Genomic DNA, 70,308 nt, shown 5'->3' with positions numbered 1-70,308 from the left:
ATAGACTAAAGATTAAATCATGGTTATAGATTAAAGATGAAATCACGGTTATAGATTAAAATAAAGGCCACGAGATTTATTTATTTTTTGCAAAAGTTTATTTTACTTTGTTTTAATTTATTGGACCTTTCAGTCCCAGCACCCATGCTTCCCAGCCGCTTCCCATCCTCCACTTCCCAATCGCACAGGGCACTTTGGACATGCTCAGGAACACACCAGCTCAGCCTGGACAGGGGCACAATGCCAGCCTAGCTGGTGGGGTGGGCTGGGGCTCAGTCCCCCACAAAGCCGCATCCCTTTGAGGCTAGGCCCGGCTCTGATCCACCATTTTGAAGAGCCGGTCCCCATAAAACCGAAACAGCCTCCAGCCATCTTGGAGCGTGAGGTTCTCGCCGCCGCGCCTCACCAGGTAAGACATATTTTCGGGCTTCAGGTAAGAAACATGCATGTGAAGCTCCGAACAGCCTTGTTGCCAGGCAGCCTGGAATATGGGGAGGGGGACGAAAAAGCAATTTGCAAAGGGTCAGCGCTGCACCCCCTGCCCCACCCCCCCCCCACTTGGTTTGTCCCATCTTGGACATCGGGGTAGAACCAGGAGACTGGGAGTTCTAGTCCCGCCTTAGGCACGAAAGCCAGCTGGGTGACTTTGGGCCAATCACCAGGAGAATGGGAGTTCTAGTCCCGCCTTAGGCACGAAAGCCAGCTGGGTGACTTTGGGCCAATCACCAGGAGAATGGGAGTTCTAGTCCCGCCTTAGGCACGAAAGCCAGCTGGGTGACTTTGGGCCAATCACCAGGAGAATGGGAGTTCTAGTCCCGCCTTAGGCACGAAAGCCTGCTGGGTGACTTTGGTCCAATCACCAGGAGAATGGGAGTTCTAGTCCCGCCTTAGGCACGAAAGCCAGCTGGGTGACTTTGGGCCAATCACCAGGAGAATGGGAGTTCTAGTCCCGCCTTAGGCACGAAAGCCAGCTGGGTGACTTTGGGCCAATCACCAGGAGAATGGGAGTTCTAGTCCCGCCTTAGGCACGAAAGCCAGCTGGGTGACTTTGGGCCAATCACCAGGAGAATGGGAGTTCTAGTCCCGCCTTAGGCACGAAAGCCAGCTGGGTGACTTTGGGCCAATCACCAGGAGACGGGGAGTTCTAGTCCCGCCTTAGGCACAAAGCCAGCTGGGTGACTTTGGGCCAATCACCAGGAGACGGGAGTTCTAGTCCCGCCTTAGGCACGAAAGCCAGCTGGGTGACTTTGGGCCAATCACCAGGAGACGGGAGTTCTAGTCCCGCCTTAGGCACGAGCCAGCTGGGTGACTTTGGGCCAATCACCAGGAGACGGGGAGTTCTAGTCCCGCCTTAGGCACAAAAGCCGGCTGGGTGACTTTGGGCCAATCACCAGGAGACGGGGAGTTCTAGTCCCGCCTTAGGCAGGAAAGCCAGCTGGGTGACTTTGGGCCAATCACCAGGAGACGGGGAGTTCTAGTCCCGCCTTAGGCACGAAAGCCAGCTGGGTGATTTTGGGCCAATCACCAGGAGACGGGGAGTTCTAGTCCCGCCTTAGGCACGAAAGCCAGGTGGGTGACTTTGGGCCAATCACCAGGAGAATGGGAGTTCTAGTCCCGCCTTAGGCACGAAAGCCAGGTGGGTGACTTTGGGCCAATCACCAGGAGACGGGGAGTTCTAGTCCCGCCTTAGGCACGAAAGCCAGGTGGGTGACTTTGGGCCAATCACCAGGAGAATGGGAGTTCTAGTCCCGCCTTAGGCACGAAAAGCCAGCTGGGTGACTTTGGGCCAATCACCAGGAGAATGGGAGTTCTAGTCCCGCCTTAGGCACGAAAGCCAGGTGGGTGACTTTGGGCCAATCACCAGGAGACGGGAGTTCTAGTCCCGCCTTAGGCACGAAAGCCAGGTGGGTGACTTTGGGCCAATCACCAGGAGAATGGGAGTTCTAGTCCCGCCTTAGGCATGAAAGCCAGCTGGGTGACTTTGGGCCAATCACCAGGAGAATGGGAGTTCTAGTCCCGCCTTAGGCATGAAAGCCAGCTGGGTGACTTTGGGCCAATCACCAGGAGAATGGGAGTTCTAGTCCCGCCTTAGGCACGAAAGCCAGGTTGGTGACTTTGGGCCAATCACCAGGAGACGGGAGTTCTAGTCCCGCCTTAGGCACGAAAGCCAGCTGGGTGACTTTGGGCCAATCACCAGGAGAATGGGAGTTCTAGTCCCGCCTTAGGCACGAAAGCCAGCTGGGTGATTTTGGGCCAATCACCAGGAGACGGGGAGTTCTAGTCCCGCCTTAGGCACGAAAGCCAGGTGGGTGACTTTGGGCCAATCACCAGGAGAATGGGAGTTCTAGTCCCGCCTTAGGCATGAAAGCCAGCTGGGTGACTTTGGGCCAATCACCAGAGAATGGGAGTTCTAGTCCCGCCTTAGGCACGAAAGCCAGGTGGGTGACTTTGGGCCAATCACCAGGAGACGGGGAGTTCTAGTCCCGCCTTAGGCACGAAAGCCAGGTGGGTGACTTTGGGCCAATCACCAGGAGAATGGGAGTTCTAGTCCCGCCTTAGGCATGAAAGCCAGCTGGGTGACTTTGGGCCAATCACCAGGAGAATGGGAGTTCTAGTCCCGCCTTAGGCATGAAAGCCAGCTGGGTGACTTTGGGCCAATCACCAGGAGAGTGGGAGTTCTAGTCCCGCCTTAGGCACGAAAGCCAGCTGGGTGACTTTGGGCCAATCACCAGGAGAATGGGAGTTCTAGTCCCGCCTTAGGCACGAAAGCCACCTGGGTGACTTTGGGCCAATCACCAGGAGAATGGGAGTTCTAGTCCCGCCTTAGGCATGAAAGCCAGCTGGGTGACTTTGGGCCAATCACCAGGAGAGTGGGAGTTCTAGTCCCGCCTTAGGCACGCAAAGCCAGCTGGGTGACTTTGGGCCAATCACCAGGAGAATGGGAGTTCTAGTCCCGCCTTAGGCACGAAAGCCACCTGGGTGATTTTGGGCCAATCACCAGGAGACAGGGAGTTCTAGCCCCGCCTTCGGGGCCTCACCTTGGCCGCCTCCTTCAGCAGGGAGTTCCCAATCCGCATTCCTGGAAGGGAGAGAGTGGTGTGTGAACTCAGGCGCTGGGAGTTATTCAGCCCGGTTTCCAGATGAGGAGGTTGTGTGAATGCAGCCCAGTGTGGCTCCCTTGGCGAACCAGGGTCACGCCTGCTGCTGCGGCTGGGCAGGGAAGGGGAGCCCAGTCGGCCGGGGCGGTTTTGCAACCTCACCTCTGAATTCCGGCATGACGTAAAAATTGTCTATGTAGAGATTCCTTCCTTTCCAGCTGCTGTAGGTGTAGGAGGACAGGACATACCCAGCCAGGCTGCGACCTGTAGGGAGAGAAAAGAAGGAAGGAAGGAAGGAAGGAAGGAAGGAAGGAAGGAAGGAAGGAAGGAAGGAAGGAAGGAAGGAAGGAAGGAAGGAAGGAAGGAAGGAAGGAAGGAAGGAGAGAAAGGGAAGGGATGGAGGGAGGGAGGGAGGGAGGAGGAGGAGAGAAAGGCAAGGGATGCAGGAAGGAAGGAAGGAAGGAAGGAAGGAAGGAAGGAAGGAAGGAAGGAAGGAAGGAAGGAAGGAAGGAAGGAAGGAGGGAAAGGGAAAGGATGGAGGAAGGAAGGAGAGAAAGAAAGGAGAGAAAGGGAAGGGAAGGGAGGGAGGAAGGAAGGAAGGAAGGAAAGAAAGGGAAGGGAGGGAGGGAGGGAGGAAAGAAAGGGAAGGGATGGAGGAAGGAAGGAAGGAAGGAAAGAAAGATGGAAAGAAAGAAAGGAGGAAAGAAGGAGAAAGAAAGAAAGAAAGAAAGAAAGAAAGAAAGAAAGAAAGAAAGAAAGAAAGAAAGAAAGAAAGAAAGAAAGAAAGAAAGAAAGGGAAGGGAAAAAGGAAAGATGGAAAGAAGGGGAAAGAAAGAGAACGAAAGAAAAGGAAAGAAAGAGAAAGAAGAAAGAAAGAAAGAAAGAAAGAAAGAAAGAAAGAAAGAAAGAAAGAAAGAAAGAGGAAGAAAGAAAAGAAGGATTTAAGAAAAGAAAGGAAGAAGAAAGGATGGGAGGAAGAAAAGGACGGAAGGAAAGAATGAAAGATGGAAAGAAGGGGAAAGTGAGAAAGAAAGAATGAAAGAAAGAAATGAAAGAAAGAAAGAAAAGGAAGGAAGGGAAAAAAGAAAGATGGAAAGAAGGAGAAGGAAAGAGAAAGAAAGTAAGAAAAAGACAGCAAGAAAGAAAGAAAGAGAAAGAAGAAAGAAAGAAAAAGAAAGAAAGAAAGAAAGAAGAAAGGGAGGGAGGAAGAAAAGAAGGAAGGAAGGAAAGAACGAAAGATGGAAAGAAGGGGAAAGTGAGAAAGAAAGAAAGAAAGAAAGAAAGAAAGAAAGAAAAGAAAGAAAGAAAGAAAGAAGGGGAAAGATGATAAAGGAAGGAAGGACAGGAAGGAAGGAGAAAGGAAGAAAAAGAAAAAAAGAAAGAAAGGGAAGGAGGGAAGGAGAGGAAAGATCAAAAAGGAAGGAAAGAAACAAAGGGAAAAGGAGAAAGAGAGGAAGGGAGGAGAAAGAGAGAGAGAAAAAAGAAAGAAAAAGAAAAAAGACAGAAAGAAAAGAGGGAGAGAGGGAAGGAGGGGAGGAGAAAGATGAAAAAGAAAGGAAGGAAGGAAAGGAAGGAAGAGAAGGAAGGAGAGAAAAGGAAGGAGAAAGAGGGAGAACAAATAAAAAGGAAGGAAGAAAAAGGAAGGAAGGAAGGAAAGAATGAAGGAAGGAGAGAACAAATAAAAGGAAGGAAGAAAAAGGAAGGAAGGAAGGAAGGAAGGAAGAGGGGGAGGGAGGGATTCAGTTGAGGGCCCCTTTCCATCCTCTGCCCCTCCCTGCTCCTCTGCCCAAGAGAGCCAGGGGTGGAAATCCCCCGGCATCAGAGCCCCCAAGAGGGCCAAGGGGCAGCTGAGTCGGACAGCCATGGCCCCTGACTTTTCCCCCTTTTCCCCAGCCCCCTCCAGTCCTCCCCTCTCCCCTGGCCCTGTCAGGCCCCCTCCCCAACGAGAGAGGAGGCTCCATCGGGTTCACTTCACAGACCTTCGGGGTTCTTCCGGCGCTCCGGAGGGATCTCAGCCACGAAACACTCAAATTTTGGGCGGGCCCGAATCCGGCTTTTTCCAGCTCTGGAGAAAAGACGGGGAGGAAAAGGGTCTTTTTTGGGGAGGGGGGAAAGGCCGACTTTGTCAGCTGGAAAAGGCAGAGCTATGGGGGGGGCAGAGATTTGGGGGACCGTTTGCCCCCTTCCTCTCCTCCGGCCTTTTGACCTCACCTGAGTTGTGTTTGCAATGAAATTTGTCATTTTTTGGGTGGTTTAATTCACATTTTTAAAATGTCCTTTTCATTCACATTTTTAAAATGTTCTTTTAAATTCACTTTTAAATGTTCTTTTAATCCACTTTTTTAATGTTCTTTTAATCCACTTTTTAATATTCTTTTAATTCACATTTTTAAAATGTTCTTTTAATCCACATTTTTAATGTTCTTTTAATCCACTTTTTAATGTTCTTTTAATTCACATTTTAAAATGTTCTTTTAATTCACATTTTTAATGTTCTTTTAATTCATGTTTTAAAATGTTCTTTTAATTCACTTTTTAATGTTCTTTTAATTCACTTTTTAATGTTCTTTTAATCCACATTTTTAATGTTGTTTTAATCCATATTTTTAAAATGTTCTTTTAATCCACGTTTTTTAAAATGTTCTTTTAATTCACTTTTTAATGTTCTTTTCATTCACATTTTTTAAATGTTCTTTTCATTCACATTTTTAAAATGTTCTTTTCATTCACATTTTTAATGTTCTTTTAATTCACATTTTAAAATGTTCTTTTAATTCACATTTTTAATGTTCTTTTAATTCATGTTTTAAAATGTTCTTTTAATCCACATTTTTAATGTTCTTTTAATCCACATTAATGTTCTTTTCATTCACATTTTTAAAATGTTTTTTTCATTCACATTTTTAATGTTCTTTTAATTCACATTTTAAAATGTTCTTTTAATTTACATTTTTAATGTTCTTTTAATTCATGTTTTAAAATGTTTTTTAATTCACTTTTTAATGTTCTTTTAATCCACATTTTTAATGTTCTTTTAATCCACATTTTAAAAATGTTCTTTTAAACCACATTTTAAAAATGTTCTTTTAATCCATATTTTGTTCTTTTAATCCACATTTTTAATGTTCTTTTAATCCACATTTTTAATTTTCTTTTAATCCACATTTTTAATGTTCTTTTAATCCACATTTTTAATGTTCTTTTAATCCACATTTTTAATGTTCTTTTCGTTCACATTTCTCTCTGCCTGCTTACTCTCTTGTAATCCCTTCCTTTGCAATCTCTCCGTTCTAGGGCATGGTTGAACGGGGAATTCTGGGAAAGAATTAACAGAGTTGGAAGAGACCTCGTAGGTCATCTAGTCCAACCCCCAACCCCACCCAAGCAGGAGATCCTACACCATTTCTAACAAATTGGGAGTCGAAGTCGACGAGTAAAGATGAATTTTGCACCTGTGCGGAAACCCTTTGTCCTCCTTATCTCATACCTTGGACGTTGGTCGAAAGGCTTTCCAGAGGGACGTTGTAAATGATGGCGATGTCCTGTGGAGAGACGAGAAAAAAGAAAAAAGAAAGAAACGTCCCGGATTTATGACGGGCTGTCAGATCTCGGGGAGGGGGGGTTTGTTGAGTCGCTACGAGGAAAAATCACGGCTCTTAAGAGATCCAAGTTTCCTCTCCTTTTGCCATAAACAAAGGGTGTTCAAGAATACAGGGAGTCCTCGCCTTACGACTGTTTGTTTAGTGACCGTTGTTGAAAGGACACTGGGGGGGGACCCAGACTTACGACCTGTCTTCAAACTAGGGAACCACTGCAAAATTCGGACGCCGACTCGACTCGTAGCGTCCCGGGACCGACAACCTCCCCAGCTGAGCAGCAAAGTCAAGGGAGGAGGCCCCGGGGCCCCGCGTTGGGCGCAAGACGAGGACTGGGAGAGAAGCAATGGAGAACTCCGAAGCCGTTTCCCTGACACACACACCCCCCCGAGGGGAACAATAAAGCCTGTGGAACTGCTTGCCACTGGACGTGGGGGAAGCTCCAAGGCTGGAAGGTGTGTTTTTTTTTCTTTGTTCTTTTTAAAGTAAAATAAATGTTTATTAAGTTTTACACAGTTAAAAACAACACAAATACAATATTTCCAGGGTTGTGGCATCAACTTTCCCAGTTTCCACTAACAATATACATACATACACACCTCTCTCTTTCCCTCTCTCCCTCCCTCTCTCCCCCTCACTCTCACTCTCCCTCCCTCTCTCCCTCTCCCTCTCACTCTCCCTCTCTCTCCCTCTCTCCCCGCTCCATCTCTCTCTCCTCTCTCTCTCCTCTCTCCCACTTCCTCTCCCCTCTCCCTTCCCCCTCTCTCTCCCTCTTCCTGTCTTCCCTCTCTTTCCCATCTCTCTCCCTCCCTCTCTCCCCTCACTCTCACTCTCCCTCCCCCTCCCCTTCTCCCTCTCTCCCTCCCTCTCTCTCCCTCTCTCCGCTCCATCTCTCTCCTCTCTCTCCTCTCTCCCACTTCCTCTCCCCCTCTCCCTTCCCCCTCTCTCTCCCTCTTCCTGTCTTCCCTCTCTTTCCCATCTCTCCCCCTCCCACCTCTCCCTCTCTCCTGCTCCCTCTCCCCTTCTCCCTTTCTCTCTACTCTCCCCCTCCCTCTCCCCTCTCTCTCCTGCTCCCTCTCCCCTTCTCTCTCTCTCTCTCTCTCTCTCTCTCTCTCTCTCTCTCTCTGTACCATTTCATTCCAGACCGTATCGTATTCCTTCTCTTCCCCCTCTTGCAATTCTAACGGGAGTTTCCCCAGCCCTGGACGTTTTGAAGAAGAGATTGGATCCCCCTTAGTTCTGTCGGGTTTCCTGCCTGAGTGGGAGTTGGGGGAGGGGGGCTGGACTAGAGGACCTCAGAGGTCCCTTCCAACCCTGTTTTTTTTCCCTACCCACTTATCGATCTACTAGCCTTACTTCTTCCCCCCTCACGGGCAAGCGGCTGGCTCAGCCCCCATCCAGCCTCACCTTGACCAGGCGCATAATGTCCTTCAGGTCCCTGGGGGCGCATGGGCGGACCACAAAGCTCATGGTTCCCGGTCCTGCTCGGTTCCTCCTCCTTCTTCTCTGCCTGCCTCTGGGCTCGGCTCAGCCGCTTTAAGGGCGGGAGGGGGCCTCCTCCCACCCCCTTGGCTTGACCCAGTTGGCGAGATCTCACCCTTGGCCCCTCCTGGGGGGAGAAGGAGGGGAGGAGGGAGGCAGGAGGGGGAAGGGCAGCAAGTGGGGAGGGGGGAAATAGAAAAATGGAAAATTAGATTTTTTTTAAAAAAAAAATTTAGATTAAAAGCATTAAAACCACAATCTGAAAAGATTTTTTTTTTAAAAAAAGGAATTCAGAAGGAAATTTAAGTTATAGAATGTGTTAGTTGGAAAGGAGCAAGCAGGTTTTTTTTCTCTTTCTTTTTTTCCCTCTTCCTTCCTTTTCCTTGGTTCCTTTCTCCATTCCTGTGTTCCTTTCTTTTTACCTTTTTCTTTCTCTTCTTTCCTTCCTTCCTGTCCCTCTTTTCTTCTTTCTTTCCTTTCTCTTCCTCCCTCCCTCCCTCCTGTCTTTCTTTCTTTCCTTTCTCTTCCTCTTTCCTCCCTTCCTCTGTCCCTTTTTCTTCTTTCTTTCCTTTCTTTCCTTTCTCTTCCCTTCTCTTTCCCCCTTTCATCTGTCCCTTCCTTCCTTTTTTTTCTTTCTCTTCTCTTTCCTCCTTTTCTCTCCCTCCCTCTGTCCCTTTCTTTTTCTTTCCTTTTTTTCTTTCTCTTCTTTCTCTTTCCTCCCTTCCTGTCCCTTTTTCTTTCTTTCCTTTCTCTTCCTTCTTGTCCCTTTCTTTCTTTCCTTTTTTTCTTTCTCTTCCTTCTTTTTCCTTCCTTCCCCTGTCCCTTTTTTCTTTCTTTTTCTTCTTTCCTTTCTCTTCCTTCCTTCCTCCCTGTCCCTTCCTTTCTTTTTTTCTTTCTCTTCCTTCTTTCCTTCCTTCCCCTGTCCCTTTTTTCTTTTCTTTCTCTTCCTCCCTCCTTCCCTCTATCCCTTTCTTTCCTTCCTTTTTCTTTCTTTCCTTCCTTCCTCTGTCCCTTTTTCTTTCTTCTCTCTCTCTTTCTTATTTCCTACCTCCGTCCCTTCCTTTCTTCCCTTTTTTATATTCCTTCTCTTTTCTTCCTTCCTCTGTCCTTTTCCTTTCTTTCTCTTCTTTCTTCCCTTCCTGTCCCTTTCTTTCCCTTTTTTCCTTTCTCTTCCTTCCTTTTTTCCTTTTCCCCTCCCTTTCTCTTCTTTCCTTCCTTCCCCCTCCCTCCTTTTTCTTTCCTTTCCCTTTCTTTCTCCCTCCCTCCCTCCTTTCCTTCCTCCCTTCTTTCTTTTCCATTTTTATAGCTGCCCCCACCCCAATCTCAGCAGAGGACTGGCCTTCTCAAAATTCAATTTATTTATAAAAGATATAAACACCCTGGGCAGCTTTTAAGAGTTTTGGAAGAAGCCAGAAACATCTGGAGACAGAAGAACCCACCAGATGAGACACACCAGTGAGAAAAGGGGGGAAAAACCCCACCCCCTCCCCAACAGCTGACATAAGAGGTAGACTGCTCCTGAAAGTGGAGGCTCTACAAAAGTCAAGCTGACCAACAACAGCCCTCGCTTGACTCATCCGATGCTCCCTTGTTTGAAGGTCGCCCAACAAAAGGGGCTCACCCCCTAAAAGAGGTGATGGGGGGGGGGTTTAATTTATTGGGATCTTGAACTCGTGACCAAGTGACAGGATCTCGAACTCGTGACCAAGCCGCACATATTTTTTTTCAACTGGGGGCTGAGCCGGATGAGCACACAGTGTCCTTCTCGGTTGGCCGCCTCACTAATGTTTAAGCTTCTTTGCAACACTCTTGCATCACTCGTTCTCATTCTCACTCCCGTTGGCACGGACACACGCATGACACACAATCCCCACACAACCACACCAGGGCCTACGACACACACACACGTCCCAAGGTCACAACCGCCTTCTTTGCCGACCTGCTACACAGCAGGGGTATTCGAGGCCAGGCCCGGGAACAATGGGAGTTGGAGTCCCACACACACACACACACACACACACACACACACACACACACACTTTGAAGCAGGCTCACAAAAGTTGTGGTTTCATCAGATGTGGCAGCGCCCGGAGGGGCCTTGTGGAGATGATGAGGCCGCTGGCAGTGTCGCCTCCAGCCATACACAGCCCGGTGCGCAACCCTCACACACCTACACAACCATACACACACACACACAAAAAAAAAAAACCACAACCTGCCACGACAACTCTATTTCATTCTCTGAAATCAAAGCACTGAGAAGCCAAAGTGGAAGGAAAAAAATGGCTGCGATTCCAGAAGGAAGAAGAGACAATTAAAAAAAAAAAATAGATGTGTTTCACATATTGGTTGTTTTCCGTGTGTGTGTGTGTGTGTGTGTGTGTGTGCGCATGTGTCTGTATTTGCCGTACATAGATCGGAGTCGCTCCGAATTAGAATGAGAAAATGCTAAAAAAAAACTTAACCAGTTAATAAATGGAAAAACCATACAGAACATAAGGCAACACCATTGAGAGAAAAGCGTTTAATGTGATAAGAAACAACAAATATCACAAACTTAAGATAAATTGATCCGTAAGATAAATTTATTTATTTTTATTTTTTATTTATTTGTTTAATTTGTCAATTGCTTACAAGATAACAGGTATAAGTATATACATAGTTATGAATACATGAAATGGGTACGTATAAGAAAAATAAAAGAAACAATAGGACAGGGACGGTAGGCACATTGGTGCGCTTATGCACGCCCCCTACAGACCTCTTAGGAAAGGGTTGAAGCTGAAGTATTCATTGACAGGAAGGACATTGCAATGTATGATTTTATATACTATACTTAGATCGGACCGAAGGCGGCATAGTTCTAGATTTTCTAGGTCTAGAATTTCAAGTCTGGTGGCATAAGGTCTTCTGCAACGAGTAGAGGAGTGGAGAACTCTTCTTGTGAAATATTTCTGGACTTTCTCAATTGTGCTAATATCAGATACGTAATGTGGGTTCCAGACTGATGAGCTGTATTCGAGTATTGGTCTATGCAAATGTTTTGTATGCTCTAGTTAGTAGTGTGATATTACCGGAGAAAAAGCTACTTAGGATTAGGTTAACAACTCTTAACGCCTTTTTGGCTCTGTAGTTACAGTGGGCTCTAGCCCTTAGATCATTAGAGATGAGTTACTCCAAGGTCCTTGACGGAGCTTGGATCATCAACAAGGTCTTGACTATTCATCCTGTATTTTATTTTCTGATTTTTTTTGTCAATATGTAAGACAGAGCATTTATTTGTTGAGATTTGAAGTTGCCATTTGTTTGACCATTCTGATATATAGTCGAGGTCTTTTTGAAGGGTAGCAGTATTGTCGGTGGTGTTGAACAGCTTTACATCATCAGCGAAGAGAACGCAGTTGCTCTTAATATGATCACAGAGGCCATTTATGTAGAGTATGAAGAGAATTGGTCCTAGAACGCTGCCTTGGGGGACACCACTGTTGACAGGTACAGAATTTGATAGGATGGTCCCAATTTTGACCATTTGTTGTCTGTTTGACAGGAATGCTTCTTTCCAGTTATTCAGTTGTCCAGAGATACCATAAGATTTTAGTTTTAGGAGTAGTTTGTCGTGTACCGCTGAATCAAAGGCTTTACAGAAGTCTATGTAGATTGTGTCTATTGCTTTGCCCTGATCGAGTTGTGTAGTCCATATGTTTTTGCAGTGTAAGAGTTGCAGATTACAGGATAGTTTTTTCCTGAAACCAAATTGTTTATTGGAGAGTAGGTTGTTTGTCTCTAAGTGGAGGATGATGGATTGGTTAATAATTGATTCCACGACTTTACAGGTGACGCAGCATAAGGAGATTGGTCTGTAATTTTCAACTAGGCTGGGGTCTCCCTTTTTTGAAGATGGGGATGACTGTGGCTTGTGACCATAGGTTAGGCAAGGAGCTGGTCCTGAAAGATTTTTCAAAGATTATGCTTAGAGGTTTGGCTATGGCAGTGGATAGCTTTTTAAGACGTAGGCACGTATTCCGTCCGGTCCAATAGATAGAGATGGTTTTAGATTGCGTGGTGCTTTCTCAACATCGTCTTCTGTAAAATCGATATGTATTAGATCATTGTTGTTATCTGTGGTACGGCTAGGAAATACTGGGCATGATCCATTGCTGTTTACAAATACTGAGCCGAAGAATGTGTTAAAGATGTTGGCTTTAATGGTGTCGTCGTTGCAGTCTTTACCATCAGGTCCTATCAAGGGTGGGATAGACCTTGAGTCTTTTAGTTTGTTGTTTACAAAATTGTAGAAAGCACGGGTGGAATTGGTGGGAAGAAGGTTTTCCTCTTGTTTAATGTGATAATTGGTGCATTCAGTCTTTATCTGGTGGCATAAATTTTTGTATCAACTTTTGAAATTGGCAACGTGACCAGATTTGTTTTTCCGCCAGAGTGATCTCTTTTTGGATTGAAGTTTCCTTATTGTTATGGGTAATCTGGTTTTTTTTTTTGGGGAGTTGTTGTTGTTACATATAGTTTGATGACTCTTTTGACTTCAAGTAAAAATATGTTGTAATGGTCTTCAACAGTATTGCATCCAGTGAATAGAGATTGCCAACCAAGGGATGAGAGATAGTTGTCTGTAAGATCATAGTTGCCTTTTTGAAGTTATAATTGGGGATTACGTCATTGTGATGATTTTTGTGTGGGCGTATGTTGAGACAAAAGTCAATCATATTGTGGTCACTGCTGGAAAAGGTTTCTTTAGTTTGTATTCCGTAAATTAAATTCAAACTATTGCAGAAGATGAGATCGAGGCAGTTGTTTAGTCTAGTGTTGTTGTTTACTAGTTGTTCCAGTCCCAGATTTGTAACAGCGTTGTAGAAGGTTGCGTGTATGGGTTCAGTTGTACATTCATTTAGGGTCCAGTCAATATGAGGTAGATTGAAGTCACCAAGAAAGATAAAAGCGCGTGGGCAGGATGCTGCTCATGTTAGTAGTGTATTTAGTAGTGTATTTATAAATATGAGAAAGTCACTGAATGAATAAAAGGCGGGAGAAATAAAGAAATAAAAAAACAGCAACAAGAAAGCTTTAAATATAATAGCAATAAATAATAAATATCACAAAATAATAAATTAATCCATAAGATAAATAGAATAAAGTCATTAACTAAATAAAAGATATAAAGCAAAACAATAACAGACAAAACAAGACTCAGAATCCTCCAGCTGGATGCAGTTGGGACTCCGACTCCCAGAATCCCCCAGCCAGCCACATGTGGGACTCCAACTCCCAGAATTCCCCAGCTGGCTGGGGCCTTCTGGGAGTTGAAGTCTTCCCGGCTGCTGGGCTCCAAACCCCATGCAAGAATTGCAACTCTTGACCCGACCCGCCCACCAGCCTCCGTCTGGGCGCCTATTAAACCGAAGCCAACCCGCATTAGGACCGCTCTTCCTCCTCCTCTCTCTCTCTCTCTCTCTCTCTCTCTCTCCCCCCACATCCCCGCCCAGGGCTTGCTGGGAGATGTAGTCCTCGGGGGTGGGGGTGGAGGGGTTGGGAAGTGGCCGCTGCAGCCATGGACTTCGCCGCCGCCACCACCACCGTCCGGCCGGCCAGAGCCGAGGATTGCGCGGAAGTGGGGCGCATGATCCGGGTGGGCGTGGGGGGAAGCTCCAAGGGGGAGGGGGCGAGCCATTGCAAGCGGGCGGGGGGCTTTTAAAGGGAGGGGAGTTTTGCAAGAGGGGAGGGGCTTTTAAAGGTGGAGTTTTGCAAGAGGGGGCTTTTAAAGGGGAGCTTTGCAAGAGGGAGGGGCTTTTAAAGGAGGGGAGCTTTGCAAGAGGGAGGGGCTCTTAAAGGAGGGGAGTTTTGCAAGAGGGGGCTCTTAAAGGGAGGGGAGTTTTGCAAGAGGGAGGGGCTTTTAAAGGGGAGTTTTGCAAGAGGGAGGGGGCTTTTAAAGGGGGAGTTTTGCAAGACATTGCCCCCTCCCACACCCTAATGGGTCAGCCCAGTCTGCAGAGCCCCTGATGGGGGTCTTTTCTCTCTCTCTTTTTTGTTGCCCCCTCCCAGGAATTGGCAGCATTTGAAAAGCTCTCCCTGCAAGTGGCCATCACGGATGAAGGTGAGGCCACGACGGTGGTGGGCTTGGTCTTTTATTAGGGGAGGGGTCCTCGCCCCCCCCAGGTGCAAATGACAGGTGGTCCTTGACTTACGACGACTCATTTAGTGACCGGGGGTCCACCAAACCCCTCGGCAAGTTTGCAACCGGTTCTCCCACACCGCTGCGAACCGGCTGAAACAAAGGAGACCATTTCCCCACACCCTTAACGCACCGTCGGATCGAGATTCGCACCGTTGGCGACCGACTCGTATTTATGACGTGTCATTCCCCCCCCCCGCCCGCCCCAGGGGTGGGTGGGGGTGGATCCCACGTGACCAACCTTTTTGGCAACTTTCCAACGAGCGAATCCCGCTTCGCTGAACCGCTGGGATAATTCGCTCTGACCGTTCGCTTAACAACAGCGGCCAAGAAGGTCGTACGGGGGAGTCAAATCTCACCGCACCTGTGTCCCACTGAGTCAGCATAAATTTGGGGCTGTAAGTCAAGGACTGCTGTCCCAAGGAGATGATTTTCTGCTTGAACGGGCGGGTTGGGCTAGAAGACCTCTAGGGCCCCTTCTACCACTCTTGTTATACTGAAAGGGTCAATAAATAGAGCCTGGTTTTATTTTATTTTTTTATTTTTTTTTCTTCGGAAGATTTGCATCCCTGGAGGGGCCGGGGGCAGTTGTCCTTATGGGGGTTTCCCCTTCCCCTTTTAAATTTAATTTTTCTCCCACTTGGCCTGCGCAGGGCTGCGGGAAGATGGCTTTGGTCAGGACCCCTTCTACAAGTGTGTGGTGGCTGAGCTGCCCCCTGAATGCCGGAGCAAAGAGGGTGAGGAGGGGTCCCGTTAATATCTGGGGGAGGTGAACCGGTGTTCATTAACCTCAGTAACCTTAAGATGAGTGGACTTCAACTCCCAGAAGTCCATGCTTCTTAAAGTGCTGGTTGGGGAATTCTGTGAGTTCCATCCGCCTTAAATTGGGGGATTCTGGGAGTTGAAGTTCCATCCGCCTTAAATTGGGGGATTCTGGGAGTTGAAGTTCCATCCGCCTTAAATTGCGGGATTCTGGGAGTTGAAGTTCTATCCGCCTTAAATTGGGGGATTCTGGGAGATGAAGTTCCATCCGCCTTAAATTGGGGGATTCTGGGAGTTGAAGTCCATCCGCCTTAAATTGGGGGATTCTGGGAGTTGAAGTTCCATCCGCCTTAAATTGGGGATTCTGGGAGTTGAAGTTCCATCCGCCTTAAATTGGGGGATTCTGGGAGTTGAAGTCCATCCGCCTTAAATTGGGGGATTCTGGGAGTTGAAGTTCCATCCACCTTAAATTGGGGGATTCTGGGAGTTGAAGTTCCATCCGCCTTAAATTGCGGGATTCTGGGAGTTGAAGTTCTATCCGCCTTAAATTGGGGGATTCTGGGAGTTGAAGTTCCATCCGCCTTAAATTGGGGATTCTGGGAGTTGAAGTCCATCCGCCTTAAATTGGGGGATTCTGGGAGTTGAAGTTCCATCCGCCTTAAATTGGGGGATTCTGGGAGTTGAAGTTCCATCCGCCTTAAATTGGGGGATTCTGGGAGTTGAAGTTCCATCCGCCTTAAATTGGGGGAATCTGGGAGTTGAAGTTCTATCCGCCTTAAATTGGGGGATTCTGGGAGTTGAAGTTCTATCCGCCTTAAATTGGGGAATTCTGGGAATTGAAGTCCATCCACCTTAAATTGGGGGTTCTGGGAGTTGAAGTCCATCCAGCTTAAATTGGGGGATTCTGGGAGTTGAAGTCCATCCAGCTTAAATTGGGGGATTCTGGGAGTTGAAGTTCCATCCGCCTTAAATTGGGGGATTCTGGGAGTTGAAGTCCTCCACCTTAAATTGGGGGATTCTGGGAGTTGAAGTCTGTCCACCTTAAATTGGGGATTCTGGGAGTTGAAGTTCCATCCGCCTTAAATTGGGGGATTCTGGGAGTTGAAGTTCCATCCGCCTTGAATTGGGGGATTCTGGGAGTTGAAGTTCATATATCTTAAAGTGCTCCATACACAAACAGAACCAGATGACCCAGTAAGGCACAGGTATGTCTTTTAAGAAGGAATCAGACAGCCATTAGTCTGGAATGGTACAGGGTCTCCTACTTGAGCCGGGGGGTTGGACTGGATGACCTCCGAGGCCCCTTCCAACTCCTGTTAGTCTTTTCACGGACAGGCGCTGCTTGGAAGTAGGGCAGTTTGGAGCAAGGTCTCAGCGGGTGGAGCAGAGAAACACCAGGTGTGCTTGGATTTTGGGGTCCAGAAATGGCTGAAGGTGCCAGAATTTGGCCGTTGGGAGTCGTGGGAACTTCCAAAGCTCCCGTTTCCAAACAAATTCAATTTATTTCCTTTCTTTCTTTCTTTCTTTCTTTCTTTCTTTCTTTCTTTCTTTCTTTCTTTCTTTCTTTCTTTCTTTCTTTCTTTCTTTCTTTCTTTCTTTCTTTCTTTCTTTCTTTCTTTCTTTCTTTCTTTCTTTCTTTCTCTCTCTCTCTTCCCTCCAGGCCATACCGTCGTTGGTTACGGCCTCTATTATTTTACCTACAGCACCTGGAAAGGCAGGAACGTCTACACCGAAGACCTGTACGTCATGCCAGAATTTCGGGGTACGTCGCTCGCTTGGGGTGAGGAGGGGCGGGGCAGGAGCCCAGCCAAACGGGCGAGGAATTATAGTTTAAAAAATAATAATAATAAATGGGTGCGTGCGCGCATCGACACAGGCGTGCGGGCATTGGAAAAGCTGCCCTACAGCGGACCACCAACCCTTTTGGAGCCCCAATAGCTCTGTGGCTAAGCGAGGCCGTCATTAAGCGAGTTTTGCCCCCATTTTTACGAGTCTGTCGCTAAGCGTGACCCCAGGGACGCTGCAACGGTCGTAAGGCTGACACCCCCCCTCCAAAAATTGTCACGTTTCGAGGAGATCAAACGGCCGTGAAATGGGCGAGGGACCCAGTGTTGTTTGCGCTGAAGGTTAAGCAAATGCTGCGGCCGTTATGCGAGCCCTGCCGTCGTTAAGCGAGCCCGTTGCTTGCTAAGCTGCCATTTGGCTGAAAAACGCAAAATACAGTCCCTGAACTGCAGGATGTGGAAAGCGGCCATATAAGCCAGTGGTCGCCAACCGGTGGGATGGGGACCACTGGTAGTCCACAAGGAAATTTGGGTGGTCCACAGAGAAATGTCTCCCCCCCAAAGCAATTAATCCAGGCTACGCGGGAACACAAGGGATTGAGGGGGAAGGGGAGGAGGGGGAACTTGCCCCACTCGCCCCAGAAATGAGTCTGTGGGACCCTGCAAGGCCTCCTGCTCCAAGAGGCTGCGCCGGCACAACAAGTCTCACCAAGACTCATTTCTGGCGGAGTTTGGGGGAGAGAAAGAAAGACTTCTGCGGCTTCTGCTGTTTTCCTTGCAGGCAGACAAAGTCTCTCTCTCTCTCTCCCTCTCTCTCCTGCTGAGAACGGAGCTGGAGACGGTATCCCGTGATCCCAAATCAAGAACGATCAGTTGGTCGGAAAACCGGGGGGATTTTCCTGCAGACTTTTTATGGGGGGTGGGATTTTCCCAGGGTCTCCACTCTACCAGATTTAAAACAATGGGTTTGGTGGTCCCTAAGGTCCAAAAAGTTGGCAACCCTTGATATAAATGATGGCGGAGGGGTGGGAGGGAGGAATCGGCTGCTACCGGTTCGCAATGGTTGAGGTGAACCGGTTGCAAATTTTATAATCAGTGCGGTGAAACGGCAAATCCCACCCCTGGCTTGCCCCGCCCACCCTGCCCCTCCCCTCGCTGGAGTCTCCACAGGGCCCATTTTGGATCCCAGGTAAGTGTGGAGACTCGGGCAGGGTGGTTGAGGTGTGTGTTTGTGTTTTTTTCTTCTTCCTCCGTACAGGGAAAGGAGTCGGGCAGAAGCTGTTGAGGGAGATTGCGAAGGTAACACAACTGTGGCTCCCCGCTTGCCAAAAACGGAAGACTGTCCCAAGTGGGGAGGGGTGTCTTGCAAGCTTCCATCGCTTGGCTCCACAAAGCTGGAGTTGTTAAAGGTGGGAGTCCCCTTTAAGACCTGCGGACTTCAACTCCCAGGATCCCTCAGCCTGCCACCTGGGTTGGGGAATTCTGGGAGTCGAAGTCCACAAGTCTTCAAAGTAGCAATTGGGCTCCTGGGCCAAAACTTGCATGCGCGCTTGCCGGGCACGCTCGCAGGCCGGGCGTAGTCGTAGGCTGGCACCCAGAAGGCAATGCACACGCCCCCCCACCCCATGCCCCCTTCCCCCCATGCCTCCTGATTTTCAGCGCGTTTGAGGCCTTTTTTTTGGCATTCCCAGGAGGCTTGAAAGCATCTGCAGGCTTTGCAGGCGAAAAATAGGCCCGTTTCGTCCCTTCCGGTATTTCCGGAAATACCAGAAGGGCGAAACGGGCCTATTTTTCGGCCTGCAGAGCCTTTCCTCAAGCCTCTGGGAGGCCGGAAATCCGCTGGAAGGCGCGTGCATGTGCAATGGCTGTGGCTCACGTGCCAGCACACCCACCCACCCACCCAATTTCTGCCCCCTCCCGCCCCTCTCCTCCCAGGGAAGCCCCTCCCCACGGAGTTAAGCCCCTCTTCTCTGCCCTCCCACCCCCCAGATTGCCTTGGAGAAAGGCTGCACCCAAATGAGGCTGGGGGTGCTGGACTGGAACCGCCCAGCCATCGATTTCTACCTCCGGCGAGGGGCGGTTGATCTGACGGCTGCCGAGGGCTGGCATTCCTTCCGGTTCGAAGCCGAGGCCCTGAAGCAGCTGGCGTTGGGCGAAGCTGGCCCAGGAGCCGGGCTGGGGTCCTCGAGGCCGTAAAGGGGGTGCGTGTGCCGAACTCTGCAGGACGTGGGCTTGTTCCAGCCCCTAAGGATCCTCCCAGGCTGACTCGGGATAATATACAGGCAATAAACTGGCCACGAAAGTCTGCATTTCGAGTAAGTGCCTTGGAGAATTCAGAGTGTTCTTTATTTGTTTTAGTTTTAGAGGAATTTAGTTTGTTTCAGAGGAATCTTTTACTCTGTTTTATGAGACAGGGTGGGTGGGTGGGTGGTAGGGAGGATGGATGGATAGACAGACAGACAGACTGACTGACTGACTGACAGATAGATACTGTACATAGATGATAGATGAGATAGATGATAGATTGATGTAGATGAGAGAGAAAGAGAGATAATAGACAGACAGGATGGATGGATGGATGATAAAAGGAGTGGATGGATGAAAGGATAGATAGAGAGATAGATAGATAGATAGAGATAGATAGATAGATAGATAGATAGATAGATAGATAGATAGATAGATAGATAGATAGATAGAGTTATAGATATAGACAGATGGATGGATGGATGGATAGATTAGATAGATAGATAGATAGATAGATAGATAGATAGATAGATAGATAGATAGATAGATAGATAGATGATAGACAGACAGACTGACTGACAGACTGACTGACAGATAGATACTGTACATAGATAGATGATAGATGAGATAGATGATAGGTGATAGATTGATGTAGATGAGAGAGAAGAGATAATAGACAGACAGGATGGATGGATGGATGATAAAAGGAGTGGATGGATGAAAGGATAGATAGAGAGATAGATAGATAGATAGATAGAGATAGATAGATAGATAGATAGATAGATAGATAGATAGATAGATAGATAGAGTTATAGATATAGACAGATGGATGGATGGATGGATAGATTAGATAGATAGATAGATAGATAGATGATAGATAGATAGATAGATAGATAGATGATAGACAGACAGACTGACTGACAGACTGACTGACAGATAGATACTGTACATAGATAGATGATAGATGAGATAGATGATAGGTGATAGATTGATGTAGATGAGAGAGAAAGAGAGATAATAGACAGACAGGATGGATGGATGGATGATAAAAGGAGTGGATGGATGAAAGGATAGATAGAGAGATAGATAGATAGATAGATAGAGATAGATAGATAGATAGATAGATAGATAGATAGATAGAGTTATAGATATAGACAGATGGATGGATGGATGGATAGATTAGATAGATAGATAGATAGATAGATGATAGATAGATAGATAGATAGATAGATGATAGACAGACAGACTGACTGACAGACTGACTGACAGATAGATACTGTACATAGATAGATGATAGATGAGATAGATGATAGGTGATAGATTGATGTAGATGAGAGAGAAAGAGAGATAATAGACAGACAGGATGGATGGATGGATGATAAAAGGAGTGGATGGATGAAAGGATAGATAGAGAGATAGATAGATAGATAGATAGATAGATAGATAGAGATAGATAGATAGATAGATAGATAGATAGATAGATAGATAGATAGAGTTATAGATATAGACAGATGGATGGATGGATGGATAGATTAGATAGATAGATAGATAGATAGATGATAGACAGACAGACTGACTGACAGATAGATACTGTACATAGATAGATGATAGATGAGATAGATGATAGATGATAGATTGATGTAGATGAGAGAAAGAGAGAGATAATGGACAGGATGGATGGATGATAAAAGGAGTGGGTGGATGAAAGGATAGATAGATAGATGATAGATAGATAGATAGATAGATAGATAGATAGATAGATAGATAGATAGATAGATGATAGATAGATAGATAGATAGATGATAGACTGACTGACTGACTGACTGACTGATACTGTACATGATTAATAGATAGATGATAGATGAAATAGATGATAGATGATAGATTGATGTAGATGAGAGAAAGAGAGAGATAATGGACAGGATGGATGGATGATAAAAGGAGTGGGTGGATGAAAGGATAGATAGATAGATAGATAGATAGATAGATAGATAGATAGATAGATGATAGATAGATAGATAGATAGATAGATAGATAGATAGATAGATGATAGACTGACTGACTGACTGACTGATACTGTACATGATTAATAGATAGATGATAGATGAAATAGATGATTGATGTAGATAGATGAGAGAGGTAGACAGACAGGATGGATGGATGGATGATAAAATGGATGGATGAAAGGAGAAATAGACAGACAGACAGACAGACAGACTGACTGACTGACAGATAGATACTGTACATGATTATTAGATAGATGATAGATTGATATAGATCAGTGGTTCCCAATGGGAAGACTTAGGGGGTGCTAAGAGGCGGCAGGGGGCATTCGAGGTGCCAGCCCTGCAGGATCACCATTGACTGTTGCACTGCTCCAGAGCCAGCACCTCGAACGCCCCCTGCCGCCTCTTAACGTCCCCAAGGGGGCCGGCAGAAGGCCGCTAAGAGCGGCAGGGGGCGTTCGAGGCACTGGCTGTTGCACTGCTCCAGAGCCGGCGCCTCGAATGCGGCAGCGGTGGCACATTACATGCCGCCATGGCCGCATTCGACACACCACCACCCCGCCACCTCTTTTCATCCCCAAGGGGGCGGCAGACAGGCGCTAAGAGGCGGCAGGGGCGTTCGAGGCACCGGCTCTGGAGCGGTGCAACAGTCAGTGGGTGAGCCTGCAGGGCCAGCGCCTCAACGCCCTCCTGCCGCCTCTTAGCGTCCCCAAAGGGCCGACAGAGGGGCGCTAAGAGGCGGCAGGGGCCTTTGAGGCGCCGGCCCTGCAGGCCCATTGACTTGTACCGCACCAGAGCCAGCACCTTGAATGTGGCAGCATGTTGGGAAAAGCTGCCACCACCGCTTTCCCAAAGTGCCGCCGCTGTCGCATTCTGTCTGTCTGTTCGTCCATCCATCCATCCATCCAAAAGTTCTGTATGTCTGCCTTCCTGCCTACCTACCTGCCTGTCTCTCTATCTCTCCATCCATCCATCCATCCACCCATCTATCCATCCATGTTCGAAGTGCCGGCCCCGCAGGCACATCGGGGAAAGTAGAGCAAAGACAGTCTGGGAGGGAGGGAGAGAGAGAGAGAGAGAGAGAGAGAGAGAGAGAGAGAAGAGAGAGAGGAAAGAAAAGAAAAGGAAAAAAAGAAAAAGGGACAAAGAAAGGGGGATGGAGGGATGGAGGGGGAGAGAGAGAGAGAGAGAGAGAGAGGCCTGATGCATCAGATTGAAATGAGGCCTAGTTTAGACTGAGGCCCTTTTCCACATTGAAACCTCTTTGGCTTCTATTAATTAAAGGTTTTGTGGACGAAACATGGTCAAGACTACCAGGAAGGTCTCACATTTAGTTGAGGCTTTAAACAGGATCCATTGGACCAGACCTCCACCCTAAAATATTACTTTTCCCCAAAGTATTACAGTACCAATTCTGAAGAAGGCAAAACCAAAATGTACTGGTAAATTACAAGGAGAACACACACACACACACACACACACACACACACACACACACACACACACACACACTCTTCTAACCCTGCTGGAGCAGGTAATTGGACTAGAATAGATATCTCGTTATCTTTCTCCTCCCTCCCTCCTTCTTTATTTCTTTTTCTTTCTGTCCCTTCCATCCCCCTTCTTTCTTTGTCCCTTTTTTTCCTTTCCCTTTTCTCTTTCTTTTCTTCCTTCTCTCTTTCCCTCTCTCAGGCTCACCCCATTGACTTGGTGCACCGCTCCGCTCGGACTTGCTTGGGCAGGTCCCTCCGGTGCATCGGGCTCAACGGGGGGACCTGCGGGGCCGGCTCCTAGAACGCGGCAGTGCTGGCGCGTTTGAAAAGTAGAGTAAAGCCAGAGGTCGGTAAGTTTTGCTGCAAAGAATCACAAAAGCTTCTGGGTTGTGCACAAGAAGGACACCCATGTCAATGGCAATTCAGCAACATAAAATAAAGAAATAAAAATAAAAATAAACAATTGGCAAAGCATCTCTGACTAGATTTTATCCACTACTAGAATCTAATCAAGAGATGTTTTGCCGATTCTAGTCCAATGACCTGCTCCAGCAGGGTTAGAAGGTAGTGTGTGTGTGTGTGTGTGTGTGTGTGTGTGTGTGTGTGTGTGCATGGCTGTCAAAACTCCAAAAACAGGTCAAGTAGTTCTGGGGAAGGCCAGTCATAAATTAGAACACTTGCTAAGCAACCGGCCATTAAGTGAGGACCACTTGTATTTGGTTTGCCTGTCACCTGGCCATGCCCACCCAGTCACATGACCACCCAGTCACATGACCACCTACCTGGTAACGTGACCAGCAAGCCATGCCCACCCAGCCACATGACCAAGCCATGACCACCCAGTCAGGTGACCAGCAAGCCACACCCTCAAATTAGGCCACACCCACATAAATTTGAACCCCCAACCCTGGGTGCGGGGCATTGAGGATGAGTTTGTAGCACCAAGGGGGTGGTGGACTTAAAAAGTTTGGGAACCACTGATACAGATAGATGAGAAAGAGAGAGAGAGATAATAGACAGAATGGATGGATGGATGGATGGATGGATGGATGGATGGATGGATGGATGGATGATAAAATGAATGGATGGATGAAAGGATAGATAGACAGACAGACTGACTGACTGACTGACAGATACTGTACATGATTAATAGATGATAGATGAGATAGATAGATGAGAGATTAATATAGATAGATGAGAGAGAGATAATAGACTGGATGGATGGATGGATGATAAAATGAATGGATGGATGAAAGGATAGATAGACAGACAGACTGACTGACTGACAGATACTGTACATGATTAATAGATGATAGATGAGATAGATAGATGATAGATTGATATAGAGATAGATGAGAGAGAGATAATAGAATGGATGGATGGATGATAAAATGAATGGATATCCAACATTTAAGATTAATTTATATTATAACATTCCTTACCACATCCTAAATCCATCCAATAATAATACATCCTTATGTTATATTCTCTACCTCCATTGCTTCTTGTTTGCATTCTGCTTCTTTGGAAAAATATATTTCCCCCACTTCCTTTGTGGCAGCCCCTTAAAAGCCTGTTGCCTATCCCACTCTTGGGCCAAGCCTGTGAGCCGTTTCCTCCTTTCAATGGTATTCATTTATTTATTTTATTTGTCAAGTATTAGATAATAAGTATAAGTATATATATAGTTATGAATACATGAAATGGATACGAATAAAAATAAAAGAAACAATAGGACAGGGACGGTAGGCACGTTGGTGCGCTTATGCACGCCCCCTTACAGACCTCTTAGGAAAGGGGTGATGAAAGCACGTAGATAATAAAGTCAAAAAAAGGTGAATAACATTTTTACAGAACTATAAGTATATTGAGGCTGGGTGTGATAAGGAATGGCTGGGAGGGGAGGGGCCAGGCGAGGCACCCCTTGACGTGAGCGATATTTGAGTTGGCCATGCCCATCCAGTCACATGACCACCAAGCATGCCCACTCAGTCACATGACCACCAAGCCACACCCACCAAATAAGCCACACCCATAGAACCGGTAGGTAGTAAAAGTTTGAATCCTAGGCATAAATATTTCCATAGACACTTTAGCGATTCTTTATTATGTAGTTGGAACAAAATTAGGGAAAATATATATATATATATATATCAGATATATGGTGTGCATAAGCACCCCAACGTGCCTACCATCCCTGTCCTATTATTTCTTTTTATTTTTCTTATATGTATCCATTTCATGTATTCATAACTATGTTTATACTTATACCTGTTATCTTAATAATCACTTGACAAAATAAATAAATAAATAAAAATATACAAGGAAACTTGAAAACACGGCAGGACCTCCAGGAACAACGGATACGTAATCGATAGGTGGGTTTTTCTTCAAATGCAAAATAGGTACAGGCAGGATACGTATGAGAGTATGGAATACAGGTGAAACTACAACAATTAGATAAAATTCTATTAGGCCTTAGATAAAAAAATATATATCTAAAATTTATAACTATTTATTGGACATAGAGTTAGAAGAAGAAATGGTTGAAGGTAACATGATATAGCCAGGAGCCGAAATAATTGGTCGTAATATAAAAATCTGGCAGAATGGGGGAATGTTTGGAACAGGAACCACAAAATTACAAAATCGGCAGCCTACAAAGAAAATGCCTAAAAAATGTTTTATAGATGGCATCTGCCTGCTTTGAGATTGGCAAATAAGTTCCCCAATATAAGTCCGGCGTGTTGGAAGTGTAAAAAAAAAAAAGGAGGGTACATTTTATCACATGTGGTGGTCCTGCTCAGGATCCCAAAAATATTGGTGGAGAATAAAAAAAAAAATGGTTGGAAGAAATCACAAAGGAACAAATGGAATTAAAACCAGAATTGTTCTTATTAGGATCATTTAAGGAAAAATATGCTAGAAATGTAAAATATGTAACATTACACATACTGACTGCGGCCAGACTGGCATATGCCTAATGTGGGAAACAGTCTTATACTCCTCCAGACGAAATCGTAATCCAGAAGATAATGAGTTGTGCGGAAATGGATAAATTAACTCTAGCCTTAAAGGACAAAGAATTATCAATATTTGGGAACATTGGTATGAATGGATTGAGTGAGGACAGGGTGTGTAATAAAGAGTAAAAGAAGACGAACGCTAGTGGTAGTAAATATATATAAGCATAATATAGTAGTTGTAAATACAGCACAATATAATTACAATTATAGTTACAAATAGTAACTATAGTTACAAATGAAGAATCACCATTTGTCATTGTTGAAGATCTTTTAATCTGTTTTATGTTGTTTGTTTTGTTTTAATTGATAAAGTTAATAAAGTTTGTTTTAAAAAAAAATTTTTGAATCCCACCACGGTAGGCAGGCAGGTAGATAGGTAGGTAGGTAGATAGATAGATAGATAGATAGATAGATAGATAGATAGATAGATAGATAGATGATAGATAGATAGATAGATAGATAGATAGATAGATAGATAGATAGATAGATAGATAGACAGACATTCAGGATGGATGGATGGATGATAAAATGAATAGATGGATGGATGAAAGGATAGACAGAAGTAGATACTGTTCATGATTGAAAGAGATAGATGATACTGCAGATGAGATAGATGGATGATAGATTGATATAGATAGGGTAGGTAGGTAGATAGATAGATGATAGACACAGGATGGATGGATAGATGGATAGATGGATGGGTGATAATTGATAAATAGGCATAGATAATAGAGATAGATGATAGATAGAGGTACTGTAAATGATTGATAGAGAGTTGATACTGTAGATGAGATAAATGGATGATTGATATAGATAGGGTAGGTAGGTAGGTAGGTAGGTAGATGATAGATAGATAGGATGGATGGATGGATAGATGAATGGGTGATAAATGAATTGGTAAATAGGTATAGATGATATAGATGACAGATAGAGGTACTGTAAATGATTGATAGGGATGATAGATGAGATAGATGGATGATAGATCGATATAGATATGGTAGATAGATAGATAGATAGATAGATAGATAGATAGATAGATAGATAGATAGATAGATAGATAGATAGATAGATAAGATACTGTACATGATTAAGAGATAGATGAAAGATAGATGATAGATTGATATAGATAGATGAGATGGAGAGATAGAGAGAGAAAGAGATAATAGACAATAGACACAGGATGGATGGGTGGATGGATGGATGATATAATGAATGGATGGGTGGATGGATAGGTGGATAGCTGGATAGATGAGATAGATAGATGGCCCTTCTTGTGAACCGATGAAAACTGCCCGCCTTGCCCCGCTCGCCCAGCATCCAGAGGGGGAAAAAAAAGGCCAATTCCACCGTCGCGGGTTTTGTCTGATGGTCCGTTTTATTCGCTCCCGGGAGGTTGAACTGGATGACCTCAGGGGCTCACTGCTGCTTTTCGCACACCCACTTCATTTGGACCATGCACAAATTGCTGGTCCACAATCCATCTCGATACACCTGGGTGCAAAACGAGCCATCCTGGATCGGTTGGTGGGGCCGCCAGTCGCTGGAAAGGGGTGAAAGCAGGAGAGGGCGGGTCAGCCCAGGGGTGTTAGGGAGGATGGATGGGTGGATGGATGGATAGAGAGAGAGAGAGAGAGAGAGCTACTCTACATGATTAATAGAGAAAGAGACGAGAGATAGACAGATTGATATCGATAGATGAGAGAGAGAGAGAGATAATAGATAGGATGGATGGATGGATGATAAAATGAATGGATGGGTGGATGGATAGGTAGATAGGTAGATAGCTAGATAGCTAGCTAGCTAGCTAGCTAGATAGATAGATAGATAGATAGATAGATAGATAGATAGATAGATAGATAGATAGATAGATAGATAGATAGATAGATAAAGATACTGTACATCATTAAGATAGGTGAGAGATAGATGATAGATTGATATAGATAGATGAGATAGAGAGGTAGAGAGAGAAAGAGATAATAGGATGGATGGATGGATGAAATGATGGATGGATGGATGGATAGATAGATAGATAGATAGATAGATAGATAGATAGATAGATAGATAGATAGATAAGATACTGTACATGATTAAGAGAGATGAGAGATGAGAGATTTATATAGATAGATGTGTGTGTGAGAGAGATAATAGAGGATGGATGGATGGATGATACAATGAATGGATAGGTAGGTAGGTAGCTGGATAGATTAGATAGATAGATAGATAGATAGATAGATAGATAGATAGATAGATAGATAGATAGATAGATAGATAGATAGATAGATAGATAGATAGATAGATTGATAGATTGATAGATTGATTAGATAGATAGATGCATAGATAGATAGATGCATAGATAGATAGATAAGATACTGTACATGATTAAGAGAGAGATGAAAGATGAGAGATTGATATAGATAGATGAGATAGAGAGGTAGAGAGAAAGAGATAATAGACAGGATGGATGGATGAATGAAAGGATGGATAGATAGATAGATAGATAGATAGATAGATAGATAGATAGATAGATACTGTACATGATTAATAGAGAGATGAGAGATAGATTGATATAGATAGATGTGTGTGTGTGAGAGAGATAATAGAATGGATGGATGGATGATAAAATGAATGGATGGGTGGATGTATAGGTAGGTCGGTAGATAGCGGGATAGATAGCTGGATAGATAGATAGATAGATAGATAGATAGATAGATAGATAGATAGATAGATAGATAAGATACTGTACATGAATAAGAGATAAATTAAAGATAGATGATAGATTGATATAGATAGATGAGATAGAGAGATAGAGAGAGATTATAGACACAGGATGGATGGATGAATGAAAGGATGGATGGATGGATGGATATATCTATATATAGATAGATGATAGATAGATAGATAGATAGATAGATAGATAGATAGTGTACATGATTAATAGAGAGTTGAGAGATAGATGATAGATTGATATAGATAGATGTGTGTGTGAGAGAGAGATAATAGACAGGATGGATCTATGGATGATAAAATGAATAGACGGGTGGATGGATAAGTAGGTAGGTAGATAGCTGGATAGATAGGTAGGTAGGTAGATGATAGATAGATAGATAGATAGATAGATAGATAGATAGATAGATAGATAAGATACTGTACATCATTAAGATAGATGAGAGATAGATGATAGATTGATATAGATAGATGAGATAGAGAAAGAGATAATAGACACAGAATGGTTGGGTGGATGAAAGGATGGATAGATAGATACGGTACATGATTAATAGTGTTAGGTAGGTAGGTAGATGGATGGATGATAGACAGGATGGATGGATGGATAATAAAATGAATTGTTAAATAGGCATAGATGATAGAGATAGGTACTGTAAATGATTGATAGAGATAGATGATAGATCAGATAGATAATAGATAGCTACTGTACATGATTAATAGAGATAGATGATAGATGAAAGATAGATGATAGATTGGGTAGATGAAATAGAGAGAGGGAGAGATAATCGAGACAGGATGGATGGATTAAAGGATAGATAGAGATAGATACTGTTCATGATTGATAGTGATAGTTGATACTGTGGGTAAGATAGATGGATGATAAATTGATATAGATGCTCTAGGTAAGTAGGTAGATGATAGGCACAGGGTGGATGGATGGATAGATGGATGGGTGATAAATGAATTGATAAATAGGCATAGATAATAAATAGAGAGATGATAGAGGTACTGTAAATGAAAGATAGATGATAGATGAGAAAAATGGGTGATAGATCGATATAGATACAGTAGATAGATAAGATAGAGAATAGACAGGATGGATGGATGGATGATAAAATGGAAGGATGAAAGGATGGATAGATAGACAGACAGAGACAGACAGACAGGATGGATGGATGATAGGATGGATGGATGGATGGATAAAATGATTGATAAATAGGCATAGATAGATACTGTAAATGATTAATAGAGATGGATGACAGACAGACAGATATGTATAGATGAATGAATGGCTGCCACCCAGAGTCACCAAGAATCAGTTAGGGGGGGCCATATATACGTTTCCTTAATAAATAAATAAGACACCATGTGCTGCAACCCCCCCCTCCCCCAAAGGTGGAACGAAGCCATTGGTGCGAAGGCCCTGCCCGGGGGGGGGGGGGTCCCAGGTGGGACCCCACCGGCCAGCTAAGCAGGCCCTTTTGGTGAACCCATGGAAGCTGCCCCGCTGGCCCAGCATCCAGAGGGGGCGGAAAAAGGCCAATTTTGACCATTGTGGGGTTTTTTGTTTTGTCTCACGGTCGGTTTTATTCGCTCCCCGGGGTATAGCTGGATGACCTCGGGGGGCCTCACTGCTGCTTTTCGCACACCCAGTTCAGATGGGCCGAGCAGAAGGTGCTGCTCCACAAACCGTCTCTCTACATCCCGCCAGTCATTGGAAAGGGTGGGGGGTCAGCCCAGGGACGGAGGGAGACAAATACACACACCCTTCGGTGGCTGGGGAAGGGGCACCCTGAGATCATTTAGTTCAACCCCCGGCCGGCGGCAATTCCCCCCCTCCGATTTAGAGCAATGGGAATTGCAGGGTCAGAAGTGAGGCGGCGTTGCCTAACCTGGGGAATTGTCCTTGCTCTAATGGAATGTTGGCTGAGGAATTCTGGGAGTTGAAGTCCGGATATCTTAAAGGGAATTCTGGGAGTTGAAGTCCGGATATCTTAAAGGGAATTCTGGGAGTTGAAATCCGGATATCTTAAAGGGAATTCTGGGAGTTGAAGTCCGGATATCTTAAAGGGAATTCTGGGAGTTGAAGTCCGGATATCTTAAAGGGAATTCTGGGAGTTGAAGTCCGGATATCTTAAAGGGAATTCTGGGAGTTGAAATCCGGATATCTTAAAGGGAATTCTGGGAGTTGAAGTCCGGATATCTTAAAGGGAATTCTGGGAGTTGAAGTCCGGATATCTTAAAGGGAATTCTGGGAGTTGAAGTCCGGATATCTTAAAGGGAATTCTGGGAGTTGAAGTCCGGATATCTTAAAGGAATTCTGGGAGTTGAAGTCCGGATATCTTAAAGGGAATTCTGGGAGTTGAAATCCGGATATCTTAAAGGGAATTCTGGGAGTTGAAATCCGGATATCTTAAAGGGAATTCTGGGAGTTGAAATCCGGATATCTTAAAGGAATTCTGGGAGTTGAAATCCGGATATCTTAAAGGGAATTCTGGGAGTTGAAATCCGGATATCTTAAAGGGAATTCTGGGAGTTGAAATCCGGATATCTTAAAGGGAATTCTGGGAGTTGAAGTCCGGATATCTTAAAGGGAATTCTGGGAATTGAAGTCCGGATATCTTAAAGGGAATTCTGGGAGTTGAAATCCGGATATCTTAAAGGGAATTCTGGGAGTTGAAATCCGGATATCTTAAAGGGAATTCTGGGAGTTGAAATCCGGATATCTTAAAGGGAATTCTGGGAGTTGAAATCCGGATATCTTAAAGGGAATTCTGGGAGTTGAAGTCCGGATATCTTAAAGGGAATTCTGGGAATTGAAGTCCGGATATCTTAAAGGGAATTCTGGGAGTTGAAATCCGGATATCTTAAAGGGAATTCTGAGAGTTGAAGTCCGGATATCTTAAAGGGAATTCTGGGAGTTGAAGTCCGGATATCTTAAAGGGAATTCTGGGAGTTGAAATCCGGATATCTTAAAGGGAATTCTGGGAGTTGAAGTCCGGATATCTTAAAGGGAATTCTGGGAGTTGAAGTCCTGATATCTTAAAGGGAATTCTGGGAGTTGAAATCCGGATATCTTAAAGGGAATTCTGGGAGTTGAAATCCGGATATCTTAAAGGGAATTCTGGGAGTTGAAATCTGGATATCTTAAAGGGAATTCTGGGAGTTGAAGTCCGGATATCTTAAAGGGAATTCTGGGAGTTGAAGTCCTGATATCTTAAAGGGAATTCTGGGAGTTGAAATCCGGATATCTTAAAGGGAATTCTGGGAGTTGAAATCCGGATATCTTAAAGGGAATTCTGGGAGTTGAAGTCCGGATATCTTAAAGGGAATTCTGGGAGTTGAAATCCGGATATCTTAAAGGGAATTCTGGGAGTTGAAGTCCGGATATCTTAAAGGGAATTCTGGGAGTTGAAGTCCTGATATCTTAAAGGGAATTCTGGGAGTTGAAATCCGGATATCTTAAAGGGAATTCTGGGAGTTGAAATCCGGATATCTTAAAGGAAATTCTGGGAGTTGAAATCCGGATATCTTAAAGGGAATTCTGGGAGTTGAAGTCCGGATATCTTAAAGGGAATTCTGGGAGTTGAAGTCCGGATATCTTAAAGGGAATTCTGGGAGTTGAAGTCCGGATATCTTAAAGGGAATTCTGGGAGTTGAAATCCGGATATCTTAAAGGGAATTCTGGGAGTTGAAATCCGGATATCTTAAAGGGAATTCTGGGAGTTGAAGTCCGGATATCTTAAAGGGAATTTTGGGAGTTGAAATCCGGATATCTTAAAGGGAATTTTGGGAGTTGAAATCCGGATATCTTAAAGGGAATTCTGGGAGTTGAAAGCCGGATATCTTAAAGGGAATTTTGGGAGTTGAAGTCCGGATATCTTAAAGGGAATTCTGGGAGTTGAAGTCCGAATATCTTAAAGGGAATTCTGGGAGTTGAAATCCGGATATCTTAAAGGGAATTCTGGGAGTTGAAATCCGGATATCTTAAAGGGAATTCTGGGTGTTGAAGTCCGAATATCTTAAAGGGAATTCTGGGAGTTGAAGTCCGAATATCTTAAAGGGAATTCTGGGAGTTGAAATCCGGATATCTTAAAGGGAATTCTGGGAGTTGAAATCCGGATATCTTAAAGGGAATTCTGGGAGTTGAAGACCAGGCAACTTAAAGGGAATTCTGGGAATTGAAGCCCGGGAATATTAAATCAAGGAATTCTGGGAACTGAAGTCGAGGCAACGAATCCCACCAACCCTCTGTTTCCAGGAGGTCAATGAGGGGAGGAGGACGAGTGTGCAAGTAGATGAGTGTGCAAACCCCAAGCCAACAGGCAGCCTGGAGGGGGACTTGCACAGACTGCGAAGGGCGCCTGGAAACACCTGGAGGGCACCTGGTTGCAGAAGCCCAATCCCAGGGAGGGGGAACCAGGGGGAGAGAGAGATAGAGAGAGAGACCAATGGGGGTGGGGAAGACTCACATCCTTCGCACCGTGTAGGGGGTCTCGTCCACCCACTTCCACACCTGCCCGTTGTACTTCAGGCCAATCCAAGCGTCATGGGGTTTGGTGACCCGTAACACAAATTGCTATGCCGAGAGAGAGAGAGAGGAGGGGGAGAAAACAACAGCAGAACAAGTATGAGCAGGACACCCAGGGTAGGGAGAGATTAACAGAGTGGGAAGGGACCTTGGAGGTCATCTAGTCCAACCCCCTTCCGCCCTCAAATACTGGAAGGCTGCTCTCCTGCCTCCCCTGGTCCTTTTGTTCCTTAAAATCAGATGAACAGAGTTGGAAGGGACCTTGTAGGTCATCTAGTCCAACCCCAAGCCCTCAACTATTGGAAGGCTGCTCTCCTGTCTCCCCTGGTCCTTTTGTTCATTAAAATCAGATGAAAGTCAGATGAACAGAGTTGGAAGGGACCTTGGAGGTCATCTAGTCCAACCCCCCGCCCTCAAATACTGGAAGACAGCTCTCCTGTCTCCCTGGTCCTTTTGTTCATTAAAATCAGATTAAAGTCAATTAACAGTCTCAGAAGGGACTTTGTAGGTCATCTAGTCCACCCCACCCCACCCCCGCCCTCAGATATTGGAAGGCGGCTCTCCTGCCTCCACCCTGGTCCTTCTTCTCTTCCCTAGACTAGCCAGGCCCAGCTCCTGCAACCGTTCATCGAATGTTTGAGCCTCCAGTCCTCTCATCATCCGGGTTGCTCTTCTCTGCACCTTTTTTCTAGAGTCTCAACATCCCGTTCATAAGTGTGGTGACCAAAACTGGATGCAGCTACTCCAGGGGTGGCCTTACGAAGGCTTTACACAGTGGTATTAGCACCCTCCCTTCATCTGGATTGTCCTCCCTCTGTCTCGGCCTTCCGCCTTAGCCTGTCCCCGCCATCTCCCTCTCCGACGAATGGGGACATCGAGGCACTGACCGATTCTAAGTAGCTGGTGATGATCACCAGGTGGGCATTCTTCTCTTCGCAGTCCTCTTTGGCTTCGGTCCAGGGCCTCTCCTGGGAGGAGAGCCAGTAGCAGCTCTGCGCGAAGGCGTGCCAGCCTTTGGGGCAGCATGCGCTCCCGGCCCTTGGGGAAAGGATGGGGAACTCCGTTGCGGATGGGACCGGAAACCCCCCATTTCCCGGGGCGGGGCAGACAGACGTTCATCCGCGATATCAGCAGTCCTTGGCTTACAGAGTTCGCTTAGTGGCCGCTCGAAGCGACGACGGCCAACGTTGCGCTTCGCCATGGGAATTTTGAGCTCGGTTGTGGTCGTCAGTTGGAAGGGACCTTGTAGGTCATCTAGTCAACCCCACCCCCCACCCTCAAATATTGGAAGGCTGCTCTCCTGTCTCCCCTGGTCCTTTTGTTCATTAAAACCAGATGAAAAGAGTTGGAAGGGACCTTGTAGGTCATCTACTCCAGCCCCCATCCTCCCAAGTGGGAGACCCTACACCATTTTTGACAGAAGGCGGTCCAGTCTCTTCTTGAAAGCTTCCAGGGATGAAACTGCCACAACTCCATTACCAACGAGAGTCTTCCTTAACAGATTAACAGGGTCAGAAGTTGGAAGGGACCTTGTAGGTCATCTAGACCAACCCCCACTCCCCCTGCCCAACCCCACACCATTTCTGACAGGTGGGCAGGCCTGTCTCTTGCTTGAAAGCCTCCAAGGGATGAAGCTTCTACAACCTCCATCACCAATGAGAGTCATCCTTAACAGAGTCGGTTGGAAGGGACCCTGGAGGTCATCTAGCCCAACCCCCCTCCTCCCAAGCGGGAGACCCTACACCATTTCTGACAGAGGGCAGCCCAGTCTCTTTGCTGCCTGTGCAATGAAGAGGACACTGGATTGGGAAGGTCCCACCCCACCCCACCCTCTCCACGGCTGGCACGCACACACACACACACACACACACACACACACACACACACACACACACACACCAAAAACCAAGCTCACCTGTCCGCTTGTGTTTTATGTCTTCCAAATCACAGTTCAGTTTCTGGAAACTCCCTTGAAGTTTCTTGATCTGGTCCAGGAAATGGGACTTCACTGGAAGTGGAGAAAAGGGGAAGGGCTCCTGGTTGGGCTTAACTCCTGTCTCCTGAACAGGTGGGCTTTTCAACCCCTCCCTACACCCCCCCAATTTACCGTCCGTGACTTCTTCAGTGAGGTGTTTTACGGCGCGGTCGACCAAATTGATCATTTGGAAATGCTTGGTGTCTAGGAAAGAAGTCGACAAATCAGAGCGCTATTTCTCAACCCGATCGGCAGGCCATTTTAAGCCGCATGAACTTCCAGCGCCCAGAATAACCTATTCAGAATGGTTGGCTGAGGAATTCTGGGAGTTGAAGTCCACCCACCTCGGGTTAGAGCTGGGCTCTCCAAGCCTGGCCCCTTTAAGACTCGTGGACTTCAATTCCCAGAAATCCCCATTCAGCCATGATGAGAGAGTAAGCAGGGAGAAGGCAGAGGAAGGGATGACAAGAGAGGAAGCAGGCAGAATGCAGAGAAAGGATGACAAGAGAGGAAGCAGGCAGAAGGCAGAGGAAGGGATGACAAGAGAGTAAGCAAGCAGAAGGCAGAGGAAGGGATGACAAGAGAGTAAGCAGGCAGAAGGCAGAGAAAGGGATGACAAGAGAGTAAGGCAGAACGCCGAGAAAGGGATGACAAGACAGTAAGCAGGCAGAAGGCAGAGAAAGGGATGACAAGAGAGTAAGCAGGCGGATTGCAGAGGAAGGGATGATAAGAGAGTAAGCAGGTGGATTGTAGAGGAAGGGATGACAAGAGAGTAAGCAGGAGAATTGCAGAGAAAGGGATGACAAGAGAGTAAGGCAGAAGGCAGAGGAAGGGATGACGAGAGTAAGCAGGCAGAAGGCAGAGGAAGGGATGACAAGAGAGTAAGCAGGCAGAATGCAGAGGAAGAAGGCAGAGGAAGGGATGACAAGAGTAAGCAGGCAGAAGGCAGAGGAAGGGATGACAAGAGAGTAAGCAGGCGGATTACAGAGGAAGGGATGATGAGAGTAAGCAGGCAGAATGCAGAGGAAGATATGACAAAAGAGTAAGGAGGCAGATTGCAGAGAAAGGGATGACGAGAGTAAGCAGGCAGAATGCAGAGAAAGGGATGACAACAGAGTAAGCAGGCAGAAGGCAGAGAAAGGGATGATAAGAGAGTAAGCAGGCAGATTGTAGAGGAAGGGATGACAAGAGAGTAAGCAGGCAGAAGGCAGAGAAAGAGATGACGAGAGTAAGGTGGATTCCAGAGGAAGGGATGACAAGAGAGTAAGCAGGCAGAAGGCAGTGGAAGGGATGACAGAGTAAGCAGGCAGAAGGCAGAGGAAGGGATGACAAGAGAGGAAGCAGGCAGAAGGCAGAGGAAGGGATGACAAGAGAGTAAGCAGGCAGAAGGCAGAGAAAGGGATGACAAGAGAGTAAGGCAGAACGCCGAGAAAGGGTTGACAAGCGAGTAAACAGGCAGATTGCAGAGGAAGGGATGACAAGAGAGTAAGCAGGAAGAATGCAGAGGAAGGGATGACAAGAGAGTAAGCAGGCAGAAGGCAGAGGAAGGGATGACAAGAGAGTAAGCAGGCAGAAGGCAGAGGAAGGGATGACAAGAGAGTAAGCAGGCAGAAGGCAGAGGAAGAAGGCAGAGGAAGGGATGACAAGAGAGTAAGCAGGCAGAAGGCAGAGGAAGGGATGACAAGAGAGTAAGCAGGCAGAAGGCAGAGAAAGGGACGATAAGAGAGTTAGCAGGCGGATTGCAGAGGAAGGGATGACAAGAGAGTAAGCAGGAGAATTGCAGAGAAAGGGATGACAAGAGAGTAAGCAGGCAGAAGGCAGAGGAAGGGATGACAAGAGAGTAAGCAGGCAGAAGGCAGAGGAAGGGATGACAAGAGAGTAAGCAGGCAGAATGCAGAGGAAGGGATGACAGAGTAAGCAGGCAGAATGCAGAGAAAGGGATGACAAGAGAGTAAGCAGAAGGCAGATTGCAGAGGAAGGGATGACAAGAGTGTAAGCAGGCAGAATGCAGAGAAAGGGATGACGAGAGTAAGCAGAAGGCAGATTGCAGAGAAAGGGATGACAAGAGAGTAAGCAGAAGGCAGATTGCAGAGGAAGGGATGACAGAGTAAGCAGGCAGAATGCAGAGAAAGGGATGACAAGAGAGTAAGCAGAAGGCAGATTGCAGAGGAAGGGATGACAAGAGAGAAAGCAGGCAGATTGCAGAGGAAGGGATGACAAGAGAGTAAGCAGGCAGATTGCAGAGAAAGGGATGACAAGATTAAGCAGGCAGTTTGCAGAGGAAGGGATGACAAGAGGGTAAACAGGCAGATTGCAGAGGAAGGGATGACAAGAGAGTAAGCAGGCAGAATGCAGAGAAAGGGATGACGAGAGTAAGCAGAAGGCAGATTGCAGAGAAAGGGATGACAAGAGAGTAAGCAGAAGGCAGATTGCAGAGGAAGGGATGGCGAGAGAGTAAGCAGGCAGATTGCAGAGAAAAAGATGATAAGAGTCAGCAGGCATAGAGTTGAAGTCTTAGTGAAGCTGGCTGGGGAATTCTGGGAGTTGAAGTCCAGAAGTCTTAATGTGGGCAAGGTTGGAGACCCTTCGGTTAGAAAGCGATTCTCGAAAGTGCCCCCCAATCTCAGGCCGTGCCACTCCACAGCAAATGCACTCCTTCTGCAACCCCACACAATTGCTGTAAAGAAAACCAAGAGATTTTGCTGGCCATTTTCATCCCCTAATCTGGGGTTTGGGGACTCACCCTTTTTTTCCAAAGCCTCTAATTCCATGGCCAGGGTGTGATTGCTGGTTTTCACATCTTCTTGCATCATCCACAAAGTTGCGGAGTATTTGCGCCCTGGGGAGAAGGAGCAGATTTCTGGCTGACTTCTTTGAACCCATGTCCGTGCCTCTGCGTAGCTGCATCTTGGGGGTCACTTTACAGGTTTCTGCACCTCACCCAGTTCTGGCCCCTTTTCAGTCCTTCTTTTCTGGCACGCTTTTAAGTAATGTTGTGTTATGTAGTGTGTTTTGCAGCCATTGACTGGAAGAATTCTAAGAAGAGACTGGACAGTTTCTTGTCCAAAACGGTATAAGGTCTCCTGCTTGAGCCGGTGGTTGGACTAGAAGACCTCCCAAGGCCCTTTCCAACTCTGTTCTGATTGATTGACCTGCTGCAGTTGAGCAGTTAAGCATTAAAGCACATGGTGAGTGTACTTTTTGTTTGATCTATGGTGCTACCGTGTTTCCTAGAAAATAAGTCAGAGCCTTATTTTCTTTAGACCCCTGAAAAAAAGGCATGGTCGTCTTTTTGAGGGGTGTCTTAATTCCCCTCCCCCCATGCACCTCGCCTAGCCACCGGGCTGCTTCTATCATATCTGAAAGGAACACCCCACGGGCACCCTTGCCTCTCCACCGAAATGCTTCTTTAGTAGCTGAAAGGAGGAAAACATGGGAATCTCGGTTGTCCCTGACCTCATTCCCAAAGAAGCTCACTTCATGCCATATCCCAAAATCCCTTCAGCGTGTACGCTAGCTAAACTCTTTATGCAGCACATATACAGGCTCCATGGCGCTCCCGAGTGGAGCACCTCGGAGTTCAATTCACCTCTCAATTTTGTCAAGAGTTCCATAGGAGGCTGAGCACCATGCAAGGACTTGTCTCCTTCCATCACCCACCGACAAATGGAGGCTGCGAATGAGTGAATTGTGTCATAGAACAATAACCTCCGATGTTAGGTTAACTACCAGCAAGGCAATAACCCACTCGCATTTCCTACTCACCCACGAAGCCCAAGACGACAAGGGAGAGGGTAACCAGAGCCAGAAGTCCCATCAGGATGAAGATGACCCGCCGGCCGGAGCAAACGCGTTGTCGCCAGGAATCCTGGTGGGCAAACCCCTCCATGGCTGGAGGGGAACACAGAACCAAAGATCTCTGTTGAATCTTGGCCAACGACTTCCAATCGGGGTGGGATTCAAAAATTTTAACAACCTGTTCTGTGGGTGTGGCCTAATTTGTGGGTGTGGCTTGGTGGTCTCGTGACTGGATGGGCGTGGCTTGTATGTAAATAGTGTAAATATTTAATTTTTTATTTAAAAAAGAGCAACTTTTACCCAAAAGCAGGCAAAGCAGGCAGACAGGTTGAGTTGCTCTCAGAATCACAGAATCACCGAGAGATCTATCTTTCTGCAATCTGCTAGCTGAGTCTGTCACATAAAATTTGCTTGCAAGCAAACTCATAACATTTGATAGCAAACAAACTCACAAATTAAATCACAATACACCATGTATGTAAATATTGATTTTTTATTTTATTTTTAAAAAGAGCAACTTTTACCCAAAAGCAGGCAAACAGGCAGGCAGGTTGAATTGCTCACAGAATCACAGATTTGCTTGGAAATCTACCTTTCTGGAATCGGCTACCTGAGTCTGCACTGAAAAATAGGAGGTTCAGTCCTAAGGAAGGTTCAGCTCTGCTTTTAGATTAGCTAGAAAGCAAGAAATCCAACAGTTTCCCGCTTCCTAGCTAATCTAAATCTCCTGGCACAGGAGAACAGCTGACGGTCGGGGGAAGGGAAAAATAGCAATTTAGCAGGTAAGTTTGATGGCGGGCATGCCAGGTAAGGAATGAGGGGGAGGGGAGGGGCCAGCCAGTGGTGCAATCTTCCAGTTCTCCGAACTGGGCAGAACCATAACAACCGGTTCTATAGAACTGGTCCGACCAGGTAGAATCCCACCCATACTTCTAATCATGTAATACTCCGGTCTTGTGCGTATGAGAGAGAACTGTGTTAAGAACACCCGTTGGAGGAGAAAACCCAATGCTCAACATACCTGTGATGACCCAAAGGGGTGTGGCACAAAGGCATCCAGTTAAATAAGCAAGAAGCATCCCTTTAATTATCCCCAACTTTGCCCCCCAGTGTCCAGGTTACCTTTGGGCTGGAGAAGAAAAAAAATCTCTTCCCAAGAACAGTCCTCTAAGTGGAGGAAATTCCATCCGAAAACGAAGTTACGTACAAACGGTAACACAAGATCCACGCGGCAGGAATTAACTGGACAGGGCAGGAGAAGGAACTGCAGCCTTGAAAGGCCAGCAAAACACATACCACCGGGAAGAGGCCAGAAACCCAGAGAAGCCTCGACAATACCAGATAATTCATGATTTGCCCTCTTTTATACAGTGTTCCCAGCTGCAGCTAATGAGGGGAATCAGGGCCCTTTCCTCCCCCCTAAGCCAGCCAACCCCTGTTGCTCCCTTCTCCATTCCTTCCTGCGTGCCCTAGGACAGTGGTTGCCAACCAGTGGGCCGTGAGAAAGCTTTAGCGGTCCGCAGAGAAACGTCACACACACCTCCAAAGCAATTAACCCAGGCTGCACGGGAACACAAGGCTGCGACACTCACATGCCCTTCAGGACACAAGGCTTGCGTCGCTTGCATTGTGCACAACACAAGGTAGTGAGGGGAGGGGGAAAGGGCCCCATTCCCTCCACACGCCTGGCCTGGCCACCGGGCTGCTTCTTTCCGCTTCTTTCTTCTTCTGCTTTTGGCTGCACGCAAGGAAAGCAGCCAAAGTCTTTCTTTCTCTCCCCCAAGAAACGAGTCTTTGGCACTCTGAAAGTCCTTCTGCTCCAAGAGGCTGTGCCGGTGCCACAAGTCTCATTTCTGGTGGAGTTTGGGGTAGAGAAAGAAAGAATTCTGCGACTTCTGCTGTTTTCCTTGCATGCAGCCAAAGTCTCTCCTCTCTCTCTCTCTCTCCCTCCCTCTCTCCCGCTGAGAACGGAGCTGGAGACTGTATCCTTGCAATCCCAAATAAAGAACGATCGATCGGTAGGAAAATAGGGTGGGTATTTTTCCTGCAGACTGTTTTGGGGGATTTTCCCAGGGTCTCCGGTCCGCGGGATTTAGAATGATGAGTTTGGTGGTCCCTGAGGTCCAAAAGGTTGGCGACCCCTGGACTAGATGACCTCCAAAGTCCCTTCCATCCCTAGGTTTCTATGTTCTGGGGCAGGGGGGTTGGACTAAAAGACCACTAAGGTTCCTTTCCAACTCTGGTCTTTAGTTATTATTCTGTGAAACTAAGGAAGGAGTCAGGACACAATCGGAATAGAGGTAGAATCATCTCTCTGGCCATTTTGGGGAAGGGGTTTGGGGGAGGGAGAGCACATGCAAAATAAATGAAACAATGTGGCTTAATTTTCTTTTTTTCCTTCCTTCTTCCCTCCCCTCCCTCCCTCCCTTTCTTTCTTTCTTCCTCCCTCCCTCCCTCTCTTTCCTTCTTTTCCTTCTTCCTTCCTTCTTTCCTCCCCCACTCTCTCTCCCCTTTTCTTTCTTCCTCCTTCCCTCCCTCCCTCTCTCTCTTTTTCTTTACTTCCTTTTCTTCCTTCCTTCCTTCCTCCTTCCCTCCCTCCCTTTCATTCTTTCCTCCTCCCTCCCCCCTCTCTCTTTCTTCCTTTCCTTCCTTCCTCCTTCCCTCCCTCCCTTTCATTCTTTCCTCCTCCCTCCCCCTCTCTCTTTCTTCCTTTCCTTCCTTCCTCCTTCCCTCCCTCCCTTTCATTCTTTCCTCCTCCCTCCCCCTCTCTCTTTCTTCCTTTCCTTCCTTCCTCCCTTCCTTCCTTCCTCCTTCCTTCCTCCTTCCCTCCCTCCCTCCCTCCCTCTCTTTCTTTCCTTCCCTCCTTCCTTCCTTCCTTCCCTCCCTCTCTCTCTTTCTCTCTCTTTCTTTCCTTCCTTCCTTCCTCTTTCTTTCTTTCTTTTCGTTCCTCCCTCCCTCCCTCCCTTTCTTTCTTTCTTTCTTTCTTTCTTTCTTTCTTTCTTTCTTTCTTTCTTTCTTTCTTTCTTTCTTTCTTTCTTTCTTTCTTTCTTTCTTTCTTTCTTTCTTTCTTTCTTTCTTTCTTTCTTTCTTTCTTACCTTCCCTTCTTCTTTAGGATTCCTAGAGCCGGAGCTGTGGGTTTAGCCGTCTCTTCTGCAGCCGCTGTCACTGGATGCCCCATGCCAGCGATCTTTGGACTGTCAATAATAGCCTGCCTTGGCAGGAAGCGTGCCCTGGGGCTGGGGGTGGGGGTGGGGAGGCTTCGGATGGGGTGGAGGACTTTCAGCCAGGAGGTTGCTGTGCAATTCGTTTCCTCCCTTCTTTATTTACATCCTGTCTTTATAACTCTTTTATGAATAGCTCGAGGGGGCAAATATAACTAATACTCCTTTTTTGCTCATAATACAATAACTCTGTGGACTGAGGGAGAGGGACTGCCTTTCGTGCCTAAGGCGGGACTAGAACTCCCATTCTCCTGGGGATTGGCCCAAAGTCACCCAGCTGGCTTTCGTGCCTAAGGCGGGACTAGAACTCCCATTCTCCTGCTGATTGGCCCAAAGCCACCCAACTGGCTTTCCTGCCTAAGGCGGGACTAGAACTCCCATTCTCCTGGCGATTGGCCCAAAGTCACCCAGCTGGCTTTCGTGCCTAAGGCGGGACTAGAACTCCCATTCTCCTGGCGATTGGCCCAAAGTCACCCACCTGGCTTTCATGCCTAAGGCGGGACTAGAACTCCCATTCTCCTGCTGATTGGCCCAAAGCCACCCAGCTGGCTTTCGTGCCTAAGGCGGGACTAGAACTCCCATTCTCCTGGTGATTGGACCAAAGTCACCCACTTGGCTTTCATGCCTAAGGCGGGACTAGAACTCCCCATCTCCTGGTGATTGGCCCAAAGTCACCCAGCTGGCTTTCATGCCTAAGGCGGGACTAGAACTCCCATTCTCCTGCTGATTGACCCAAAGCCACCCAGCTGGCTTTCGTGCCTAAAGTGGGACTAGAACTCCCATTCTCCTGGTGATTGGCCCAAAGTCACCCAGCCAGCTTTCATGCCTAAGGCCTGACTAGAACTCCCATTCTCCTGGCGATTGGCCCAAAGTCACCCAGCTGGCTTTCGTGCCTAAGGCGGGACTAGAACTCCCATTCTCCTGGCGATTGGCCCAAAGTCACCCAGCTGGCTTTCGTGCCTAAGGCGGGACTAGAACTCCCATTCTCCTGGCGATTGGCCCAAAGTCACCCACCTGGCTTTCGTGCCTAAGGCGGGACTAGAACTCCCATTCTCCTGCTGATTGACCCAAAGCCACCCAGCTGGCTTTCGTGCCTAAGGCGGGACTAGAACTCCCATTCTCCTGGTGATTGGCTCAAAGTCACCCAGCTGGCTTTCGTGCCTAAGGCGGGACTAGAACTCCCCATCTCCTGGTGATTGGCCCAAAGTCACCCAGCTGGCTTTCATGCCTAAGGCGGGACTAGAACTCCCATTCTCCTGCTGATTGACCCAAAGCCACCCAGCTGGCTTTCGTGCCTAAAGTGGGACTAGAACTCCCATTCTCCTGGTGATTGGCCCAAAGTCACCCAGCCAGCTTTCATGCCTAAGGCCTGACTAGAACTCCCATTCTCCTGGCGATTGGCCCAAAGTCACCCAGCTGGCTTTCGTGCCTAAGGCGGGACTAGAACTCCCATTCTCCTGGCGATTGGCCCAAAGTCACCCAGCTGGCTTTCGTGCCTAAGGCGGGACTAGAACTCCCATTCTCCTGGCGATTGGCCCAAAGTCACCCAGCTGGCTTTCATGCCTAAGGCGGGACTAGAACTCCCATTCTCCTGCTGATTGGCCCAAAGCCACCCAGCTGGCTTTCGTGCCTAAAGGCGGGACTAGAACTCCCCATCTCCTGGTGATTGGCTCAAAGTCACCCAGCTGGCTTTCGTGCCTAAGGCGGGACTAGAACTCCCCATCTCCTGGTGATTGGCTCAAAGTCACCAAGCTGGCTTTCGTGCCTAAGGCGGGACTAGAACTCCCTGTCTCCTGGTGATTGGCCCAAAGCCACCCAGCTGGCTTTCGTGCCTAAGGCGGGACTAGAACTCCCATTCTCCTGGTGATTGGCCCAAAGCCACCCAGCTGGCTTTCGTGCCTAAGGCGGGACTAGAACTCCCTGTTTCCTGGTGATTGGCCCAAAGTCACCCAGCTGGCTTTCGTGCCTAAGGCGGGACTAGAACTCCCTGTTTCCTGGTGATTGGCCCAAAGTCACCCACTGGCTTTCGTGCCTAAGGCGGGACTAGAACTCCCATTCTCCTGGAGATTGGCCCAAAGTCACCCACTGGCTTTCGTGCCTAAGGCGGGACTAGAACTCCCATTCTCCTGGTGATTGGCCCAAAGTCACCCACTGGCTTTCGTGCCTAAGGCGGGACTAGAACTCCCATTCTCCTGGTGATTGGCCCAAAGTCACCCAGTCTGAAATGTGGGTTCCTTGGTGCTCTCAGATCAGGCTCTTTCTTTAGTGATGTTTTGTGACTCAACAAGGTAACCTCATCAGTATGAAGTGAGTGGGTTATATGGAGGAGGAGGAGGAAGAGGGGAACTGTGGGGTCCTTGGTGCTCTCTGAGCTTGATTGCTTTCTTGCAGACGTTTCATGACCCAACTAGGGAACATCATCAGGGCTAGAAGGGAATGAGATGTGAGGAGAGGAGGGAGGAGGACTGTGGGGTCCTTGGTGCTCTCTGAGCTGGGTGGTTTCCTTGCAGACGTTTCACGACCCAACTAGAGAACCTCATCCGTCCAGTCGCTCAGAGAAACCCAAGAATTCCTGGGTGATTTTCAGGAGGACCAGCTCCCATTTTGGGGGTAACACTCCCCAACTGGTCCTCTGGATACTTTAGGGGGAATGAAAGCCCAGGTGTGGGCCTGTTGTCTTGTGAAAGGAGATGTCTGCCAGCCTGGCCGCGGTCAGTATATGTAATATTATATATTTTACGTTTTTAGCATATTTTTCCCTAAATAATCCTAATAAGAACAATTCTGGTTTTAATTCCATTTGTTCCTTCGTGATTTCTTCCAAACATTTTTTTTAATTCTCCACCAATATTTTGGGGATTCTGAGCAGGACCACCACATGTGATAAAATGTACCGTCCTTTTTTTTTTTTACACTTCCAACATGTTGGACTCATATTGGGGTAACCTACGTTCCCGCAGAAAAAATGGTAATCCAAAAATAATGAGTTGTGCAGAAATGGACAAATTAACCCTAGCTTTAAAGGACAAAGAATTATCAGAGTACTATATGATTTGGAAAATATTGATATGAATGGATTGAGGGAAGACAGATTACATAGTAAACAGTAAAAGAAGTAGTAAATATACAGTATATTCACATAACGTATTAGTTGTAAATATTGCACAAAATAATGTTACAAACCACAATCTGTCATTGTTGAAGCCTTTTAATTTTTTTCTATATTTGTTTTGTTTTAATTTATAAAATTAATAAAGTCTGTATCAAAAAGAAAAATGTCTGACTTTTTTGTAAAAAATAAAATAAAACCCCCTACCTTTTACGATGGAAACTTGCTAGGAATCTTTTGGGGAAAACAGAAGTAGGAAAAATAAAGAGAGTGGGAAGAGTCCTTTATTAAAATCTGCCCGCTGGGAAAAAAGGGGCTTTCTGATTTTGGGTTCCAGAGACTAATATAACCCTCCGCCTGCCATGTTGTCCATCTGTAAATCCTCGACTATTACCGCCATCACTGAGCCTGGCCGTTGGAGTCGTAAGACGGGATGAACATAACAAGGACGTCATCGCACAAATGACTTGATTTTATGACTTTTTTTTTTTGCAGCGGTAATTAAGCGAACTTGTTGGTTGATAGTTATTTTGTTTGTATTTATTTACTAGTGGCGGGGGCTGGACTAGATGACCTCCAAGGTCCCATACAGCTCTATTCCGTTCTAAATCCCTGATTGAGGGGCGGGGTTGGACTAGATGACCTCCGAGGTCCCTTCCAGCTCTATTCCATTCTAACTCCCTGCTTGAGGAGAGGGGAGATGGACTAGATGACCTCCGAGGTCCCTTCCAGCTCTATTCTTTTCTAAATCCCTGCTTTGGGTCGCAAAGAGACCAACACTCCTGAGTGGAAAAATAGAGACGTGGCTGCTTTAAAAAAAAAAAAAGCTTTATTGTTCTTTTAAAAGAAAAAGGGGGGACCTTGAACTCCTCCCCCAAAAAACCCTGAATGCTTTTACAGCTTTCAAGCCTGCTCTGCGTCCCGGGTGCGAGAGACGGGCTGGTGACACAGATTATTCCAAGGCTTTGCACGAGGCCGTTTCAGCCGGGGTCCCTCATCGTGGCCACTTTAAGACGGGTGGACTTCAACTCCCAGAATCCCCCATTCCACCATAACCTCCTCCTTCCTAGAGCGGAGAGATTGCAGAGGAAGGGATGACAAAGAGAGGAAGCGGGCAGAGAGGCTTGAAGATCTTAGCAAAGCCGACTGGGGAATTCTGGGAGTTGAAGTCCACCAGGCTTAAATCAGGGGTCTCCAACCTTGCCCCCTTTAAAGACAGGTGGACTTCAACTCCCAGAATCCCCCATTCCACCATACCTCCTGCTCCCTAGAGTGGGGAGATTGCAGAGGAAGGGATGACAAAGAGAGTAAGCAGGCAGAGAGGCTTGAAAATCTTAGCGAAGCCGGCTGGGGGAATTCTGGGAGTCGAAAACCCATTCACACATGCTGGGAAGCTAGGAGCTGGGCCTGGCTGTGGTGGGGTTCAGATTCCCAGCTCCATCTCGCACACCCAAGTGAAGGAGCGGGAACACGCGTTGTCGTTCCACAGGGCGTCCTCTCTCATGTGGGCGCAGTCCTCGCCGCCCCCGAGGCCGTGGCCGTACCAGTGGTCTGGCTGGCCTGGGCCCCAGTCCCTAAAATGGAAGTGGGGAGAGAAAGAGAGTGGGGAAAAGAAAGAAAAAGGAAGAGGGAGGGAGGGAAAGAGGGGGAGGGAGGGACGGAATGTGAGGGGAAGGAAGGAAGGAAGGAAGGAAGGAAAGAAAGAAAGAAAGAAAGAAAGAAAGAAAGAAAGAAAGAAAGAAAGAAAGAAAGAAAGAAAGAAAGAAAGAAAGAAAGAAAGAAAGAAAGAAAAAGAAAGAGAAAGAAGGAAGGAAAAAGAAAAAGAAAGAGAAAATAAATGGAGGGATGGAGGGAGGGAGGGTAGAAGGAAGGGAGGGAGGGAAAGAAGGAGGGAAGAAAAAGGAAGAAAAGAAGGAAAGAAAGAAAGAAAAATGAAGGAAAGAGAAAGAAAGAAAAAGAAAGAAAGAAAATAAATGGAGGAGGGAGGGTAGAAGGAAGGAAAGGATGGTAAGAGAAGAAGGAAGGATGCAGGGAGGGAAGGAAGGAAGAAAAAAGGAAAGAAAGAAAGAGAAAGAAAGAATAAATAAATAAATGGGAGGGAGGGAGCATAGAAGGAAGGAAGGAAAGGACGGTAAGAGAAGAAGGAAGGAAGGAAGGAAGGAAGGAAGGAAGGAAGGAAGGAAGGAAGGAAGGAAGGAAGGAAGGAAGGAAGGAAGGAAGGAAGGAAGGAAGGAAGGACGAAAAAGAAAACGGAATATCATTGAATAGCTTCTGGCACCACAAAGCAACCAACCACCTCCAACCTGATCCCACCCACCCCCCATCCCCGCATGATGGACTACAACTCCCATCGCCCCCAGCTCATCATCCCGTTCTGCTCCTCCTTTACCGGGTCAGACCTCTCTCTCCTCCATTTGGTTTTTCCCAGGTCTACTATCTTTAGGGCAGGCCGCCGTCGCATCCTTGGAGGCCCCTTCCCGGCCAAGCCAGGCAGGTGCATTAAAGGAGAAGCCCACCTTTAAACCCCCATTAAACCCCCATTAAAGAGGGATTTAAAAAAATATGTCCGACTGAACCCTTATTGGGGGTATTTCCCATTGCCTCCCCCCAAAAAATAGATACTATTGTTTGATCCGTGGCATAAAATAGAGTAGGTGGAGGCAGTTATTTCTCTCTCTCTGGGCAGGATGAGAATTATATCTGCCGAACAAAACTCCACCCTGGCAACAGGAAAGGCATCCGGCCAGTAAAACCCTCAAAACTCCATTCAGTTGCCCAAGACTCCACCCCACAAGGGTCCTTAAATGATGATGAGCCTACTGGTTAAAAAAAGAGGAGAGGACCTGGGGGGAGGGAGGGACAGACAGAGAGAGAAACAAACAATGGACCGGACTCACTTCGGGTCAACGGTATAGGACGATCCATCCACCCACTTCCAGTCCCCGCTGCTGTCGGTCAAGCCGATCCAGGTGTTGCCCCCAGTCTGTGGGTCTTCACGAAGGCCTGGCGTGAGAAAACACAAGCCGCTTACCGCCACGGCTGAGCCCCGAATCTCCCCATCGTTAAGCAAGACAGTTCATTCAATTTTGGGGTCTCTGCCCCTTCTTTGACGACCTTTCTCACCACGGTCCTTAGTGAACCGACTGCCGTTGTTTGGTCAGACGGTCGCGAAAGGGGAAGCAGGGACTCGTGACGTCCAGGGGTGGGATGCTCCTGGTTCAGCCCGGTTCTATAGAACCGGTAGCTATGAAGAGCAGCAGATACCTGCTAAGTTGTTATTTTCCTTTTTTCCCCCTCCCCCAACCATCAGCTGTTCTGCTGTGCCAGGAGATTTAGATTAGCTAAAAAGCAAGAAATGGTTGGATTTCTTGCTGAACCTTCCTAGCTTCTATTTTTCAGTGCAGGCTCAGGCAGCAAGATTGCAGATAGATCTCTAGTTGAAAAAAGTTGCCCTTTTTAAAATAAAAAAAATTCAACATTTACATACATGGTGAGTTGCGAATTCATTTTATGAGTTGGCTTGCAAGCAAATTTTATGTGACAGACTCAGGTAGCCGATGGCAGAGGGATAGATCTCTGAGCGAGTATGTGATTATGAGAGCAACTCAATCTGCCTGCCTGCATGGCCTGATTTTGGGTAAAAGTTGCTCTTTTTTTAAATAAAAAATTCAATATGGACATACATGGTGTGTTGGGAGTTAATTGTGTGAGTCTGCTTGCTAGCAAATGTTGTGAGTTGGCTTGCAAGCAAATTTTATGTGACAGACTCAGGTAGCCGATGGCAGAAAGGTAGATCTCTGAGCGAATCTGTGATTCTGTGAGCAACTCAATCTGCCTGCTTCGGGGTAAAAGTTGCTCTTTTTTTTTAATAAAAAAAATCAATATTGACACAAATATTTATAATATTTACAGACAAGCCACGCCCAGCCAGTCACATGACTCCCAATTAGGCCACACCCACAGAACCCGGTTGTTAAGAAATCTGGATCCCCATCCCTGGCCGCCAGCCTGCTTACCTTCTCGTCGGCCGAGTTGAGGATGACCAGGTGAGCTTTCTTCTCTTCGCAGTCTTTTTGGCCGCTTCCCAGGTGTCTCTGGACTGGGTGGTCCAGTAGCAACTGGTGTGGAAGGTCAGCCACCCTCGGGGGCAGCACCCACTCATGCTCCCTGTTGCGTGGGGAGACGGGAGAGATCAGGGCATAGCGGACGCCCCCCCCCCAAAAAAAGAGGTTGAGACTTTTTTTGGGGGGGGGAACCCCACAGAGAAGCTCAATGAAGAGGATTGAAGGCCTGCAGACTGAAACAGGCGAAGAACGGTTGCAGGATTTGGGTTTGGCTAGCTAGTCTAGAGAAGAAGGACTTGGTTGGGGGGGGGGCAGGATAGCAGCCTTCCAGTATTTGAGGGGCTGCCCCCATAGAAGAAGGGGGTCCATCTATTCTCCAAAAGTACCAGAAGGCAGGAAAATGGATGGAGAAGAGAAGAGAAGCAATCTGGAATTAAGGAGAAACTTTTTGACAATTAGCGAGTGGAACGATGAATAGAATAGAATGAATAGTATAGAAAATGAATAGAATAGGATAGAATATAGAATAGAACAGAACAGAATTTAATAGAATGAATAGAATAGAATGAATAGTATAGAAAATGAATAGAATAGGATAGAATATAGAATAGAACAGAACAGAATTTAATAGAATGAATAGAATAGAATGAATAGTATAGAAAATGAATAGAATAGAATGAATAGAATTGAATTGATAGACTAGAATAGAATAAATAGAATAGAATAGAATGAATAGAATAGAAAATGAACAGAATAGAGAATAAAATGGAATTGAATAGGACAGAATAGAATAGAATGAATCGAATCAAATCAAATAGAATGAATAGAATAGAATGAATAGAATAGAATAGAATGAATAGAATAGAATAGAATGAATAGAATAGAATTAATAGAATAGAATGAATAAAATAGAATAGAATGAATAGAATAGAATAGAATGAATAGAATAGAATAGAATAGAATGAATAAAATAGAATAGAATGAATAGAATAGAATAGAATGAATAGAATAGAATAGAATGAATAAAATAGAATAGAATTAATAGAATAGATAATAGAATAGAACAGAATAAAGAATAGGAAAGAATAGAATACAGAATAGGAGAGTAGACTAGAATAGATTTAAGAACAGAATAGATTTAAGAATAGAATAGAAAAGAAAAGAAAAAAGAAAGCCTTCAAGAAGAGACTGGACTGCCATTTGTCAGGAATGGTATAGGGGCTCCTGCTTGGATGGGGGGTTGGACTAGATGACCTACAAGGTTCCTTCCAATTCTGTTAATCTGTAATCTTTTGAGAATAGAGTGCAGAATATGAATAGAATAGAATTAAGAATAGAACAGAAAAGAAATAATAATAGGAGGGAAGGGAAGAGAAGAGAAGAGAAGAGGAGGGGAGGCGAGATAGAAATAGAATAGAGATAAAGATGGAATTCTTTTTATTGGCCAAGTGTGATTGGACACACAAGGAATTTGTCTTTGGTGCAGAAACTCTCAGTGTCCTTACGACAACGAAGTGATAGGTCATAGATCATAGTTGCAATCACTCATCATAAGGTACAACAAGTGATAATATTAAATACCAGTCGGAGGTGGCATTCATTCATTCATTCCTTCCTTGTAGTGTATATCAGAGGTGCAGCGACCCCGTGAGAGCTGCCTGCAATGAAATTTCACTTTAATGTATGCCGACCGGTGCCCGTTCCAAGGGACCATCAAGTTATTCTAAGTATAAATTCTAAGTCTAACCTAGTAGGAAAGAAGACAAGAGAAGGAAGAGAAGAGCAAGGCAGCCTTACTACATGGATAACTATTTTTTAGGCCTAAGACAGTCGTGTGTGAATTGGGTTCAGCAGAGTAAGGGCAGGGACTGGGGGAGGGACGGCTTAATTGTTTTGTGCGCCGCTACGAAACTAGGTGGCGGGGCTTAGTTTTTGGGGATGAAAATAAGGAGGGGGAAAAAAAATCTGCCTCTGCATCCATCGTTATTCATCTGGCTAGCGTCCTGTCAGTGTGTGAGACAGTGGAGGGCTGTTTTGGAAACTGAAGCCGTATTTGCTGTGTGAGCAAGGAGGAGACAGCAAGGAGCCTGGGCGTGGCTTAGCTCAACTGTTCTGTACTAAAGCTGGTTGGAGCTGCTGTGAAACTGAAACTCCTCTGCTTGTGTTTTGCATTTGGAAGAGATTTCTTTTCAGGTGGGGAGGGGGAGTAGAACTCCTTAGCATCAGAGCCTGTTAATAATAATAATATAGGAAATACTCTAAATGCTCTGATGGTCATTTGGAAAAAAAACCCCTTTCTTAGTGAGCCCATAGAAGCCAAGAGGAGAATACATACCAAATTTCAAATTTGTAAGCTTTATGGTTCTGGAGATTTTGTGATGATGCATGAGGGGCATTTTGTTTTTATATATAGATAGACGATAGAAGGTAGATAGATAAAAGATAGATAGATAGATAGATAGATAGATAGATAGATAGATAGATAGATAGATAGATAGATAGATGGATGGATGGATGGATGGATGGATGGATGGATGGATGGATGGATGGATGGATGGATAGATAATAGATAGATGATAGAGGATAGATATAAGATAGATGATAGATAGAAAGATGATAGAAGATAGATGATAGATAGATAGATGATCTATCTATCTATCTTCTATCATAGAGATAGATAGATAGATAGATAGATAGATAGATAGATAGATAGATAGATAGATAGACAGATGATTGATAGATAGATAGATAGATAGATAGATAGATAGATAGATAGATAGATAGATAGATAGATAGATAGATAGATAGATAGATAGATAGATAGATAGAGGATAGATAGAAGATAGATGATAGATAGAAAGATGATAGAAGAAAGATAGACGATGGATAGATGATCTATCTGTCTATCTTCTATCATAGATAGATAGATAGATAGATAGATAGATAGATAGATAGATAGATAGATAGATAGATAGATAGATAGATAGATAGACAGACAGACAGACAGACAGACAGATAGATGATAGAAGATATAAAAAGAAGAGATAGATGGACGGACAGAAAGAGAAGATAGATAGATAGATAGATAGATAGATAGATAGATAGATAGATAGATAGATAGATAGATGATAGATAGACAGATAGCTAGATGATAGAAGATATAAATAGAAGAGATAGATAGATAGATAGACAGAAAGAGAAGATAGATAGATAGAAGATAAATAGATATAGAAGATAAAGAGAATAGAGAATACAAGAGTGGGGAGGGGAGGACGGGAGGGAGGGGAGGAAAAATAAGAGAAGAGATGAAGAGAAGAATAGATGAGAAAAGAGAAGAAATGAAGGGGAAGGGAGGGGGGGGGGAGAGAAGAGGAGAGGAGAGCAATCATAAAATAAAGACCATCCGGCCGGTCTGGTTTTTTTTACCGTTGCTCTTCAGTTCGACAATTTCACAGTGCAAAGCCCTGGAATTCTGTTCTAGCATGACCATCTGAGTCTGGGTCATATGAAGCACTGGAAGAAGAGGAAGAAGAAGAGCTGGAAATAGAAAGAAACTTTACCCAAACACACACACACACACACACACACACACGCATGGGGCAAAGACCACCCCCCACCTCAACCTTGCCCTGATGCCTTCCCCACCGCCATCTCAGACCACAAAAAAAGTACTTTTAAAATGGCGGCCGCCCTTGTGTGCTGTCCAGTGTTGTCCAAAGTCGACAACTGGAAGGTGTGGGTGGGCTTCAACTCCCAGAATCTCCTCCCGCCCCCCACAGCTTCCAATGGCCAAGTTTGAAAAACACCGTATTAATCAGGGCAGTCGAATAAACCACTAAGGCCTCTGATTCAAAGGTGGCTGCTTTCATAAGTATCGGCAGCTCCCTTCATCGGGGGAGGGGGCATGCTGGCTGGGGGAATTCTGGGAAGATTCTGGGGAATTCTGGGAGTTGAAGTCCCCCCCAGCAAAGCTTCCAGTGGCCAAGTTTGAAAAACAACGTGTTAATTGATGGCTTAAAACACACACACTAAGGCATTTGATTCGGAAGTGGGTGCTTTAATGAGAAGCTGGAACCGCAACAGCTCCCTTTATTGGTGCTTGGAGAGGCTAGGCTGATGGAAGGGATTAAATTGGGGAGGGGGAAAAGGTATGTGTGGGGGGAGACAGGTTGGCTGGGGCGGTCACAGGTGCCAGGGAGCTGGCTCATGAAAGCAGCTGCCTTTTAATTTAAAAAAAAAAAAGCTGCTAGCATCCTCTCCCAGAAACCTCCTGACTTTGAAAGCAGCGGTTGCGTCCCCGGGATTGTGACGCTGGAGGAAGACAACAATGAGAGCCTCCCTTATTCCTCTGCAGGGACCCCAAGTCTCTCTCTCTCTCTCTCTCACACACACACACTGCACCCCAGCTGGAAGAAGGCTTGAAAAATCCTGACCGTGCAACATCCTATCGACCTCCTCTTCCAATGTTTTCTTCAGCTTCTCCAGTCTCCCCGCAGTGCTGTTCCCTTAAAGGGGACAAGAAGAAGGGCCCGGTTGGAGCGGGGTGGGCGGCCCATTCCCACGGTCCCTGAGCCGAGAAGGAGGACCCCTCCTCCCTTGGCAGAAATCACACCCCTCCTTATGACCCTCCCCAAGAGAAAGATGGCCCCATCTAACGCCCCCCACGCCAGTGGATTCCATATCCCACCTGGGAAAGTGTAGCCCTAAGGATGCGGTGCTACCAGTAGCTCTGAAGAACACCGGCTAAGTTGCTATTTTTCCTTTCTTTTTTCCTCCCCAACCATCATCTGTACTACTGTGCTGGGAGATTTAGATTAGCTAGGAAGCGGGAAACGGTTGGATTTCTTGTTTTATAGCTAACCTAAAAGCAGAGCTGAACCTTCCTTAGGACTGAACCTCCTATTTTTCAGTGCAGACTCGGGTAGCCGATAGCAGAATGGTAAACCTCTGAGTGAATCTGTGATTCTGCGAGCAACTCAATCTGCCTGCCTGCTTTGCCTGATCTTGGGGAAAAATTGCTCTTTTTAAAATAAAAAATAAAAAAAAATATTTACACTATTTACATACAAGCCATGAAACTCACATGACCATCAAGCCACACCCACCAATTAGGCCACGCCCACAGAACCGGTGGTGAAGAAATTTGAATCCCACCCCTGTGTCGCCCCGGAGATGGGGCTGGAGGGGGGGGGAGAAGGAAGGGGTGGGGGGGGCTTGCATGCTGCTTCTCTCCCCTCCCCCTCCTCTCCGGCTCCTTACTTTTGGCTTTGAGGCTGGTGAGCTCCTCCTTGATCGTCTGAGTAATATTCTGCACGCCTGTCTCAGTTCCCTGGAGACTCCTGCTGAACTGAACATCTGGAGTAAAAGAGAGGGAAGGAGGAAGCAGATCTCAGGGAGTGGGGTGACTTAGTTTTGGGGGAGGAAAACCAGGAGGGGAATAAATTCTGCCTCCGCCTCCCAGCATTCATCTGGCTAGCGTCCTGTCAAGTGTGGGAGAGGGTGGAGGGCTCTTTGGAAACTGAAAGAGTATTTGGTGGGTGAGCAAGAAGGAGACAGCAAGGAGCCCGGGGCGTGGCTTAGCTCAACTGCACATTAGATGTATCTCGACGTAACCGTGAGTTATACCTTGAGGATGCCTTATGATCCAACAAAGAAACTTTGTACGGAAGCCTTGGTAGAGTTTATCTAACTGTTTTTGTATTCGGCCAGAAATTTACAAACAGAACAGAGCCCCTAGAAGCTAAGAGGAACATCCGTGCCCAATTTCAAGTTGGTCGGCTTGACGGTTCTGGAGATTTTATGATGATGCATTTCGCTCTTATACAGAGAGATTCCTACAACACCTGAAACCCAGGTTAAAAAACAAACAAACCCACAGCAGTTGCTTGAATATATTGCCATCCCATAGGTGTCTGCATGGACCAATCCACATTTTTCTTCTTCAAATCCATTGTCAATTAGGACGGAAACTACGGGCTCGATTATGATTGTAAATCAAGGACTACTTATAGGTGGGGTTGGGCTAGATGATGTGCAACAGCCCCCTCGCTTTGGCCGATGCCTACAACACCCAATACTCAGATCAAAACCAAAAACACAACGATTGTCTCCGTTGAGAACCATCCCAGCAGCTTTGGGGTTTCGCATGGACCAACCCACATTTCTCTTCTCCCGTCGACTTCCTGTCTTGCAACACACCTTCTCCAGCTTCGGGCTCTGCCTCCCCTTCCCCTCCTCCCTTAGGGCCTTGCCCAAGCCACGTGTCTCGGCTTCCGTCCAGGTGACGCCCTCACCTTGAAAGCCCAGGATGCTGACCGAGAGGATGAGCACACCGCTGAACACCATTAAGACCAGTAGGAGCCGGCTGGTGGGACAGAAGCGTTGCAGGAACGGCTTCAACAACGGGAAGTCTGTGCGTGAAGAGAAGGATGTCCTGAAGACACACACACACACACACACACACACACTCCTACCCATCCTTCGAGGATCAGAAATGGACATTTGCAGGGTGTGTGTGTGGAGTGGGGTCAGAGGAACAAGGGGCAAGAATCTCTAAGACGTCCTGCCACCATGGGTTCCACCCCACCAACGGGTGGTGAGATGCTTCCAGCTTGCCGAGTTTTGGGCAAACAGGAGTGCTGATGATCAGCTTATCCTGTCCTTTTCCCCCCCAATTTTTATTTTATTTCAATCTACATATAACAACCATACATTAACAGTGTGGCATCCATATATCACACATCTCTCCTTGCATTCTACTCCTATTAATTCATACTTCTTCAATGTTTATTTTCAACCTTACTCTCTCCAAATGCCTACCGCCCTCTCCGTTAAACATCACCTAATAATTCCATGATTCAATTTTATCCCCGTTTTCGTTTTATTTATTTTTTAAATGAAAAATTCCCGTTTGGCAAGCCACGTGGTTCCAGGTTTCGCCTCTCGATGCAAACATGACTATAGTTACCTATTCGTTTTATTTGTTTAATTTCCTATTGCATCACCCTTGTCGTTATTAAATATTAAGCTCACCTTATCCAATCCCCACTCGTGTTCTCATATCTTATTTTACAATATTAGCTAAAATTCTCACCTCAGTTTCTAGTTTCCTGTCCTGCTTTGTAGCTCATTTCAATCACGCCATGCAGCAGATTTCTCTCGCCAAACCAGTCGTGAAACCGGCGGACTCCCCCACCCCCACGGTGTAGGATTCGAATCTGCTTCCGAGTACCTTTTTCGAAGTGCGTTTCGTACTCCTTCTCTACGTTGGCCGGCTGGTAGTTCTCATACGTCTCCGATGGCATGGGGGCCTCGGAAGCGTCCATGCTGGGAGGAAGGGGCAGAAGTGGGTAGGTGGGTGGGAGGGTGGGTGGGAGAAATTGTAGGGGGTGGGGACAGGCAGATAACAGATCACAGATCATCAGACTTGGAAGGGACCTTGGAGGTCATCTAGTCCAACCCCATACAGAATAGAGTAATAGAATAGAATGTAGAATAGGACAGAATAGAATAGAATAGATAACAGATCATCAGACTTGGAAGGGACCTTGGAGGTCATCTAGTCCAACCCCATACAGAATAGAATAATAGAATAGAATGTAGAATAGAACAGAATAGAAATAAGAATAGAATAGAATATAGAATAGAATAGAATAGAATAGAATAGAATAGAATAGAATAGAATAGAATAGAATAGAACCATATTGGAATATAGTATAGAATAGAATAGAATAGAATAGAATAGAATAGAATAGAATAGATAATCAGAGTTGGAAGGGACCTTGTAGGTCATCTAGTCCAGCCCCCCACCCTCAAATACTGGAAGACTGTTCTCCTGTCTGCCCTGGTCCTTTTGTTCATGAAAATCAGATTAAAGTCAGATGAACAGAGTTGGAAGGGACCTTGGAGGCCATCTAGTCCAACCCCCCGCCCTCAAATATTGGAAGACTCCTCTCCTGCCTCCCCTGGTCCTTCTCTTCCCTAGACTAGTCAGGCCCAGTTCCTGCAACCGTTCATCAAATGTTTTAGTCTCCAGTCCCCTCATCCTCCTGGTTGCTCTTCTCTGCACTTTTTTCTAGTGCTTTTTTATAGTGCGGTGACCAAAACTGGATGCAGGACTCCAGGTGTGGCCTTAATAAGGCTTTACAGAGTGGTATTAGTCCCTCCCTTGATCTGGATTGTATCCCTCTGTTAATACAATTTAGGATTGCATTAGCTTTTTTGGCTGCTGCTGCTGCACACGGCTGGCTCCTATTTAGCTGGTTGTCCACTAAGACTCCAAGATCCCTCTCTCAGTTCCTGCTATTGAGCCTGGTTTCTCCTATATGTCTATATGTGTCCTTTGGTTTTTCCTGTCTAAGTGTAGGACTTCCCTTTTCTCCATGTTGAATTTTGTTAGATACGGCCCAGGGTTCTAGTCTGTCAAGATCCCTCTGGATCTTGAGCCTGTCTTCTTGGGTGTTGGCTGTTCCTGCCAGCTTAGTATCACCTGCAAATTTGGTAAGTTCCCCTTCAATTCCCTCATCTAAGTCATTAATGAAGATATGGAAGAGTCCTGGGCCTAAGAGGGAACCTTGTGGCACCCCACTGCTTCCTTCCCTCCAGGTAGACTTAGACCCATTAAGGGCTACTCGTTGAGTACGGTTTGCCATCCAGTTGCGAGTCCATCTAGTGGTGGTGCTATCTATTCCACCTTTTTCTACCTTACTAAGGTTTTGGTCTACTTTGTCGAATGCCTTGCTGAAATCTAAATATGTTATGTCCACAGTACTAATTAGTGCATACAAAACATTTGCTAGACCAATACTTGAATACAACTCATCAGTCTGGAACCTGCATTACGTATCTTAACAGTTGAGAAAGTCCAGAAATATTTCACAAGAAGAGTTCTCCACTCCTCTACTCGTTGCAGAAGACCTTATGCCACCAGACTCGAAATTCTAGACCTAGAAAACTTTGAATTACGCCGTCTTCGGTCTGATCTAAATATTGTATATAAAATCATGCATTGCAATGACTTACCTGTCAATGAATACTTCAGCTTCAACCATAACAACACAAGAGCAAACAATAGATACAAACTCAAGGTAAACTGCACCAAACTTGATTGCAGGAAATACGACTTCAGCCACAGAGTGGTCAATGTCTGGAATCCTCTACCTGACTCTGTGGTTCCTTCCCCAAACCCCAAAAACTTTAACCTTAGACTGTCTACTATTGACCTCACCCCTTTGTCCAAGAGGTCTGTAGGGGGCGTGCATAAGCGCACCAACGTGCCTACCGTCCCTGTCCTATTGTTTCTTTTATTTTTCTTATATGTACCCATTTCATGTATTCATAACTATGTATATACTTATACCTGTTATCTTATAATCTCTTGACAAATTAATTAATTAAATAAATAAATATACACACACACACCCTCTGCCGTGGTGCAGGAGGCCGAGTAGGCCACGCCTACCATGGACAGGCCCACCCAGCTGAGAACCGGTTGCTAAATTTTTTGAAGCCCACCCACCCCCTCTCCCCCAGGGTTGGACTAGATGACCTCCAAGGTCCCTTCCAACTGGATGATTCTCTGAAAGCGCCAAGCAGGGTATATTTCCAGTTCAGTGCAAAGAAGGGTTTAGAGAAGGAGAGGGGACAGGGGAGAAGTCTCTTCCAGTATCTGAGGGGCTCCCCCACCACCCCAAAAAAAGAAGAGGAAGGCAGGACAACCGAATTTAGAATAACAAGAGTGGGAAGGGACCTTGGAGGTCATCTAGTCCAACCCCGCACAGGACCAGAAGCAACGGGGGCGGGGGGGTGGAGGGAAGCAACCTGGAACTAAGGAGAAACTTCCTAACAGGGAGGAGAATTAACCCGTGGAACTGCTGGCCACCAGAAGGTATGGGCTGCTGCTTCCATCCGGGGAGGCTTTTAGGAAGAGATCGGGCCTCCATTTCTCCAGAGCCTCCTGCTTCAGCAGGGGGTTGGGCTACATGACCTCCAAGGTCCCTTCCGACTCCGTAATTCCGTGGTTCGCCCCACGGTGCGTCTCTCTCTTTGGGACTCGGGGATTTGGGGGGGAGGAGGAGGAAGGCCACATCCTGGCTACTCACTTGACCACGGAAGTTGCCATGCTTCCCCGCTCTCCCTTCTCTTTCCTTCGTGGCACCTGTAGGCCACACCTGCCAACCGTGGTTAGGCGGCTGTCCCGGGAAAAGTTTGGGCCCAGCGACGGTTCGGCACTAAATGTATGGAGGGCTGCTGCGAAAGGAGGGCTAGCCTGAGCAGGAGGGACCAGCCTGCAGGAGTAAGCAATGGGGCCACGTTTGTCCTTCCCTCTCCCCACGGGACCTTTGCTCTGTCAATATTATTTCGTTCCAGAGTGTACAATTTGCCAAAATTAAAAAATAAACACACACACACACACACTGTAAATTGGAAGCAGCTCGGTGTTTCACAACCTTTCGTGGCTTGAAGTTGGCTGGACTTCAACTCCCAGAATTCCCCCCAGCCAGAATTCTGGGAGTGGAAATCCCCCCATCTTCAAGTGGCAAAGGTTGAGAACGATCCCCTTAGAAAGGGGACATTAAGAAAGGCAGGATAGAAGGGAGGGAGGGAGGGAGGAGAGAGAAAGGAAGGGAAGGGAAGAAATAAAAAGGAAGGAAGGAAGGAAGGAGAGAGAAAGGAAGGACGGAGAGAAAAAGGAAAGAAAGAAAGAAGGAAGGAGAGGGAAAGGAAAGAAGGAAGGAAGATAGGAAGGAAGGAAGGAAGGAAGGAAGGAAGGAAGGAAGGAAGGAAGGAAGGAAGGAAGGAAGGAAGGAAGGAAGGAGAAGGAAAGGAAAGAAGGAAGGAAGGACGGAGAGAGACAGGAAAGAAAGAAAGAAGGAAGGAAGGAAGGAAGATAAGAAGGAGAGAGAAAGGAAAGAAGGAAGGAAGATAGGAAGGAAGGAAGGAATGAGAGGGAAAGGAAAAAAGGAAGGAAGGAAAGAGAAAAAGGAAAGGAAGAAAGAAGGAATGAAGGTAGGAAGGAGACAGAAAGGAAAGAAGGAAGGAAGGAGAGACAGGAAAGAAGGAAGGAAGGAAGATAGGAATGATGGATGGAAGGAAGGAAGGTAGAAAGGAAGGGAGGGAGGAATAAACCTCAAAGATTTCCAGCAATTGGAAGCTCACCAGGATAGAATTGGGAGTAAACAGCTAAAGAGCTTCTGCCAAAGGCATGGACCTCTGCTCCCATAATCCTCAGCTCCCGGCACCCATGTTTGCCAGGGTGATGGCCAAAACAAGTCCAGATGCCAGCTGAAAAGCTGCCATTGAAGCTTGACCAGGACCAGGCAAGGGCAGTGAAGTTGGCTTAGCAAACGATGATTTGGTTACCACACAATGTAAAAAAGAAGAGACTGGACTGCCATTTGTCAGAAAGGGTGTAGAATCTCTTGCTTGGGGGAGGGGTCAGACTAGATGACCTACAAGGTCCCTTCCAACCCTATTAATCTGACTTTAATCTGATTTTAAGGAACAAAAGGACCAGGGGAGACAGGAGAGCAGCCTTCCAATACTTGAGGGCAGGGGGGGTTGGACTAGATGACCTCCAAGGTCCCTTCCAACTCTGTTAATCTGACTTTCATCTGATTTTAATGAACAAAAGGACCAGGGGAGACAGGAGAGCAATCTTCCAATATTTGAGGTCGGGGTTGGACTAGATGACCTATAAGGTCCCTTCCAGCTCTGTTCATCTGACTTTCATCTGATTTTAAGGAACAAAAGGACCAGGGGAGGCAGGAGAGCAATCTTCCAATATTTAAGGTCGGGGTTGGACTAGATGACCTCCAAGATCCCTTCCAACTCTGTTCATCTGACTTTAATCTGATTTTAAGGAACAAAAGGACCAGGGGAGACAGGAGAGCAGCCTTCCAATATTTGAGGTTGGGGGAGGGTTGGACTAGATGACCTACAAGGTCCCTTCCCACCCTGTTAAATTCATCTAATCAATGGGTCGGTCCGGAAGGAAACCCCCCCAGGGCTCAAAACTCACCTTCTTATGTCCACAGCGGAGGCAGCTTCTCCCGAGTTCGCTGTGGCCCCGGGGTTCTTCTTCATCGTGGACCCCGAGCAAGGGAGCACCGGTCGGTTTCTGGGAGAAGCTGTCGAAGAGGAGATTGTGATGGAAGGTGACGGGGTTTTTGTTCCTCTTTCTCGCTTTCGTTTAAGAATATTCGGGGCTCTGAGGAAGTTCCTCCCTCCCTCCTGACTGGGGTGGGGGAGGAGAAGAAGGGGGGAAGGGGAGGGAAGGGAGGGGAGATAAATTCCTGGGCACTTTCACTTCCTCTTCCATTCTCCAAAATCCCCGTCAATCATTTTTCCTGGAACTCCTGGACGAGGTGGGAGGGAGAGTCCTCCTCGTGCAAATGCTCGCTTAGCAACCAACCTTGCAAGAGACCCCGGAAGCCCTATGGCTGTGGGGGAGCCCCAAAACATAGGTGGCAGCTTAAGGCAGAACGTTGGCGAAGCCGATTTTGGCCCCCACCGCCACCCCCGGTTGGGACGGCTTGCCTCCTTGCCCCCCGCCGTTAAGTGAATCATTGCACTTATTCGGTCACAACGTGGCGGAGAAAGGGATCGTGGCAGCCGTCGTAAGGGCGAATCAGCCGCCAAGCACCTGAATGGACCAGAGGGTTGTTTTTACTACCGGTTCGGCTGAACTGGTCGCTTTTTGGTCTTTTATCCTCTCAGCTAATCCTGGAGGGTTTTTTTTTTACTACCGGTTCAACTGAACCGGTCCAAACCGTAGCTTTTTGGCCTTTTATCCCCTCAGCTGATGTGAAAGGTGTTTTTTTACTACCAGTTCAGCTGAACCGATCCGAATCGGTAGCTTTTTGGCCTTTAACCTCTCAGCTGATCCTGGAGGTTTTTTTTGTTTTTTTGTTTACTACTGGTTCAGCTGAACTGGTGCGAACCACTGATGGTCATAAGTGCCATTGTAACTTTCATTAAGTCATTAAATGAACTGTTGTAAGTCAAGGACTCCCTTGTAACTACTTACGACCTGGATTTAAAGTTGTGATGGCCTGGCCACTCCACCATGCCCCTGAATTTATGTCATTGCATTGTGGGCTCTTGGCAACCAGATTGTATTTGTGGACATTTGCAGCATTCCTCGGTCATGCAACTGGGGTTTATGATTTTGCACCCTCTAACAGCCATGCCCATAGTAACTCCTTTGCTAAATCATAATATCGTCCCGTATTCTTTTGAATGCTTTCAGGCGTCGTTTATCCACTGCATTCCCACCCTCTACTAAAGTGGGTGCCATTTTCTTTTAAAAAAACAACAACACGGGAGCGTTAATCTTTTTCTCCTCTATTATTATTATTATTATTATTATTATTATTATTATTATTATTATTATTATTATTATTATTATTCCATCTTCACTGGAACAGCGTGTCGTCTGGGCACACAAATACCTTTGTTGAACTATCATCCAAATTTGCAACATCATTCATTACATTGGTATTAATTCTAACATCGTGAAAGGAATAATATTCAACCTGCCAATCATAATATCTTCTTTATTTTGTTTCCCCTGCTTCCAACTTCCAATTTTGTTGTTTAACCCATTGATAAAATAAATCCCATGTCGTATAGTATACAGTTTGCTCTTTCTCCTTAATTGCAAGTGTTAATCTATTCATTTCTGCACATTCTAATATTTTCCTAACCACATTCTCCTCTGTAGGTATCTCTTCACTTTTCCAGCTTTGCGCAAATACAATTCTCGTTAATATATGAATAACTAAATATGCATTTCCCTTACTATATTTTTTTGGGGGGTAGAAATATTTCTGGCTTTAAATCAATAGGCTTGCTTTATCATTTTTTTTTCCAGCCATGTATTTATACGGAATAACAGGAATGTTAATCCTGATGAAACCTTTCAGATTCCAATCATAAATGAATTGGGGTTTTCTTCCCCCCAGAAATCAGTAGCTTATTATTTTTTTTTGTCCAGAATTTGCCAGTTATTAATGACTGCTGATTTCATTGCCCAGAAATTTCGCTATTATTCAGGAGTTTTATCACTTTACATGTCCCTATGAGTAGAGATAAAGAGAGATTTTAAGTTCAGCTTTATTAGCACTCAAACATGGCTTTGATGGGAGATCAAAATGGATTTGAATCAATCCGCCTTTTCTTTGCTACTTCGGAACATTTTTCTGTTTTCACCAAGTTTGATTTTCTCTCTCTCTCTCTCTCTCTCTCTCTCTCTCTCTCTCTCTCTCTCTCTTTTATTTCCAACATATAAGAGGCCTTTCATGTTTTCGCTGGCATCTTTTGCCAAATTCTGCTGCTGCGAGCCTGGGCTGCGTGAGCCGTCCTTCCTCTCCTTCTTCTTTGTTCATTGGCGTTTTAATCCCGCAAAAGATTTAAAAAAGTCTTTTAGATTTGAAGTTCTTGCAAAATATTTCAAGTCGTTTTAGATTTAAAAATCCTGAAAAAAATATTTCAAGTCAGCTTTAACAGGAACTCTGCAGCCTGAAACATCTGGAGGAAGAAGGAAGCGTCAATATAACATCGAGGCAGCATTTTCTTCAGTCCCGGGGTTACTGAGTACACAAGAACTATTCTTGATGTTCAGGAAAACGTCACGCCGCCTCGGTCAACAGTTGCCAAAACTTTCGTTCCGATTCACGAAAAGCGGAAACCAAACAACCACAACTGTTGTCGGACCCCCCCCACACACACCCCAAACAAATTGCCAACGCTGAACAAAGGTAAAAATTTTGCTGCACTTTTGAAGTTTCCAAGGCTTGGGGCTTCGCAGATAATCAGAATTGGAAGGGACCTTGGAGGTCATCTAGTCCAACCCACCCCGTAATATTTTCCAGTAGAAGATTACACTGAGAGGGAGAAATGAAGAGAGTTACAATGTGGATGATCTTTATTCTAAAGCTATATAAATAAATGAATAAAATGAAAAATAGGGGAGATGAGGGGACGGGGAGAGGGAGAGGGGAGATGGGGCAGATAGGGAGGACGTAGAGGGGGTAGGGGAGAGATGAGGGGTGGGGGAGGTAAAAGGAAGATGAGGGAGGGGGAGAGAAATAGGGGAGGGAAAAGGGGTCGTTGCCCCCTTTCCTCCCACCGCCCCAGCCCCCCACCTTGGGCTGCAGAAACTTGGGGACCCTCCCCCAATTGGAAGGGAGGGGAGCGGGCAGGCGAGCGGTGCCCCCTCCCCTCTTCCCGCCCGGCCAGGCAGGCGGAGCACTGGGTGGTGCCCGCTCCCTCCGCCTGCCACTGCCTGGCACCGATGCGTGCCTCCCACCTGAAGCGGGGCGAGTCCTTGAGCCCTTCCTCCAAGCGCAGCGTGACCGTCATCCTGCCAGGGGCTGCCGGGGGCGGCGGCGGCTCCGGCGCGACCAGAGGCGAGGCAGTAGAAGCGAGATGGCGCCCAAAGAGAGATGGCGGCACCCAATTAGGAAGGTGAGGCTCTCGCTCCTGGAGCACTATCTCCCTATAAAGCCACCACCTGCACCAGAAATCACTTTTAAAGCTGCCGCCTGCACCAATAACCATGAGTAAACCAGAACCCCAAAAACAAGCAAATAATGGAAAGGCACCAGGCCCAGATGGACTTCTGGCAGAATTTTACAAAACATTACAAGAATCATTGAATTTTCCACTGCTAGAAGTTATGAATGAAGTTATGTTAAAGAAGAGGATACCTAAATCATGGTCAGAAGCTTTTATCACACTTGTTCCAAAAGAGGAGACCGATCCATTACAAATCAAGGACTATAGACCTATCTCCCTACTAAACGCAGATTATAAAATCTTTTCTTCAATATTGGCAGAAAGACTTAAAAAATATTTAAATAATTTTATCCATCCTGACCAAAATGGAATTCTGCCAAAGAGACAAATTAAAGACAATATGAGAGTAATCTCAGACACTTTGGAATACTACGAGGCACATCCCGAAAAACAAATGGCTTTGATATTTCTAGATGCACAGAAGGCATTTGATAATGTGAATTGGCGATTCATGTTATTACTGCTGGAATAGACGGGCTTTGCTAGAAAATTTATTCAAGCAATAGAAGCTATATATCATAAGCAGACGGCAAAGGTAATGATAGAGAGAGAACTGACAGAATCTATCGATATAAGAAAAGGAACAAGACAAGGGTGCCCACTATCACCTTTGTTGTTTGTGTTAACTTTGGAAGTGCTAAACAGAAATATTAGAGATGAAAAGAATATAAAAGGGATGAAAATTAAAAAGGAAGAATTTAAGTTGCAAGCATTTGCAGATGATCTGGTTTTTATCTTAGAAGACCCACTAGAAACAGCATCAAAATTGAAAGAAAAGATAGAGACATATGGAAAGGTGGCTGGTTTGAAAATAAATAAAGATAAGACAAAGATCTTGACAAAGAATATGCTATCAAGACAAAAGGAAGAATTGGCAGACCTATTGAAAATTCAGGTCACGAATAAGATCAAGTACTTGGGGATATACTTGACAGCAAGATGCAGTACACTAAAAGAGAATAATTATATCAAACTTAAACAGCAGATAGCGCTAGATTTGGCGAAATGGGAAAATTTACAACTGTCATTATTAGGGAGAATCTCAACAATCAAGATAAATATATTACCCATAATTTTATATTTGTTTCAAACAATTCCAATTAGGCTTGGAAAAGACTACTTTGAAGATTTAAATAAAATTGTGTTGAAATATATATGGCAAGATAAAAAGCGAGAATAAAGTTAAAACTTTTGCAAGATGCTAGAATAAGAGGAGGATTTGGTTTGCCTAATTGGGAGTTGTATTACCAAGCTACAAATTTGATGTGGGTTAAGGAATGGATAACATTAAGAAATACTAGATTGTTGACATTAGAAGGACATGATCTGTTGTTGGGGTGACATGCTTTTTATGGTATAAAGGAACTAAAATACAGGGGTACTTTAGAAGACATTATATACGGGAGTCTCTGTGGTTAAATTGGGAGAAGATTAAAAGACAATGTTATTTGAAAATTCTAGTCTGGCTATCGATTATTAAAGCATTTTCTTATCGTATAATATACAAAAAGGAACAAACAGTTAGATATGGTGAAATATTGAATGAAAAGGGTGAACTTAAATCTATACAAAAAACTAGAGGAACAAGGTATAAAGATGAATTGGTTTTCATATGCGCAATACATTCAAGGTATGATAAAGATTCTAAAACAGAAGGTTTCTATGATAAATTGACTGAGTTAGATAAGATTTTGACAGGTACTGATGAAAAGGTGATTAAAAAATTGTATGGATATTTATTAGAAATTAAGCTAGAAGAAGAACAAGTTAAAGAAACTATGATTGCTTGGGGGAAGAATTTTGGATATGGGATTGATCTAGAGAAATGGCAAAAATTGTGGTCTCAAAATTATAAAATGACAATGTCAACAGCATATAAAGAAAATTTGTATAAGATGTTTTACAGGTGGCACTTTCCCCGACAAGAATAGCAAGAATGTTCAAGAATAAATCCGAAAAATGTTGGAAATGTCATCAGACACCTGGCTCATATTACCATATGTGGTGGATTGTGCGATGCTAAAAAACAGTGGACTAAAATCCACATTTGGTTGGAAAAAATGACAAAAAAGCATATAGATTTGAAACCAGAAATATTTTTATTGGGAATTTTACCTGAAATATATAGTAAAGACTTGAAATACCTGATTGTAAATGTATTAACAGCGGCTAGGATTGTATTTGCTAAAAACTGGAAAAATGAGAAAATACCATCACAGGAGGAAGTTATTAAGAAAATATTGGGATGTGCTGAAATGAGTAGATTGACATTTGAAATTAGAGAACAAGATGATAAACAATTTTATAAAATTTGGGATCTCTATTCACTGGATGCAATACTGTTGAAGACCATTACAACATATTTTTACTTGAAGTCAAAAGAGTCATCAAACTATATGTACCAACAACAACTCCCAAAACAAAACAAAAACCAGATTACCCATAACAATAAGGAAACTTCAATCCAAAAAGAGATCACTCTGGCGGAAAACAAATCTGGTCACGTTGCCAATTTCAAAAGCCGATACAAAAATTTATGCCACCATATAAAAGACTGAATGCACCAATTATCACATTAAACAAGAGGAAAACCTTCTACGCACCAATTCCACTCATGCTTTTTACAATTTTGTAAACAACAAACTAAAAAACTCAACGTCCATCCCACCCCTGATAGGACCTAATGGTAAAGACTGCAACGATGACACTATTAAAGCCAACCTCTTTAACACATTCTTTGGCTCAGTATTTGTAAACAGTAATGGATCATGCCCAGTATTTCCTAGTCGAACCACAGACAACTACAATGATCGATTTTACAGAAGACAATGTTGAAAAAGCACTACACAATCTTAAACCATCTCTACTTATTCGACCGGACGGAATATGTGCCTACGTCTTAAAAAAGCTTTCCACTGCCATAGCCAAACCGCTAAGCATAATCTTTGAAAAATCTTTCAGGACCAGCTCCTTGCCAAAACTATGATCACAAGCCACAGTCATCCCCATCTTCAAAAAGGAGACCCCAGCCTAGTTGAAAATTACAGACCAATCTCCTTATGCTGCGTCACCTGTAAAGTCATGGAATCAATTATTAACCAATCCATCATCCTCCACTTAGAGACAAACAACCTACTCTCTAATAAACAATTTGGTTTCAGGAAAAACTATCCTGCAACCTGCAACTCTTACACTGCAAAAACATATGGACTACACAACTCGATCAGGGCAAAGCAATAGACACAATCTACATAGACTTCTGTAAAGCCTTTGATTCAGTGGCACACAACAAAACTACTCCTAAAACTAAAATCTTATGGTATCTCTGGACACCTGCATAACTGGATAGAAGCATTCCTGTCAAACAGACAACAAATGGTCAAAATTGGGAGCATCCTATCAAATTCTGTACCTGTCAACAGTGGTGTCCCCCCAAGGCAGTGTTTTAGGACCAACTCTCTTCATACTCTCCATAAATGACCTCTGTGATCATATCAAGAGCAATTGCGTTCTCTTCGCTGATGATGTAAAGCTATTCAACACCACAGACAATACTGCTACCCTTCAAAAAGACCTCGACTATGTATCAGAATGGTCAAATAAATGGTAACTTCAAATCTCAACAAATAAATGCTCTGTCTTACATATTGGCAAAAAAAATCAGAAAATAAAATACAAGCTGAATAGTCAAGACCTTGTTGATGATCCAAACTTTGTCAAGGACCTTGGAGTAACTCATCTCTAATGACCTAAGGGCTAGAGCCCACTGTAACTACAGAGCCAAAAAGGCATTAAGAGTTGTTAACCTAATCTTACGTAGCTTTTTCTCTGGTAATATCACACTACTAACTAGAGCATACAAAACATTTGCTAGACCAATACTCGAATACAGCTCATCAATCTGGAACCCCAAACCCCAAAAACTTTAACCTTAGACTGTCTACTATTGACCTCACCCCTTTCCTAAGAGGCCTGTAGGGGGCGTGCATAAGCGCACCAACGTGCCTACCGTCCCTGTCCTATGGTTTCTTTTATTTTTCTTAGATGTACCCATTTCATGTATTCCTAACTATGTTTATACTTATACCTATTATCTTGTAAGCAATTGACAAATCAAATAAATAAATAAAAATAAATAAAAATAAGCGGCTGCTGGTGGTGCTGCCGCCGCCACGGTGCCCGCTCCGCCCCAGGGAGGAGTTGCGAGCGGCGTCCCGTCCCTCCCGCTGGGCCAGCCCTGCAGAGGCGGCCGAGGGGAAAGAGGCGGCCGAGGGAGACCCCTGCCGGGCTGGATCCCTGTCCTTGCACGCGCACCGGACACGCACAGAAGCCTACAAACACACAAGCACACAAGCACACAAACACTTCAAACACACAAACACACAAGCACGGAAGCCCACAAACACACAAGCACACAAACATTTCAAACACACAAACACACAAGCACAGAAGCCCACACACAAGCACACCCACAAGAACACAAGCACAGAATCACACAACTACACAAACACATAAGCACACCCACAAGTACACAAGCACAGAAACACACATTTTGACAGGAATCCCCCAGGAATCGGTTCAAAAGTATTTAAAATTTATTATGGACGGACATAAAAATAATATCTTGAACTATCGACGAAATAAATAATGAACGATTCTAATTCAGTATGAATATGTGTCTGTTTGCTACATGTAACAAACACGATTTAAAAATACTTTATTTGTATTCAAATGCATGCCATGCAGAATAGGGTGACTGACATAAAAATAACGGATTGAAATATTGAATAATCAAATCACAAAGGATTATAAGTTGAACAAGCAAATCATGGAAGATTTTTCATTGAACATAAATGTTTTATGTATTATGATTAGAATTATATAAGCTTGTCAAATGGAACAAATATGATGAATATTATTTTATTTGGACGACACTCTGGTATCTCACTGTTCAGGCATTTATACGTTTGTAAAAAAATAAAAAACTTAAAGGAAAAAAAAAAGGATTTAAACTTCTGAACAAAACAAGATTGGAAGCTGGACTGTCAACGCATCCATAAAACCCACAAAATTTCCCTTCAAGCCAACTCAACTCTGGGTGTTTCCTTGGCAAAAGGAAGCACAAGGATTTGGATTGGGTTTTAGTGTACCTTTTCCTTTATTATACATCACATTTCCAGTTTTACAACTGGTTATATCAAGTCAAATTCCAGGTGTGTCCAATCACACCAGGAGAATGGGAGTTCTAGTCCCGCCTTAGGCATGAAATCCAGCTTGGTGATTGGTCCAATCACCAGGAGAATGGGAGTTCTAGTCCCGCCTTACATATGAAAACTGACTGGGTGACTTTGGGCCAATCACCAGGAGTCGGTGAGTTCTAGTCCCGCCTTAAGCATGAAAGCCGGCTGGGTGACTTTGGTAACCAAGAGAATGGGAGTTCTAGTTCCGCCTTAGGCACGAAAGCCAGCTGGGTGGCTTTGGGCCAATCACCAGGAGAATGGGAGTTCTAGTCCCGCCTTACATATGAAAACTGACTGGGTGACTTTGGACCAATCACCAGGAGTCGGGTGAGTTCTAGTCCCGCCTTAAGCATGAAAGCTAGTGGGTGACTTTGGTAACCAGGAGAATGGG

At 45.5% G+C, this 70,308-nt stretch overlaps 4 protein-coding genes across 5 annotated transcripts; 1 reads left to right on the top strand and 3 right to left on the bottom strand.

The window, feature by feature from the left end:
- Positions 1–75: 75 nt before the first annotated feature.
- On the bottom strand, positions 76–8,241 carry LOC113431448 (diamine acetyltransferase 1-like). The gene is given in 7 exon segments (XM_087948158.1): positions 76–481; positions 3,039–3,079; positions 3,261–3,362; positions 5,078–5,137; positions 5,140–5,163; positions 6,586–6,640; positions 8,102–8,241. Coding segments are annotated over 7 exon segments (522 nt in total). The 5' UTR covers positions 8,165–8,241; the 3' UTR covers positions 76–304.
- A 5,441-nt stretch (positions 8,242–13,682) lies between these two features.
- LOC148129203 (thialysine N-epsilon-acetyltransferase-like) lies at positions 13,683–19,225 on the top strand. Of its 2 annotated transcripts, none has more exons than XM_087947622.1 (6): positions 13,683–13,817; positions 14,231–14,282; positions 15,014–15,097; positions 16,783–16,884; positions 18,165–18,205; positions 18,896–19,225. In XM_087947622.1, the coding sequence occupies exons 1-6, from the start codon at positions 13,740–13,742 to the stop codon at positions 19,100–19,102; spliced, it is 564 nt and encodes a 187-aa protein (XP_087803748.1). In that variant the 5' UTR covers positions 13,683–13,739; the 3' UTR covers positions 19,103–19,225. The 2 variants fall into 2 exon arrangements, with proteins under 2 accessions (XP_087803748.1, XP_087803750.1); XM_087947624.1 differs by having other exon boundaries at positions 13,702–13,799.
- Positions 19,226–25,924: 6,699 nt separating this feature from the next.
- LOC113430048 (asialoglycoprotein receptor 1-like) lies at positions 25,925–41,880 on the bottom strand. The gene is made up of 8 exons (XM_087947630.1): positions 41,807–41,880; positions 38,671–38,798; positions 37,649–37,744; positions 35,038–35,109; positions 34,830–34,938; positions 33,818–33,959; positions 32,872–32,978; positions 25,925–27,215 (listed from the first exon to the last, which is right to left on the bottom strand). Exons 2-8 carry the CDS (start codon positions 38,792–38,794, stop codon positions 27,092–27,094), a joined length of 774 nt encoding a protein of 257 aa, XP_087803756.1. The 5' UTR covers positions 38,795–38,798; positions 41,807–41,880; the 3' UTR covers positions 25,925–27,091.
- A 3,237-nt stretch (positions 41,881–45,117) lies between these two features.
- LOC113430392 (asialoglycoprotein receptor 1-like) lies at positions 45,118–59,416 on the bottom strand. The gene is given in 11 exon segments (XM_087947618.1): positions 45,118–46,608; positions 47,932–48,007; positions 48,010–48,037; positions 49,051–49,106; positions 49,109–49,201; positions 52,525–52,611; positions 53,532–53,603; positions 54,358–54,453; positions 55,392–55,508; positions 56,330–56,424; positions 59,199–59,416. Coding segments are annotated over 11 exon segments (891 nt in total). The 5' UTR covers positions 59,219–59,416; the 3' UTR covers positions 45,118–46,457.
- Between the last annotated feature and the right edge of the window lie 10,892 nt (positions 59,417–70,308).

The sequence above is a fragment of the Notechis scutatus genome, chromosome Z (assembly GCF_049901735.1).
Source record: "Notechis scutatus isolate UNSWTSFEM ecotype Mainland chromosome Z, rNotScu1.2, whole genome shotgun sequence".
Classification (NCBI taxonomy): Eukaryota; Metazoa; Chordata; class Lepidosauria; order Squamata; family Elapidae; genus Notechis; species Notechis scutatus.
This window is presented reverse-complemented; position numbering and strand designations above follow the sequence as displayed.

What these genes read in the sequence shown, in the direction of transcription:
- LOC148129203 (XM_087947622.1), top strand. Translation starts at nt 13,740, where the DNA reads ATGGACTTCGCCGCCGCCACCACCACCGTCCGGCCGGCCAGAGCCGAG. An exon ending in AGTGGCCATCACGGATGAAG is followed by an intron (nt 14,283 to 15,013) that starts GTGAGGCCACGA and finishes TGGCCTGCGCAG; the next exon opens with GGCTGCGGGAAGATGGCTTT. An exon ending in CGTCATGCCAGAATTTCGGG is followed by an intron (nt 16,885 to 18,164) that starts GTACGTCGCTCG and finishes TCCTCCGTACAG; the next exon opens with GGAAAGGAGTCGGGCAGAAG.
- LOC113430048 (XM_087947630.1), bottom strand. Translation starts at nt 38,794, where the DNA reads ATGGAGGGGTTTGCCCACCAGGATTCCTGGCGACAACGCGTTTGCTCC. An exon ending in TCACCAGCTACTTAGAATCG is followed by an intron (nt 32,979 to 33,817) that starts GTCAGTGCCTCG and finishes CTCTCGGCATAG; the next exon opens with CAATTTGTGTTACGGGTCAC. An exon ending in CCCTACACGGTGCGAAGGAT is followed by an intron (nt 27,216 to 32,871) that starts GTGAGTCTTCCC and finishes ACCCCTTTCCAG; the next exon opens with CGACTGGCGGCCCCACCAAC.